The 72,089-nt window shown below is 41.0% G+C and overlaps 1 protein-coding gene across 1 annotated transcript; it reads right to left on the reverse strand.

Annotated features, from left to right (window-relative positions):
• Positions 1–7,610: 7,610 nt before the first annotated feature.
• On the reverse strand, positions 7,611–59,399 carry LOC146855884 (dynein axonemal heavy chain 12-like). Its single transcript, XM_085653830.1, has 5 exons — positions 59,340–59,399; positions 17,932–18,090; positions 17,744–17,839; positions 15,315–15,415; positions 7,611–7,993 (listed from the first exon to the last, which is right to left on the reverse strand). The coding sequence occupies exons 2-4, from the start codon at positions 18,078–18,080 to the stop codon at positions 15,334–15,336; spliced, it is 327 nt and encodes a 108-aa protein (XP_085509956.1). The 5' UTR covers positions 18,081–18,090; positions 59,340–59,399; the 3' UTR covers positions 7,611–7,993; positions 15,315–15,333.
• Positions 59,400–72,089: the final 12,690 nt, after the last annotated feature.

Genomic DNA, 72,089 nt, shown 5'->3' on the forward strand with positions numbered 1-72,089 from the left:
TCAGCTGTTCTCCATGTGCATGAGGCTGTGATTGGAGGCGCAAGCTCAATGATCAGGAAATGCATCAGAGCATAGGATGACTTTAATTATTGACGCTCAGCTACGTTAATGGCGTGGTAGCCATTTTCTTAAGGAAGTTAGCATTTAGCCTATTTCCAAAGGAGATAGGCATGCAAACCTATTTCTATGGCGACGTAACGCCTGGTAGGAGCATTCTTTGCCAGGAACGGTTAGAGAGTGCATTGTTTTGATGACGGAGAGATGATTTATTAAATACAGTGTGAAAAATATGGAATTTATTGATGATAAATAGAGGAAATGATAAGATATATAAATAACAAAGAATGTGAGTGAAGGAAAAGACAGTTTAAACAGTAAGTTGAAAAAATTCATTATGACTGAAAATCTGAGAGCGTTCCAATCGGAAGGAAGAAATAAGGAGATTTGTGAGTAAAGAAGTACAGGTAGCTGTACAGGAGACAGACCGGCTTTGGGCAAAAGACACAGGAGAGATGATGAGGAATAATTCTCCATTTCGGATGAGGAGGACCTAAATAGAGGCCCTGGTGGAAGGTGCCTTAGAAAAAAAGAGACATTTCATCACAGTTCATACAGGGCAAAGGAGCCTAAAGTGGCTTACAGAGAACAGGTGTCCAAAGCAGCACACAGAAGTGTAAATTTTACACAGAGAGGAAAAATCCCAAAGAAGAGTTGGAGATACTGGTTGAAAGATCAAATGAAGATCTAAAGGAGTATATTCTAGATTTAGAATATAAGGATAGATTGAATGAGGAGAGTGAGATAAGCAGTAAAAATATGATTAAAATAATGGTGGTTGATCCGTTGCAGGATTTATTTATTTTTTACCCAAAGGATATTATACATCCCAGTGGCAAGGAATGGTAGCCTTTGGATAATTTTCAGAATACATTAAGGGCAGATGATGTAAATCCTTAAAAATGGAGGAAAGAAATCTTGTGCAGGTTTAGCGTTCCAGCTCCGTAATAGATGAAAAGGTTACTTATATGTTCAAAATGGGAAAGAAATCCTAAAAAGGACTAGCAAAATCACTAAAAGTATGCTAAGACAAGGTGTTTGACATCCTGGGCCCCTTAGCAAAAAATGTTATGCTGTGGAAGAAGCCTTTTAAAGGGTACTGATTTGGATCTCACTCTAGTAAGAGTGTGGTGTCAGTATGAGGTTTGCTTTCAAGGCAATGCAAACACAGGCCTTTAAGCAGAGAGGTGTAGACGCAAAAGGGTTATTCTTCAGGGATGGGATGGTGAAGTCCCTAACCAAATGAGTAAAAACATTCACAAGTCAGGATAAGGAACAATACTCTATGAGCAGGGTATTCGCAGGCAGTAGTTTTTATAGCAAGGTTGGTAGGAGAGGGCACCTTCCCGTCTGGATCCATTTCAGAGCCCATTACCAAAATTCAACATACCAAAGGTATGGATCCAACAGGGGAAACCATGGAGGATCCCATTTTTTCCCCCAGTGGGGCAGACGACCAGGTCATAGTAACAGAGGAAGGGTGACACATCCCAGTCAAGGCAAGGTGAGTATGAGGACTGTTTCTGGTTTTATCCCAACAAGCAAGAAGGTTGAGATATTTCAAGGAGCTATGGGAGTCAATAACAAAAGATACATGGGTGTGATACATGAGTGTTACATATAATAGAAGGCTATGGAATAGAGTTCGATTTGGAACTATCCCAGTTGAGAGCCAAGTGAGTTGGTGTTCCAGAGAGATTTGGAGAACATTGTTCAAGTGGAAGTGTAGCAAATGTTAGAGAAGAATGCAATAGTAAAGTTAAGAGAGAAGGAAATAAATTGTAAGCACTATATTCCTAGTGGAAAAGAAGGACAAGGGATGGAGGCCAGTGATAAATTTAGGAAATTCGAATCACTGTGTGACGTTTCCACATTTAAAAATGGAAGGAATTAATTTGCTGACGGATTTCCTTCAGGATTTGGATTGGATGTTGAAACTGGATCTCAAACATCTATATTTCACGATTCCAACAGCGAGGGAGAGTCAAGAGTATTTGCAGGTCCGACGGAGGGGACAGTTGTATCAGTTCCCAAGTCTCCGTTCGGGCTGTTGTCAGCTCCTTGGTGTTTCACAAAGGTGCTACGGCCAGTTGTAGGTTTTCTAAGAGAAAGGGGAATGAGAATTTAATTGGACAATATATTGATACTGAATCAAAATGCAGACGAGTTAAAAAGGAGCTGGATGTGGTAATAAGTTTGCTGAAGAATCTAGGTTTTGTGATAAATGTATGCAAATCTGGTATGATTCTGACACAGACAATACAGTTACCAGAATAGAAAGTGAGAAAGATAAGACAAGAGATGAACTCGTCCAAGAAAGGAAAAGTGAAATTGAGTGAGTTGGCTTGGGTGATTGGCCTTTTGTCTTCTTCAATTCAAGCAGTATTTACGGGGCCATTACCTTACAGGACCCTTCAGATTTAGAGACTCATGGTCTGATGTAGGGTTTGTGGTACGGAGACATGGTGTCTCTGAGCAAAGATGCAAGAGAGGAATTAGTACGGTGGAAGGAAAATTTGAATGGGGGAAGGTTCAGTGCTATTAAATATAGACAAATCTGACTGTGGTAGCAAATTGGGCGGGTGCAGGTCAAAGAAAATGTCAGAATTAGCAAGGGAAAGGTGGAAATTTTGCTTAAAGCATGAAATAGATTTGAAAGCAGAATATTTGCCTGGATATAAAAATATGTGAACGGATTGGAACTCACAAAATGTGATGGATTGCAGCGAGTGGAAATTGAGAGAGGATATTTTTCAAAGGATTCTAATGTGATGGGACCTTTGGAGGTAGATCTGCTTGCTTTCAGTTGCCAAGTTATGTCAGTTGGAGACCAGAACAAGAAGAAGTGGCAGTAGATGCTTTTACGCAGGATTGGAGGGGAATGAGATGATTCATTTCCCCCATTCTCTATGAATCAGAGTATTGGTACATGTGAGTTGGCAGAGATGATAGATGGCACTAGTTACTCCTTTTTGGAAAACTCAGCTATGGTTTCCAACAGTGATGGAATTGGTGATAGAAGAACTGTATTTGATAATGTCATGCAAAGGTCTGTTTTTAGACATAGAGAACAAGGACCACTCTTTGGTGGAGTCGGGTTCTCTCAAACTTTTAGTTTGGAGGATATCAGATGTTCAGGAAGATTCTCAGGACTATCAAGTACAACTTCAAGTTTACTCAAGGAGTCATGGACACCAGGTACAAGGAAGAGATATAGAGGCACACTTCTTAGCAGGGTTGGGAACGGGATGTCATACAGGATGGTGAATAGCTATAGTTCAGCTGTGGCAGATGTTCATTCATTACAGCAAGGTTTGTCTGTGCGTAGGAGTCCTCTTGTCTGCAGAGTGATGAAAGAGATTTGGGGGAAGAGACCAACTAATGCGAAGTATCAGACTTTGTGGAATTTAAATCTAGTGTTACAGTTATTTGTGAAATGGCCATGTAATAAATGTTTGTAGGTAAAGGAGTTAACTTGGAAGTTAGCAACATCATTATGTCCCATTTCATGCAGGCAAGTTTCAGATGATCGAGCGTTGGAGGTGTCTGTTTTTTTCAGCCAGATAGAGTAGTTTGAGATTTGTAAGCGGATAAAAACTATGCCAGGCTCTATTTTTTACGCTAGATTTGACAATTCGCCAAATTTGTGTGTTGTGCGATGTTTAAAGGAGTATGAAACAATAATGTTAGATAAAGGAAGTGCAGGGGTAGAGCAGTTGTTAATTTCCTATGTAAAACCATTTAAAGCTGTTATAAATGCAACGATGGCTTGATGGGTAAAGGCTGTAATGAAGGAAGCAGGTGTAGATACGTCAGAATTTACAGCTCATTTTGTCAGTGCTGCTATGGCAAGTAATGTTTGTATGATGGAAGGACAATTGGAAGACATGATGAATGCAGCAGATTGGTCAAATGCCATAACATTCGGAGGTTTATTTCAAAGGAGCAGAACATGCTTCAAACTGTGTTTTGAAATACTTTGAACATGCATAATGCTAACATCCTCTTTTGCCATAAAATGACGATTCCTATAGATTTACTGAATAAAGAATCATAATTTTATTAAAGACAAGGAGGCTAGCATTATGCCACCCACCTCTCCCTTGTAACGAAGTTAAGTGGGTAGGGAATTCTTCAGAGATTTTAACTGTCTTTCAATCTGGCAGACATTTTAAGAAATATAATTGTTTGACGTAGATTTAACTATTGATATCTGAGACAAGGATATATGTGTTTGATCTATTTTGCAGATATTAAGGAGTGGTTAAGCGATCGTATTGCAGAGGAAATATGGAAGAAGTTTGAGGGAAGAGACAAAAGAGAAAGAAGATAGAGGGCATAGAGTATTTATGGGATTGAAAGTTCTAAGTTATAATGTGATGTTTTTTGAAGTTCTGTTTTGGAAGCTTATAAGGTTGCTGCTCAGAAGGAGTGAATAAATGGTTTGTGCATAATGCTAGCTTCCTTGCTTTTAATAAAATGGGTATTCTTTATTCAGTAAACCTATAAAAATCGTCTTTCTTCAGTACACTTCTTGACCGGTGGATACTCTGCCGGGAAGGACTGCCGAGCTGCTGAAAGGACTGCTTCTCTGAAGTAATTGCTGCCCTGCTGTGCTGACCGGCTGCCCTCTTGCCTGGGTAAGAAGAGAACTGGTCCTACACCTCGATCCAGAAACTCAGGCCATCAGAGTGACTCCAAGGGCTAGTTTGCTGGCCTCCTGATCTGAGCCTGAGGGACATAAAAGGCTCCCTAACATCCTGCACCAGCCCCTGGACCGAGCGGCAGTGAGCTCCTGACCCCTCAGGACCTTGGTGTGGCTTAGGTAGCTGAATTCAAGCGTGTGGCCTCTTTGTGACCACAAACAGGCCCGTTCGCAATGGGACCTTGCCGTTTACACCACGATTCAATGCAAAACTCTGCCAGCCGCCTCTTCTCACTATAGCATGGACTGCCAACGCGAAGCTCAGGCAATGCCCACACGTGGTGACTTGACTGCTCTACAAGCTATGCTGACAGCCACCTGTGACACTCTCCCTGCTCCATGCAGCTCCCTACATCGCGAACGGGACTCTTGGGACGGTCTTGAGAAAGTAAACTTCAGAGGGGCTAACTTGGTGAATGTAGCCGACCTGACCTTCATCGTGGTCCGTCTGAAAGTATGACTTTGACACGGTCCAGACTGAGCAGATATCCCAAGTTGTCTATTGTAATTTTTGGAGCTATTATAAATCTTTGAAAATTCATAACTCCAGTTCTACTGATTGGATTTTTGTAATTTTGGTCTGGTTATATTTATTAAAGTTTACTCTACTTTTCCAACTTGGTGTGGGATCCTCTTTGAGTGGTTTTTTCACTTTGTTACTGTTTGTTGTGTGAATCAAATACTTTACACATTGCCTCTAAGTTAAGCTTGAGTATTCTGTTCCATGCTATCAGTGGGCAGGGCCAAGGTTAATTTGAGGTTTGCTTGTGCCTCACCCTGCAATGTATTGTGGTTGCTGCTTGATCAGGGCTCACGCCCTAGTCAACCAACAACCCAATTTCTCACAATACCCAAAAGGTGCTTCTAAGTGATATATCTGAAAAACCATGTACAGACGATGCCATTTCTGTCGACATGTCCAGCATTTCAAATCGATCATAGTGAAATCTATTTCCACAATGATGTCAAGAGAATTCATTCCTTTGCCAAACTTTAAAATCAAAACATGTAATTTTCAAGTGTTTGTGTTTAAATCATATAAAAGATTGTCTTTGTGAGCGTCCGAAACAAAACCTTACAAAAATAAACAGAGCAAATCATCCCAGGGGTAACTTTTAGGTAAAGACCCAATCCTTTGACTGAGATAACTTTCCACTTGCAGTGGAGTAAATATTAAAATCTAACAACTATTTACGAAGGAAAAGTGAATATATACGAGGTGCATAAACTGACCTCTCAAATAAGGCATTTACACAATCTGAGTATGTTTGCGTCATTGTTCGTTGGCAGAGTAGAAGGTGTGGCCCTGCTGGGTGTTGGTTATTTCTATCCGGGAACTCAATGGGATTTAGCTGATCCTCTTTTGTTGGTTTCAGGCAGTGTTTTTCTTCATTGGTGCTGTATCAACGAGCCACCCTTTATGTACGGTCATTCAATGTTCTTTGCAAGTCATACCACAATTCAGTGACTTCAAGCCACTAGAGCTCAATTTCTATCCTTTTTTTCTGCTGTTACACACCATGCATGAAGGGAGCATTAATAAATGAATAAGGCCAAATGTTGGTTATGCAAAGAAGAAATGTTACAAAATGGAAAAAAATGGCATAGTAAAGTTGAACCAGAGGCTTCAAAGCGGCTCTTGAGTTCATGTTCTGTTTCATAAGAACACCACCTGGGAAAGTTCTACTTCTACATACTTGCAAAAATGTAGATCCTGCTGTTTTGGCAGTGAGCGAAGTGCTGACAATGGAGCAACCTTCAGTTTCTGAAGATCCAGTAGTCTCAATTGTGATTCATAGTGGAATGCGCTGACACTGGTGATGGCAGTGTTTTAATCTGTCATCATCACATCATGTCTCATTAGGTAAGGTGTTTAGTTGGGGGGCTCCTATAGATGTAATTTTAAACATACGTCATCTGAACTAAGGCCAGAATATGAATGACATGCCTTACATTTTTGTCAGAGTTTAACCCTGTGCGTCGGCTTCTCTTGTTCATAAGCATTTGTTTAATGTGTCACAATATTGTTTTTCTTTAAAAGAAGGGATGTCTTTGACCGTCTAAGCTGAAAATGCAGTCTCCACTGATCACTATGTACCATAATGATAGAAGGAAATCATTATGGAGAACAGTTTACATTCGTGAGCCTGGAGACCTGATAACAAACTTAACTCGTAGGGAAAAAGTGATTTTTTTCTACATTAAAAACACTGCTTTAAAAGTAGTTAACATACACCACCAATAGATTGCACTATGCTTTATTTAGAGTGACAGATATTGCTAGAAAAGAAAAACACATGACAGATTGAACAAGTGCACCCTTTGACACACATAATGGTATTGAGCATATCAGTGTATGCACACAGGAGGAAATTACTTCAATTTATTTTGGATTATGCAATTAGTTGTACAAGACGGAGATAATCAGGGTGTACAATACTTTGTTTTAGGATGCCACATAAAAGTAATACTATTTGTTAAATGCTACCTTCAGATCCACAATCCATATAGTTTTCACTGTAAGGTTTGTCATTGAAGGTCTACAGCTATACAAACCCTCACTGTGCACCCATCAAAGACATCAGATAAATTCAGAAAATGAGAAAGAAGTGGGTTCCTCTAAGGATCAGCCAAGCTATGCCATAAGGAGATGTTCATATATCCTATACCATACACTCACAAGAATCCAGTGATTAGAAGTAAACATGTCAACCAAATGTTCTTCATTCTTGATGCAGTTTATTTCAATAGACAGCTGAGGAATGCACCTGAAGCACACAGGCTAAAGGTAAGCACTGACAATGCAACGCTTTCATTAGAAGGAGTGGCAAGACATTTGGAGACCATAGCAGTTTATAGAGAAGTTTATTGGCATAAAGAGACAATAAGCATTTATGGTACCCATGCAAAACAGCTTGAAATTAATTTTAAATTAAGAGAAAAAATTTTGGCATTTGTTGTTAAAAGAAAAACATTTAATAGAGAGCAATTTCTTTAAAATAGATAGCAAAGTAGTCCTAAAACAAAAGAATTAAAACAAAAAAGAGCAAATTACACCTTAGTAGAATAAAGCTGCTAGGATTGAACTAATTGGGGCCAACGTCTTTTTTCCTTTGAAAATGTATTTGTTGAAACACCTAATTGGACACCGAAGAATTTCCTCACTTCAGCAGAAGATCCAATATCCAAGTAAAGATAGTGGTGCAAAACAGCCATGAAAATCAAAACGACCTATAAAGTAAAACCAAAGAATCTCATTGTGAAAGCAGAACCATCAAGACTATCGGAGGCTAAAGCAAGCTGGGAAGGATGTGTTTAACTATGGATGGTCTGAGAAGGCATTGAGACAGAAATAACGAAAACGCACAGGTGAATGGGCAAGTGATCCATTGGCAGATACAACTACTATACCGTGAACAGTATTGTGGCTAATATAGGCAATTGTGTAAAGAAGATCAATGCAGTCAATGTTTAGTGATGCAATGATCTCGGCACGCATCTCACTTCATCCCATTCATTAGAAGACTACATAAGAAAGCCATTTACACCATATATATCCATAGTGTGTCTATAAATCTATATAATACTTTGCACATAACGTGGCCAATCACACAAGGTGTGCACATACCTACGATATGATCACTGGCTAATTGCCACAAAAAGTGGCATGTGAGAACATGTAATTTAAGTGGTATGCTGAATGACCCCATCCTCGTAAAAAAATAATAACCTTTCTATTGTCCTCAATGTACAGAAAAGATGAGTGACACGATAATGCATGCTCTTAGAGAACATAGGAAATGCAAAAGGCAAACTGGGACATCATTACCATGGATGGGGGTTTGGATTGGAGTGTGCCCCTTGTAATAGCTGACCAAAACAGTTCACACAAAAACTAGAGTGTATAGTTTAACGACCACCACTCAACTATGGGTCTGGCCAAGTACACCACAATCTCTAACTTTACTGATAGCAAGACCATGCAGAGGGGATTAAACATATATAGAAAGCTAGATAGATAGATACAAACACACTTCTCAATAAATATCTAAACCCCCTTAAAACACCTGACTAGCTGGCCCCCTCCCCGCACCTTCTAAATAAATCTGTGCAGCACTACCCCAGGGCAATCTGTGCCTCTAGTTCCCGTCCTCACGAGGCATCACACCAGCTACCTCAAAACTACATTGTCTATCTTTACTTGTGTTCATCTTGTTTTTGCCATTTTACTGTTACAATTTTTTTCACTGTTGTACTGATCCCTCAGGTTGTCTTGCACAAGTGCTGCTGTGCTCTGTAAAGCGCCATGTATTTATGTGTACTGTAGCTACCTCAAAGGTGTATCTGCATCTTTCCCCAATGTCCCTGTATACCTTGTCGCTTACTCTCATCAGGTGATTAAATTTCACTCCAAAGGTATCTTACTGCTTTTGCTATTCCTGTATACCTAGTCACTTCTCTATGTATGTATATGTATTTACTCCAAATGTATCTCAGGTATTTGCTGCTTGTGCTAACTTTGTGAAGCGCTCTGATGCCCCTGGGTCAAATTTGCGCTATATAAAACAAATGAAATAAATAAATAGAAGTAAAATAAAAATACAAACCCACACCTATTGGCAAGAACTTTTTCATGGCACACAAACAATTGTGCCAACTGAGATGCACTGTAGCATGTATATTTAACACAGAACAGTAGGCGTGATAAGACTGGCTACCAGTGGTAGTTCTAAGTAAAACATGTAACTTCATCAGTGCCTCCTAGAAGCATTTCAATGCAAATAAATTCAATGGAAGGCGAGTTACTTGGTCCAAACACTATTGCTGTGTGGTCAGGTTTTCTGAACTGTGTATGTGCATGTCTGAGCATTACGAAGTGAGAGAGTAAAAGAGGGGACAGTCGAATGTGCGTGAAATCTTTATTAAGTACAGATGAACTACATTCTGGGTCTGGTTTGTGCTGTGTAAGAAACAGATGGATTGTGCAGTTTGGAATGTCACTCCTTTTGTTAGACATCATATTATCAAGTTCCATGCACATTTTATACACTCGTAGGCAAGTTGCAGGGTAGGATGAATAGAGAATAGATAGGACAGATGAAGTACAACGCATACAGTTTACTAGTTTAATCACTATGCATTTAATCTTGAACACAAGTTGATATGTATATTGTTTGTTCTGCTCCTATTATGATTGATTGTTGTAATGTTTTCTAGAGAAGCATTTGTTTCCAGGTCTCTCCTGTCGTCCACTCAGATGTGTTTTATTTAATACATTCATTTGTTGAGGCTTCTAAAATTGTTCATAACTAACTGTTGACATTCCGGCCACTCCAAACAATCGGACTGTAGGCTATGCAGTCAGAGAGATTTTAGGTATCCGAGTTTATGAATACTGTTTGTTTCTTTTAATGCACTGTCCGTGGAAGAGGTCTCTGATTTTCATTAGTACTATATTTTGTACTATATTGTGGGAGGTGAGTCAAGTCGTATTTGTTCAGTACAAAAGATTGTACAGACTGCAGCTTGCTGTACATATTTTAAAAAATCTATTCGAATGGTGTAGAATATGATTTTTCTTTTGATGATTGTATTTTTTAATCACAATCATCAAAACACGACAAATCATATCGTACTAGATCTTAGTTGATTTTTTTTTTTTATATATAAGTACTGCGAGCTATGCTTTGCCTTTCGCATAAGCCCTAAATACTCTTAACATTCCCCTTCCGGCCTGTGTTCTCCTATACTCCTCTTTGAGAAACGATCTTATTAACCTGATCAAAAAGCCTTGAAAGGAAAAGCAGATCCCCTTGACTCATCAATTGTTTGGCTCTTTATTTTCCCTATTCCAGCACTCACTGCATTCAAGGAAAACTGTGGTGAACAGCTTGTATGGGAAGGTGTCTGAGGAATGCCATCTTGGATAATACTTTTCTTCAATGTCTTTCTTCAACATGAGCAACTCAAGTTCCATGTACACCTCGTCCCTCATTTGTAGTAGATGATTCACACTGCACATATGTCGATAGTTGGACCATGGCGAAATTGAGGTTTGTCTCTTTGGGTTTCAACATGCATATGTCAGGATTTATTTTTAAGTGACTGTTCACCTTTTTTGTGGATTTAAAATGACATTTTGTGCGCACTGTTAATTTATCAGCACATTTATATTCAGAGAGGATCATATCAGCCTTAAGTGTTTTAGGGCAGGAACATTCAGACAAACCTTTTTCTATTCCATCATAATGACCCTGGGAATTTAAAGTAGAAACTTCCTAGCTTCTTGAAAAAATATGAAATGTGCTTTGAAATAAAAGAAGAGTCAGAAATATATGAAAAGATATTTTATTAGAACTGTTGAGAAAAATACATATTAAAGTAGTTATATACACAATTAGTTTGTCTCTGTGTGATCACCCATGCATCTGCTTTAGTACTGCTACACTAGATATTATTTACACTTAAATATCTTAGAACGAAAGAGTTACTAGATCTGAAGTGCAAACAGCAAAACACTTGTGGTAAATTATTAGGAACATGTGTCCACAACTTGATGTTCATGTAGCCTTTTTTGGCTTCAGTTACTTGAATCCCTTGCCGTGCTTTGACACGAGGATCGCAAGAGGAAGGCCTTAGAGAGAGAAGACCTCCACAATATTCTAAGAATTATTTAAAATACTCCACATCTGTTTTAGACATCATGACAACAATGTCTAAATGCTAACAAGGATGTGTTCTGTGTTCCTCACTGATGTCAAGAAAGGGATTCACTTACTGAAAGAAACAACTCCAAGACAAATTTCTACCTTCAATGATGTGGGTGCCTTCAACATCTTAATCAGAGATCACAGAGCGGAGAAATAGACTTAACATACGCAAGACACAAACAATGTTGAACCTCACTCAAGGGTAGGTCCAGTGTAATAAACAACTGCCACGTAATGAAGCTCTCTACGAATGAAGAAAGGACAATTTAGGAGTAGAATATTTTAAATAATTCTGTACTGAATTACAGTACAGTACATCCCGACATGTTTCACCTGCTCAACATTCATGTTGTTATTTACGTAGATTGCCCGATCATAGCTGTTGATTTTTCACAATGTATTTAATGGCTTCCATCCCTACATGAGACTTTAATACTATCACATAGGAATAAAAAGCCATAAAACACGGGAGTGAATATCCCTCTATCAGGTGCAAGGCTTTATTTTTCTTCTCATGATTTCCTCTCCGATTAAAAACCAACCATTAACGTCATGCCATATTACTGAACATTGTAATCCATATTTCACTGACACACAACACAAGACAGATACATGACAAATGAACGGAAAGATACACCTCAAAGATATAATTCCATATATAACAAGAACAAAATTTACTACAACTTAACCCACTGAAGATGACAAAACACTACAGAGACTGCACAGGCAAGATACAGCACTAAAGCATGCATCTGAAAACACAGACAGACAGGAGAGACTAAAACCAGCACTAACATGGACTGCAACTGTGTGAATTAGCTTCAACATATAGTTAAGCTGTTGCAGCTTAATCGGAGGCAGTCACAGACACACAAAAGAGCAAGCAGAAAACTATAAGGACCCTGTTGGGAAAACTGTTCACACAGAAAGTAAAGCAACACAACCCTGTGATGAAAATTCAAACCATGCTTAGGACAGGCTGCGTAACTACTATACAAAGACTACTCACCAAGAAACAAACAGCAGCACACAAAATAGCTATAAGGCCAACCTATGCTTGTGGTCTACTAGATGTTAATCATGCAATGTGTGCTGATAATCCTGGGCCGCAATGCTATCAATCTTATATTTACCAATAGGACAGACATCTGGAGTCAACATTACTTGAACTGTTCTTTAAACGAAAGTTAGTCATTGGTTCTTGATACATTTCATATAAAACAAAATTTTTCTAAATGATGATACATGCTATGCTTCATGTGGAACTCTAAAGTTTTAATAAAAAGATCACTATTGTGCAATAGAATGCAAAAAGATGAAACCCTGGTGCATTTGATCGTTTAGGCATCATCCCAAAGATGAAGAGTGCTTTTTGGATTTGAAGATGGTTGCAATACATCACTAGAGAGGTCAATCCAATTAATTTCTGTTCCTTTCATTAGAACAAAAATCAGTGATTCCGGGTAAGTTCATCAATGAAGTGTATACGAATGAAGAGGCAGTCTGATGTCACTGCCCTCTTCATGCTTTACTGCCTCTATGCTTAACTACAGAATATCATCTTATTTTGAACCTGGCTTTTACTGTAAGACAGTGTTTAGTTGGAGCATCCATAACTTGACAACTGCATAAAATGGTAAAGAATATGAATTAATATTGCATGACATTTAAGAAAAAGCATCATGCAAAACAAATCCATATTCACTGTGTTTTCAATGCTATTGTGCATGTATGCACTCTGATGTGTGATTAGCTTGTAATGAGTTATTGAATATATTATAGTTACCCATTACAGAAGAACAGAGGAGAACATTTATTACCCCCTTTCTTCAACCTCACTTTTCTGTGTTTGTCTAAGATGCATTCCTGGTTGACAAACTAGATGAACTTTCTCTGAGTCTCTAGGTATGAGCTGATGACATTATCTAGCAAAAAATCCGAATTATCTGCATTCTCTGATATTTAAGATGGATGCTAAATGCCCAAATTATTTTTGTTTACTTTTGGATTGGGGTTATTGTAGGAAGGATTGTGTACCATTTACATTATTTTTAAAATCCCTGACATGGAAGACTGCCTCCCACAGGGCAGTACAATACTATATTGTATTTTAAGCCCTACAGATGAATGAAAATCCTCGCAAGGCATTATAGCCTCCTCTTTAAATATTTATAAAGGAAGTCAGTTTCCCACAGGCCTGTGCACTTTTATTTTTACCTTCACATATTTCCAGGTCTCTTTGCATGAGCACTGTAGAGAAGGTGAGATAAAAGAATCTGCTTTGTCTAAAGAATACAGCAATCTCCATTGCCCTTTTATATGAACATGAAAGAAAGTCTGCTGTCTACTGTACAGACACATCTGGGTTGAATGTTATGTGGATTTGCAAAGCGCAGCTAATCACCCATGAGATCTATTCCTGCAGGTTGCCACCTACATATGGAGTAGATTTACAGGTTTTCACAGAATGCATAAAGGTTGCTCACATGACTACTTGGAATCTTTTCACCAAGTGTACCACTGAAACTGTTTTGTGAATTTCCTGTTGCATAAGCAAATATAAAAGTCCATTTGCTCACACAAACACACAGTTCATATCAAACATATTCCCTGTGGAGAAATCTCTTGAAACACTCCCCACCAAGGAAAGACATGGTATACTCCTGCCTTTGATTGGAGTTCTGCCCTTGATATGAGTCAAGCATTTGACTATTTCAAGAATGGGAACTGGTTTGCCACAATCATGTAAATTAATGCATGTGCACAAACTTTCAGGGCATTCACATCCTGGAAGATTTACTCACATGAAAATCATTATGTACCTAAATGATTTCTAAGTGTAAAATCACTGCTTTGACTGTCATAGGTGGTTTTCTAATCATAAAAAGTATATTTGAATGTGTAAACAGAGCTTAAATATGCAAATTGTTTTGTGACCTAGGCCCATCAAATGGCAGTTCTTCATCTAACTATACAGTAGGAAAAGGTCACACTGTACTGAAATGTCTAGCTCACTTTCCCACTCACTTCAAGTATTTGAAATGTTAAAATGGAAACAAAAACAGTTGCCTACGGATGCCCACACTAGTTCACACAGCTGGATAATGAAAACATGGGCCCTGCCTAATAGGGGCCAGACCTTTTGAACAAAATGTTCAAAAGTATTTACAAAATCTGAAAAACTGGCATGCTGCAAACCCTCTTGAGATATTCCCAAGGGGAGCCAAGAAATCAGATTAATCAATAATATCCACAGGTCACCCTTGCAATTCAATGGAGAGGCAACAACGTTTCTTAGTCACTTAAAAAAAGGTTTGCTAGGCCTACGTACCAGTACATTGCTTTATTATTTTACAACTCTGGTATCATATCTGATGAATCTTAAGTACACTGGATTACGCTCAAAGCGGACTACATGCGACAATCCACTTTTTATTTTTTAGTAGTTAGTTTGGTCTGCATTGACAAGAGTAGCAATTAAGAACTAAATAACACTATACACAAATAAACTATCCATGCACAAGTATGCACATTTTTTTTAAGTTACAGCAGAACCATTTGTTTACTTTCATTTTTGTGGAGTGGCCATTTTTGTTGGAGTACATCTAATTAGACCTATATTGTTGCACTGTGCCCTGTTCACTTAGTTTTTTACTCCTGGATGCCATCTGCCCAATTAAAATGAACATGTGTCCACCCCGCCCCCCCCATTCCCACATGTCCCTCCTTATAATATTGAAAAGAAATCAAATAAAACTCAAGGTGAGATAATGAAAAGGCTTTAGAGATGATTGCGCATGCACTACAGTCTAGGCCCGTAGAAAATAGCAAAACATACTCACCTTACTCACCCGGTATACATCACACACAGCCCCATTTTTGGCAAGGTGATCTACTGTGATGACAAATATGAGTAACAACCTTCAAAACATCTTTTAAGAGGCTAAAGGTGGAAAACGAAAAATAGGGAGACAATGAGAATGTTAATTAGATTATTGTATACTACTTTTTCATCAAATACTAGAAAGAAGGGTGGAATTGATTAAGGACAATGAACACACTTGTTTTAGTTAATGATTTTGTGAATGGCTCTTCAGACAATACGACAAATAGTGTTGCCAATGAGTTCCATTTTGTTGGTCATGAGCTTTCCTTTGGTAAGCAAATCAATTCTGTGTTACGTAGTCATACGTTAATCCCAATGAACCAATTACAACAGCACACAGTTCAAAATTATTTAAGAAAGATTAAGGGGCTTATTGCGAGTCTGGCGGTCTATGGACTGCCAGACTCAGAAGGTGTGGCGGTGGAGGTTTTCTGACCACCCTACTAGAACCAGGGCAGTCGGGCCACCTTGGGACCGCTGCAACCGCCAGGGATGAGAGATCTCTGGTGGTGGCGCTGTGATTTTGAGGCGCAATATGCTTGGCGAGGCCGCTGCAGCCCTGCCAAGCATTTTACTTGTTTCCTCACGCCACACTTTACATTGTGGTAGGACCACCCAGAAAAGTGTGGTGGTGAGGAAACAAAAGAGATCCAATGGTGCCTCATTCCATGTAGATGCACACAGGGTACATGCACACCAGTACCTGCACAGCATGTACTGCCTTTGACAATCTTATTGCAGTGGGCACCGTCCTGGGAATGCCAAAGATCCGCCCGCCAGACCAGTAGAAAACTAATGATTGGGGGGGCGGTTCTTACATGAGTTCAGCAGTGCAGGAGCGGGACCACCCCGCTCCCGCACCACCAAACTCATAATAAGCCCCTAAGCCAGGCCTGGGAACATGGTGTCCTCAAGGCATGCAGCTAAATAGAAACCCTAGTAACAAAGGAGATATATTTTCAATTTGCATGCATTTGGGCGAGCCGCATGTTTAGTCCCGGGGAAACATTAATAGCTGATGACGATCACATGACATACTCACCCATCCTCACTGTCAACTCACTAACGCTACAAGATAAGGTTTCTCACTCCTCTTCCGCTGTATTGCTAAGGATTGTTTGTGTATGTCTACAACTACAGTATTGTACACTTCTTCTAGCACTTTTTAAAATATGCTGTTATGCTAGAAATTTTACTGAGCAGTATGTATACTGCTTGGCTCTCAAATATGCTAGGAGGTCTCCTTTGAGATAAAAGCCCAATTGTGTCATGCTGGGCTGGTCTTTCATTTTCACAACAACCCATCCAGGGAAGAAAGACTGAAGCTCTTACTGTGGGTGGAGAGACAAAATCACTGCCTGTATTTGGCCCATAGGGGATAAGTGGATTTTGTGAAAAAGGTTGAAAAGCATTGTTCCGTACACATGAAACAGCTTGCAGACCTTCCTTGGACATACACAGGAGACCAATGCAGGCTGCAAAATGAACATATTAAGAGTAGAAATTTGATTAGTTAAACTAGTTTGCTTTGTCCTTGGACAGGTACATATGCCTATGGAAACAAGGCTGTGCCAAGACTACAATTAAAATAATATTACATCCATGACACTAAGTTGGAATCAATTTCTTTTTATAGAGACACTGGCCCTCTACAAATATCAAACAAAAACTGTTTTTCTGAAATGGCCACGTTTAAAGACATTAGCTATAAAATTTCGATGCGGGGGAAATGTTCTTAGAAGGTTTATCTACCATCTTCAGTTCAGCCTCCTTTTTCAAGATATTGGTAATGAAATGTGGAAATCGGTGCTACAAAGCATCTTCTTAACTACGTAGTAGTGTTCTAGTTTTATCTGCAAGCAGTGCGTGCCTGGTCTTTCCTGTGGAGCGTTAACAAAAGATTGTAAAGTGATGTTTGTGTAAGGCCATAAAATCACGAGCTAATAAGCCAACATGTGTATGTATGAAGGATTCGGCAAACCGAGTCAAAGTAGCAAGTATTTTAGTAAAATGCTTGGATGTATGTTTGTTTTCAGGAGCTCAAATGGCCGGGCTTTGAAAACAAAGAAAACGCACACAAAAGGCACATGTCCCCACCATCGCAAAAAAAAAAAAAAAAATTATACTATATATATATATATATATGTCACAGACGATTCACCATTGAAAAAGATTAATCGTGGGTGGTTATACATGAAGAGTGACTATTGGCGCATTAACCAATTCCTAAATAAGAGGGTTAGATATTCACCTCATGCAGCCATTTCTCAACCATCCCTCTGGCCTTTGATGTGACTACGCGCAGCACGAGCTCTACTTTTCCATTTTCTGCCGACTCCATCTGGGTGATTTCCATTTCACGATTAAAAAGTGAGATTTGCGAACCTTTCGAAGCATTTCTTGAGGTGCGCCAGGACGCGTAGGGGGTCCTTTGTCTCGGACAGAATTTCCAGGAGCTCGTCGTTGGAGAGGAAGAAAAACCTGGAAACAGCAAGAAAATGAACCCCACGGACACTTCTGTCAGCATATTTTACCGCAATACATATAGACCGCAAATGAAACGGGTTGTTTACCTTGGAAAGAAGAGCCTTTTCTTCTCCAAATAATCATTCAGTCCCCTTTGGATGTCATCCAAATGCGATTCTGCCTCCTTCAACTTATCCAGCATCTGGGGCTGTGCGATAACCCTCGTGGCTTTGGTCTCCTTCGCCGACTCCTTCATTATTAGCCTCCTGGTGGGAGAGATGGAACGCCTCGAATGTAACAACCAATACTTCACACAACAGGCTCTCGCGCTCTTAAATTGAAAATCTCCTTATTACAAAACAAGGGGTATTTTTTCTGCTACCTTAAGTAGGACTGCCACATTCATTACTTCTTACAAAAACGCAGCTGCGTTTTAAGCTACAGATAAATAGAACTGCGAGGCAGTAATTCGGCTCCGTCTGAACGCATTATTTTCCCAGACACTTTGGCGAAGAGCTTTTTATCCGACAGCGGAACGAATAGCCCAAGCCCTTCTTTTTTTATTATCTAATTGTGACGGAGCTTTGTTGGGTGCTGTTAGCCCACAAAGTCAGATTGATTTTCATCTTTTTTTTTTTTTTATTGTAATCCGCTCAATAAAAGAACGCCATTTTACTCCTCAGTCAATTAGCCCACCCATTATGTTGACTTCTAAAGAATCAGAAGATAAAAAACAGAAACAAGAAGTAAAAAAAGATAATGCTAGGATCTTTGGCGTAGGAACTGCGGGGGACAAGTGTGATTTATTTCCCACACCCCAAAAAATTATTTTTGAGCGGAGAGGTGCAGGGTACAATATCCGTCCAGATTTTGAGGAGGCAACAGAAGAATAAAGACTAGCAGACAGAACACATCTGTGCATGCCTAGATACCTCCATAAAGGGCTGTAATCTGAGGAGCAAACTGCGGGGGCTGCTAGACCATTTTGTTTATATTAATTATTTAATTGTGGCCATTGCCCTGTTCAGTCTCCCCTATAAGTGGTCTGTCAAGCCAGCAGAGTAAAGAAAGGCAGGAGATTCGGTGTTCTGTTTCTGCTGGCTGACTTGAGAAATAGAAGGATTTTTAAGAGAGGCTCAACACCCCAATTGCCACAATTAAATAGTTATCAAAAATAAAGAGGTCTCTGGGCCCCTCTTATGCCTCAGAGTTTGTCATTTAGGTTACAGCTCTTCAAGGAGAGGCTTGCAAAGAGCAGCATCCTTTTGGGCAGGCATGTTATGTCGCTCTGAGTGATCTTCAGTGTCCGACAGAAAATCAAACATTTAAATCTTATGACTACACATATACATGTGTGTGTGTAATGTCACTGTGATGATGCATTTATTAAACACTATACACTAGTTGAATAACAACACAATATGAAATCCTGAATTCAAATTCTAGCTTCCTTACTTGTTGTAACCATCCAGTTTGAAATCACACTGAAGAAATTAAATATAGAATCTATGATCTATAAAAACGTGACATATATGGTTAATATAAAATAATTTTTCTTCGCATTTATTAATAGAGGCTATATAAATAGAAAACATGAAAAACTGACCAATTTTGAGTAACTTTTGGCAATGTCATTAGGGCATGAGGGCATTCTTGAATGTTTCAAGTTTACAAAAATATTACTTACAATAAATATCACTGAGATCTTTACACTAATTAGACAAGATCTCCAAGACACCACTCACAGAGTCACTAAGCTTGAGAGCAGGATGTCAGATACCGAAGACACAGTCAAACCACACAAAGAACGCTTGGTGACTCTGCAACGTATGGTGGGGCAGTTGGAGGCCCACGCTGAAGACGTGGAAGGGAGGTCCAGAAGAAACAATCTCTGCATCGTGAGCATCCATGAAGGTGCAGAGGGCTCCACATCAACAAAATTCATGGGGGACTAGCTGCCCATTTGGGTCTCCAAAGAGGAGGTGTCAAGCTAGTTCATTGTAGAGCAAGCACACAGAGCACTGATCGGAGAACCTCCTGTGGGTGCCCCTTCTAGACCAATTATTCTGCAGGTCCTCAATTATGCTGATAGAGTGTCCTCAGAGCAGCACACAAGGCCGGCCAAATTACATATTACTTCACTCCAGTAATGATTTTAACAGACTATACCTTGAAAGTACAACAGTGCCACTCCTTTCAAGAGGCTAATCAAAAACTGAGAGCCATGGAGATAACCTATATGCTACTATGTCGAACCTGATTGAAAGTAATCTTCAAGGGCAAAATATATGCTAGGAGGTCTCTTTTGCGATGTAAGCATAATTTTATCATGCTGGGCTGGCCTTTAATTTTCTCAACAACCCATCCAGGGAAGGAAGATTGAAGCTGTTACTGTGGGTGGAGAGATAAAATCACAGCCCGTATTTGGTCCATAGGGGATATAAGAGGATTGCGTGGAAATCAAAAAGGTTGAAATGCATTGTTCAGAACACATGAAACAGCTTGCAGACCTTCCCTTGGACTAACACAGGAGACCAATGCAGGCTGAAAAATTAACATGATATTAAGAGTATAAATTGGATTGCTTAAACTACAGTTTGTGGAGGTGGTCTGGGACTAGACTGAGGAGCAAACTCCTAGACGCACAGCAGATTCTTCACTTCAGAAATGTGGGAGGTGGTTAAGGGGGGGGTACAATAGTGCCCCCCCCCCCGAGAAAATGGCACTCTGTCCTGAGGAAACAAGTGAGGCAGAGAAACCGGTGGGCCCAGTCTCTAGGTCCTGAACATGCAGGCTCCGGGAGTGACTTGCCCACACCAACGGATGGGTCACCCGCATTCTCCAGCACCAACAACCCCCGCAAGCTCCATAAGCTGCTCCACTGAGGTACAATATGGGTTACAACAGTGGGTGATTTACCCGTGTTTATAATGTTTGGGGTTCCGCTGATTTGCTGGTTAGGATCTTTCATTACCTTATTTCAGTTGGGAAAGGGTTTTTGTTTGGGTGGGGAATATGGGCAAAATGGGTGACGCACACGGAAGCCATGTTGGCTTTGGTCTCTAGCCGCACAATGACAGGTACTTCCAGTTCACAAAGTAGGGGGGTGGGCTTGGAGGGGGTGGCGTTGGGGTCTTGTTTTTGTTTCTCTTTCAGGTGCTGGCATGGAGTGCGGCTCTGTGTGAGACAAATGCGATTCTCAGACACAACACACAGACATACTTAGATCATGGCAGACCCTACTCGACACAGAGCCCCTGAGCAAGACATGTGGCCTTGAATACACCTGGAGTCCTGTCATGGAATGCCAGTGGGGTATTAGATAAAATCAAAAGAGGGGCGGTTCTCAAGGCGGCATCGAGAACAGACTTGAGCATAGTGATGCTCCAGGAATTCACCTCCTGGGAAATTAATTCCCCTTCTTGGCCTGCCATGCTAGACCCAGATGTACCACTCTGGATTTTACAGTGGCTTTTGGGGAGTGACCACCTTAATTAGGGTGCATATCCCTCTAACAGTTTCCAAGGTATAGCACGATGGATTGGGCCGCTACAAAGCAGTGTCAGGTCCTCTCCATGACCACCCCCCTCCGTGATCGACATCACATCGACATGAATCTGGAGGACCTTATACGGGAACTGCCGGAAGCCCCATGTTTATTAGGTGGTGACTTTAATGGGGTGTGCGAGATGGGCCTTGACCGCTCTTCCACCCCTGCTTGGACTGGCCACGCGCCTATGCTCCTTGCATCCTTTGCACACAACTGGAATTTGACAGAGGAGTGGGGGGCACATCACCCTGGAGGGAGGGGATATACCTTCTCCTCAGGAGCTCTTTTTCCTAGATGGACTACTTTTTCATGATGGAGCTGGCTTGGGGCCCCCAGAAAGCAGCGATGAGATGACACCTAGATCGCGGACACCTCCAAAAAGAAGACTTTAGGGAGCTGTGTCAACACCTGCCAGCAATTCCTTGCTGACAATAAGGGATCTGTGACTTCCCACATTACACTCTGGGAGGCACAGAAGGCTACAGTTAGGGGACATATCATTAGCTATTTCAAGGCACAAAAAGACAGAGATCGGCAGAAAGTCAGGGACCTCAAGGAACGCATGCTTGACTAAGAGAGCAAATACGTGACACCACCGCAAGAATTTCTCGTGTGACTGGCTACATACTCAGACCTTGCTCCAACAGGAGTTTACACAGGAGGCATGGTTGGCCACCGGCAGTAGAGTCTAACAATGGGGAGATAAGGCCAGTAAGAAGCTGAACAGGTATGTATTCTCAGAGAGATGGGAGACCCAGTAGCTTACTCACTAGCAGAAGGCAGATCCCATGCAGGCACCTTTGCAGCCTACTACTGATCGCTGTACAGTGCAGACCTTTTGAGCCCTTGTACATACCTACGTCAATTAATATCATATTTGCTGATGTCTCGTTTAACTTCCGAAGAGCATGAATCGCTGGAGGCAGACATTACATGCGATGAGTTGCCTACAGTTTTGGCTCAGCTGCAAGCTAGTAAAGCTCTAGGTCCCAATGGCTTTCTGGCCGAGTTTTGGCGCCTGGTGTGGACTCAGACTGGCACGTTAATACTTGAGACCTTCCAGTTGGCCCTAGAGAAAGGTGAACTGCCAACGGACCTTAGAACACCCGAGATTGGGTTCAGTACAAAGTTTGTGAGCTTTCTCTACATTAATCTGGTGGCCAGGGTGCGAGTTGGGGGGTAGCAAGTTTGTGCATCACAGAGTTCACTTCACCAGACCCTGGTTTCATTGCATGGGCTTGATTCCCACAGGGAATTGCCTGAGGTGTGATGACCCACATGGAGACTTACCACATACTTTCTGGGACTGGCTAGTACTTGCCCACTTTTGGGGTGGTGTGCTGTGGCGACTTGAGAGGGTGTTGGCATGGGACATTCCATGGGACCCCCAAACTCATCCCTTTTCATATCACAGATGATCTGAGGGTACACACTATTAGAGGGCTCTTCTTTGGTTGGGATTAATTATTGCTACAAGAAACATACCTAGGGCCTGGAGAGAGACAGCGACTACCCTCTGTGGAAACATGGGCCAAGGGCATGGATCACCGCATGGGATTTGAACGGCCGATATGGGTTTGCCCCCCCAGAAACACTAAGATCTGGAAGGACTGGGCAGAGTGCAGGTGGATGCTCAGACAGGCCATGGTCTAATGGCGGGGACACCACGATGGGGACACTCTCAATGCACAAACAGGAGGGTCGGGCCATGCCCTGTTATAATACTGATAGCTGTTCTGGCAACTTGTATGATGTGGTAGTTCTTTTGCTTTTTTACTGTACTACAATGTGGTATTGTACTTTATACTTGTACTGGCCTCAGCGGGCGACTTCTCACCTGAGTTGTAATATCAGTAAAATGTTAAAATAAACAAATGCTACTAAATTCAGTGATATAATTGTGTGTACTTAATTGAGACAATGAGAACTGGTGAAAAAGATATGTTTTTTAAAATTTTTAAATCTGTCATATTTTTTCATGACAATGGTTGTTTGATATCCATCTTTTAATGACGGAAAGTCCGTCCGCCGCTTTTCCGCCAGTTAGCAATCGTTATGATTGCCGACCGGGCGGAGCTGGGGCTCATATATGGTGGCGGTGCCTAGCAGGCACAGCCATCCATATTATAATGTTGATATTTTCAGGCCTTTCCATGACGGCAATGTCGCCATGGAAAGGCTGGCGGGGATTTGCTTTTGGTGTCTGTTGCAGGACCCGGAGGGGTGAGGGGTGCACTTGGGGGCTACCTATGGTACCCCCCCCCTACATGTCCATGCACAAGGTGGCATACACTGTGCGGTGCCTGCCACGTTGTGAATGGAAATGCACAACATGGCATTTTTCCATTGTGGCTGGTGCTGCAGCCAGCAGCACCCGCCACAATGTTAAAATGCCAGATGCGACCACCGTGGTGGCGGTTGCATCATGATCAGGGGTGCGGGACCGCCACATGGCAGGCAGGCGGTCCTATTTCCAGTAGGATGGCGGGCGAACTCAGGTCCGTCTGCCATCCTAATAGGCCCTTAAGTGTATAACATTAAAATGCAAATTATGTGGCTTTTACTGTATATGGCATCCATGTGAAAAAAGAGTAATTTTTGACTATATGACCAATGTTACATTCAAATGTTTATAGTTCATATGCTTGGAAAATTCTGCCAATATTTTAGAGGTGTCGTGAACTTTTGTGAAAATTACCTTTTTTAGTATCAAATACTGTTGCCCAGTATCCCACATGAATTTTTTTTCCACACAAGGGGAAATGTCTCACAAAGTCAAGTAAGAAACAGATTCATTCTGAAAACATCTCAGGGTGAGGCATAATTTGTGCAAACCAGTCTCCTCCATTAAAACACAAACAAAATTACCCAATGTGATATTTAGAGAAATTCTTACAATATGAAAACCAGAAATTCAATAATTATTTCTGGCATCATTACATTTTCATCAAGGCCAAATTATGATTTTGGAGAAAAACCAAAAGCCTTGCACACAGTTCTAGACTAACTGTATGGAATGGCTTTTTGACAAGTTCAGTTGCAACCATATTGATCAACTATTCTTTATTATTTTACTGTTTAAATATAAGTGTAAATTGAGACTAATCATTTCAACCAGGCACCAAGATCAATTTCCAAGATGGAACTACAATCTATTGGAATACTCCACATAACAATTCATTAAACAGTGACTAATACATATACCAGTAACTAGAGCCATTGGAAACTATTTGTAACTCGTCAACAAATTCAACTAGTGACTGTAAAAATCAACTCTTGAATAGTTTTAGATTTTAAGATATATTATTCAGCTCCATAAGATTGACTCCAATAAATGAAAAGTATGTTGAAATTCACACCGATATGTGATGACATTTTTAAGTATAGAAGGAGTTATGATAATGTGCTAAGTTTTCACTGAGAATCAGTTTTCCATTTAGAAAAATAATATTCTGTTTCACTTGATGGTTCAGGTTGCACCTCCCAACTTTGGAGTGGCTGGACGGTCAAGATCATCATTCCTAGGCAAAACGAGGATGATTGAGAGAAGAGACCAGACTCTACACAGCTCAGGTCTGTAACCACAAACTGTAGCTCAAAATGTATGATCTGTTTGATAAGATGGGTTGTGAGGGTTTTTTTCATTATACCCAGGTCAACAATATCAACCTGAAATAATACTGTAACCATTACATTGACCCACAATTACATTGTAAGTTAGATGATCATTACTATTCTCAAAATCCACCAAGGCTTATCTTGAGAGGAAATATAAGTAGAATTAAGAATAGTAATTACATACCTACCAATGTAGTTGTAGGCAGGTGTAATGGATAATAGAACATTGGAATGTTGAGAGCTCCCTAAGTCAATGGAGTAGCTCTGGGCTTATAATTGCTGGTATAAGCCCAGAGCTCTAACATTGTAATGTCTGTCTTCATGTTTAACTCTTTATTTGAGAACATTCTACCCTTGTAGCTTTATAGACCTTCTACCTTGGGCTATACTAGTTGTTATAGGCCCTCTCCTTTAAAACTCAGGTCAGGGCATTCAACACCCAGTATAACTCTCTGCAGTAGGCTATATTAGAACATTGAAATTTTGACAGCTCCACTAAAAATAATGGAGTGGTTCAGGACCCATAATGGTTGGTATAGGACTTATGCTCGAACATTCCAATGTTTGTGTTTCTGTTCTCCCTTTTTTAATTCAGAACATTCTATTTTTAATGGATGGAATGCTCTAAAAGTGGTATAGCGCTTATGCTTCGAACTATCGCAGGTGCTTAATACCCTCTCCTTTGTTATTGACCCATTTAACAGTTAGGGCTGTTAACAAATATAGATAGCACTTGACAGTGGCCTATATTGCAGTATGATATAATTACAAGCTATAAAAAGCATGGCAATAATATTTTCTAGAGAATCGCTTTTCATAGCTCAAGTATTTTGGCAAAATACAAACATTCTGGTGTCGGTGTTCTCTACAGCACATTTTTCTATTTTTTATTTTAAATGAAGTCTAATTGTAGTGTTGAGAGTCCAATCATCAGTCAATGACAATACAGTATAATTGTGGTGACGAATGTTGAGTCACTGTAAGAACCATGAGAGATATCTGCATATAGCAGTAGTATTCCTGTCTGAGTTAGGAGCTATATCCCAGAGGGTTAAGGGGCTGATTTAGGAGTTTTTTAAATTGTTTCTTGAATCTCACAAAAAGTGGTTAGTTCTGATATGTATTGGGAGACAGTTCCTTTTTTTGAGTGCACTGCCTGAGAAAGAGCGAGAGAGGGCTTTTTGTTTATGTGTTTTAGGGAGGATGAAAAGAAGACTGTTGGAGCTTCTTAGATTTCTTGTTTGTCCTGCTTTTGTGAGTTTATATGTGAGGTAGTTTGGTTTACCTATGTATAGAGCTTTGTGGTTAAGACAAGCAGTTTTGAAGCAGCACTGTGCTTCAATTGGTATCCACTTTATCTTTTTCAGAGATGGGGAGATGTAATTGTACCTCTTTGATCCGGAGACCAAACTTGCTGCTGCATTTAGAGTGGCTATCAGGGGGCTAAATATGTTTTCGGTGTGCCTGTTAGGGTGGCATTCCCAGTAGTCTAGTCTGGATAGAAACAATGCTTGAGTGGCGATTTTTAGGTCGTTTGGTGGGAGGAAGGGCTTAAGTTTGGTAAGAAGTTTTAGGTTATAGAAGGCGCCCTTCGCTCTAGACCTTATGTGTGTGCTCATGTTCAAACTTGAGTCTGCCACAGTCAGCTCGCAGTTCAGAGCGTCCAGGTTATTTAGCCATTCATAGGTCTGTGGTGATTGAGAGTAGTTGAGATAACAAGAATTTAAGTCTTTTCTTGGTTGAGGTTGAGGGGGTTGTGCGATAGCCAGTTATGAACTTTTAGGAGCATGGCATTAAGCTGGTGTATGCTGTTCAAAGATGATATTTCCAGGTAAAGCTGGGTGTCATCCGCATTAAGGTGGTAGGCAATGTTTGCTTTCTGAGTATTGAGCTGAGGAACTCCATGTAGATGTTGGAGAGTGTTGGTGAAAGGTCTGATCCTTGGGGGACACCTCGGTGATGGTAGAAATATTGGATGTCTAGTTGTTTTTACTAGCTGAGAGCAGTTGTGCACAAGCCCTTTGAAATCACCATTACATTTCAGGTTTTCATCAATGCTACACAAGTAAATATAAATGACCTTTTATGCATTAAGTAATGACCTTTCCTACTTTTTAATGGGTGAACCAAATGAATAATCTATATTTTAAAATAGACCTTTCTGCTGGCAAGGGCATAAAATCTACATAAAGAAAGCACTGTGCATTTGTTTTGGTAACTTTTTTTGTATTGTAGCAGTTGCCATCAAATGGAGTGTTGAGGATGCCTGATGGCTGCACACATTCTTGGTTACATGCCCACACCACATCATATGGGGTTATCATATGTAAGAGTCATCCTGAGATGAATTGTTGATTGCAGAGGCCCCACTCTTGATGTAAAGCGCCTCTTATGTTCTGTATGACCAACATTTTAAACAAATGTAGGCAACAAAAACATAACTCTGATCATGTATATAATGCTGGAGCATCATTGCATGCAAGGGACGTGTTTTGATTTGCCTTGCCTATTTTGTGACTAGGAATGTGCCCTCATGACTATGAAAAGTCCTTTAACACCTGGCGCAGTTTAGTTTTAAATCTATAAAGATGGCATCAAGTTTGTGAGAAATTATACTTTGTAGATGGAGGCATCTTTGAACAGGAAAAGGAAAATAAAGTGTATTTTGTGATGTGTATTCAAAGTTATGAAGAGACCTCAGTAAGTGCACATATCAGGTGCACATGATTATCTAGAACCCGGCCACTATGAATGTCCAAATTTGCCCTGCAGGGAACATTAAATGCACATAGTGTGATCAAGCACACCAAAGCTCTAAAGATATAAATCTTGTAATTTTAATATAAATCTTTTAGCTACTCTAAGAAGTCAGGGATTATATGTTGCTTTGTGTGAACTATGGAGCACTACCATACCAATGGTTCAATTGACAAAAAAACAATTTCGCAAAAGTCTCATTGAAACAAGCGACCCAATAACAGCACTAAATGTGCAAGCACATACATTTAAATAGACGTGCATGTTATTTTATGAATCTAAATGTCTAGTTTAAGCAACTTTCACTGCAACATAAATTGTGCATTGTGTGTGCATTACATTGAAAAACTGCACATAACGATGTACAGGAGTGCATATCTAGGGGGCACCTTAGTCTTGGAGATCATTATTTTTTAACTTACAGAGAGACAACAAGATCCTCAGAAAGTAATGATCAGAACAAAGTAGGTGATGTTAGTTATTGAAAGATTCCAGCTAGACATTGCCCTTGAACTGAGCTGAGCTGATTTTTATTGAAATTGTATCAAAAGTAATAAAAATCTTAACTTTCTATTGAATAGCGTTATGCTATAGAGACTAATGTCAATATATTTACAGTGGTACTGTTTTTAGTTTTAAAGAATTCGGGAAAGGTTGCATACTAAAGGTAAGACTTTTCCTTGACCGACCCCATCGATGATGCTAACATTCTTGCCAGTGTTGGCATGGGTGCTACTGTTATTGCTGGTATTCCATGCTCAATGCTTATGCGACTTATCTTGTTAATCCAAAGTCCATGTTTCCTAGAACACTTTTTTTATGGGCAGATAAGATTTTGAAATTGTTATATTATTTTTGTTCATTTATAAATAAACCTCTTCTTGGTGTTTGTGAGTTAGAGCTACCAAACTATGTTTAGACGACCAACTAATGGTGGGGCAGGTGAGTCGTGCAGATTTCAATACATTCGATTTTTTACCTCTTGAGGAGTGTACATACAGTGTTCACAGAGGGCTTTTTTTGAGAATTATGCAGATTCCACAGAAATGGTTGGGCTTACAAACATCTTGAAAACCAATCAATGCGTTTTAAAGTTTATCAGTTCTTATGCTCTTAGACGGCTAAGGGTCTCGTACATGCTAAGTATGCCACAGAGACTTATTTTAAAATGACGATTTCATTAAGTTGTGGATAAACAGCGCCTATAGCTTCATAAGTCATTTGTTATTCCTATTGTTCTGTTAACAAATATCCATAATCCTATGCATACACCAAAAAAAGTTAAGGGGGAATGCAACAGTGCACAAATACTACAATGAGGAAATCATGCTACGGTTTATATTTAATAGACCAGAATTAAAACCTCTTTCCATGCTACACAGCTCAGGAATTACATTTGACATGTTGGCTGATTGGGGCACCCATGACAGTGTGGAAAAAACAGACTAAACCAAGCTAATAGACTATTCTCAAAAGCTTTCCTATTGCATTGCCACAATAAATCCTTCTTCTCAATCACAAAGTCAGACATTTACTAGCCATTGTATAGAACAACTCTGCATGCATTACATTACCGTACTACAATACCAGTAACAGGTGTTACAGGGTTTTTATATAGGCTTGCATTAGTCATGATACCCTCCACAGTCAACGCTCCTCGATCCAGGTTCACAACAGGTCTCCAAGCCCTCGTCTATTGTCACTATGTCTTGGTTCAATAAAATGCTTATAGCCATGGCACAGATTTAACTTGAGCAGCAACACCAGTAAACGTCTCATATGTAGGAATATGGTCACATGCAGTACTAATGCAATGCTCTTCGATGCAGAAATCTGTAATAAGCACTAGAGTTATAACCAAGAAACAGGGTGATTCTTAAAGTCACTCACATCAATTCATGTTCAGCCAGCTTAGCAAGGGCCTACCTCGTCTCTTCGTCAGTATTCATTAAAATATGCTCACCTCTACAAAGAGAATTTCACAACAATGCATTCAAAAGAATCCTTTGTCTACAAAATCCTATTAGTGTTGAGGTATATGAATGAAGAGAACCTAGTTTTAAGAGATGTTCTGCAAATGAAAATTGTAACAAATGTGTATGTAGCATGTGACTATAGACCAACAATAAGCTCGTTATTTTTTAGTACACATTACATGAGAACTAGTGGAACAACAAAGAGATCATCTGGATCGTTAAGGTAAGGTAAGGTATACAATCTATGAAAATATGTTGTTCAATTTAATTTCAATTATTTCATAGTTTTCACTTATTGGGTGCTGTATGAGTCACAATATTTTACTGACTAAGATTTAGTGAACAATTAAAACTCAAAGTCACATGCCCCTGGGAATGTTTTGAGGTGTGTCAGCCAATGAGCACGGTAAATTTGCCTACTCAAGGTTTTTGATCTACACCTCCATAGTCACTAGTGCCATGCAAGGTGAAAAAAAATGTTCAGTGCCTTTTGAATGATAAGTCACAAGATATCCTTAGGGCTGGGAATATATAACCTGATTAGTATGTGTGGTGTGAATCTGTCCCTGGCTTTTAATGCTGCATTTGTCGCAAATACCGTGAATCCTTGGGACAACAGCCAAGGAAGTGAGCATGTTGTTGCACTATGAACTGGTGAGTTGCCTTATTTTTACCACGTTTCCATTTCACAGCAGAGACTACGGAGTGGTCACAGCAAGAATAAACTACATACAGAATTTACACCAGAGGCTCAATGTTCACTTTATTTGGTAGCAACAAGTTCACTTTTTTGGCTGATAAAAACCACTCAAAGTTAAAAAGCATGTAGCATGTTGCGTTCTACTTATATCACTTTAGAGATGCAAATAAATGAAGTCCTCATGATAGGGTATAAATTAACACCGAATAGCTTCTAAAGTTTGCTTCCGAAACAAGCTGTAAGTAAGGAAACATTTACGATATGTTTAATCTGGAGTGATGGTGCAAGCTCATATTAAAGAGCTCATATTAAAAATTAAAACTCTTTGTCAAGTCTGCAGGACACAGCGGCCAAAAAGGCCATCCCTGCAGACTTGCCTGTCCAGGCAGTAGTGCTTGGTAAATGTGTGCAGGGTTGCCAACGTTGATGCCTGACAAATGTTGAGGACTGGAACTCCACGTTACAATGCCGTTGCAGCAGCCTTAGCCCTGGGGGAATGAGCTTTTGAATCTTCAGGACGCTGCTTTTTGGCCAGAGCATGGCAGATTTTGATGCAGAGGACGACCCATCACCGCATGACTTTCTTTGATCCAACGAACCCCAGGAAGAGTTGGTCATCCACCCAAACTCTTTAGCGCGGTCAAGGTAGAACAGCAATGCTCTTTTTGGGTCCAGATGGTGGAGTTGCTCTTCTTGTTTAGAGGGGGGTGGAGGAGCAAAGAAAGTGGGCAAGGTGACAGATGACTTGGAATGGTGTTACCACTTTCGGTAAGAAAGAGGCCCTAGTGCGAAGCACCAACTTATCAGGTAAGGAGGCTTGGATGATGGAGCCTGCAATTTGCTCACCCTACTGTCAGACATGATTGCCACAAAGAAGGCTGTTTTGATAGTAAGCAGCCAGAGGGAGCAATTGTGCAGAGGTTCAAATGGTGAACACATTAGAAAGAACCAAATAAAGGACCCACTGAGGCATAATGAAACGGGAAGGTGGGAACATATGTACAAGGCCTTTAAGGAATCTATTTATATTGGGAGATTTAAATAATGAGGGTTGGTCTGGCAGCCTCAGGAAGGCAGACAGGGTCAAAAGGTACCCTTTGAGAGTGCCCAGTGCAGAGCCCTGCTGGGCAAGGGTCAAAATAAAAAGCAAAACTTGAGAAAGGGAAGCAGAAATAGGATAAATAGACCTTTATGTACAATATTTTACAAATTTGTGCCACCGGCAGACGTACACAATCTTGGTGGAGGATCGCTGGCTGCTAAAATAACATTGCAAACTTTGGTAGGAAAGTCGAATGCTATCTACTGCAGCCGCTCAATCTCCACGCAAGAAGGCGTAGAGTTGACAGGTGAAGTAACTTCCCCTGCTGCTGCAACAGAAGATCCTTCCAAAGGGGCAGCCTGATCGGAGGATCGATGCTCAATTGGAGAAGCTCAGGATACAAGACTCTCCGTGCCCAGTGTGCAGCCACAAGAATGACTTGGGCCAGATTGCTCCTGATCTTCTTGAGCACTCTGAACAGGAGTGGTATGGGCGGAAAGGTCTATAGCAAATCTGAGCTCCACTCAAGATGAAAAGCGTCTACGAGCGAGACCCAAATTGGAAACTCTAGTGCACAAAACTGCTGACATTGTGCGCTCTCTGAAGAGGCAAACAGATCTAACGAAGGCTCCCCCATTGTCAAAAGAGACATTGGACCACCTCAGGCTGCGCCTACTGGAACTTCCAGTCCCTCTGCAGAGCCTGCATATGCCATCTGGCATTCATCACTAGCAGCCCAGCAGCCTCAGGATCCGAAATCCAGGATGGAGGCTGAAACATCGGTATCGTAGTGTGAATATCTTGGACTCGTCATCCGGGAGGATAGGCCCGAAACTGCACTGTATCCAGAACAGCTCCGATAAAAGGTAGCATCTGAGAGGGGGTCAGGTGTGACTTCGGCACATTGATAGTGAACCCCAGCGAATGCAGGAGGTTCACGGTTGTCTGGAGGTGGGAGAAGACAGCCTAGGGCGAGCCCGTCTTTAACAGCCAGTCGTCGAGATCGGGGAAAACTGGCACCCCTGAGCAGCGAAGATGAACTGCGACCACTGCCATCATCTTGATGAACACCCGGTGGGTGCTGGTAAGGCCAAAGGGGAGCAAAGTATATTGAAAGAGCTCATAGCCTACAGTAAACCACAGGTAGCGCCAATGAGCAGGCAGGACGGGAATGTAAAAATAGGTGTCCTGCAAATCAAACACTACCATCTAGTCTCCTGGATCCCGGGCAGACAAGACTTGAGCTACAGTGAGCATCTTCAACTTTTCTTTTTTGAGGAAGAAGTTGAGGGTTCACAGAACTAGGATAGGAGGGATACCTTCATCCATTTTCTGGACCACAAAGTAGCAAGAATAACAGCCACAGCCTACTATTGGTGCCGGAACCCTATCTATGGCTCCCTTGGCCAAGAGAGTCATGACTTCCTCCTGAAGCAAAGTTAGGTGATACTCCATCAGCCAGTCATAAATTGGATGCATGGATGTAGCAGTAGCCTCAAAGAGGAGGTAGTAGCCCCTTCAAGCTATCTGTAAAACTCATCTATCCAAAGTGATATTCTGCCAGTAGTGGAGGTGGTGGCTGATCCTGCCACCAACTGGCCGCCCATGATCTGGAAGGGCTGGTCTAGGAAGGTTTGAAGGCGGAGGCTGAAGGGGGGGGCTGACCCACAGGGAGCCGTGCAAATGGCGTGCCCACGGCAGCGCAGAGGTTGTTGAACTTGCGAGGTCCTGTGGTTGCGATATGGCTGGCATGAATGATAGCCTTTCAGTAGCCACAAAAGGGGCAAAACAACAGAATCAGGAGAGGTATCTAGTCCGCTGGCCTAACCAAATTCTTCGGCGTCTGGAGTCTCGGCGTCAGGTTGGTGTCATAATTGGCACCAGGGGAGGTTGCAATTGGCACAGATCATCTGGGACCCGAATGCGTGCTGATAGAATCTGGCTGCCCAAATATGAGACACATTACGTCATAAAATTCTTTGAGCTGGGAGGGGGTCGCTCCGGCTCCTGTGAAGGGGGGGTGCGGCAGAGCTGACCCAGGCACAGTTTCAGATGAACGAGGCCTAGGACGCCAAGACTCCTCGTGCTTCGACTTCTTGTGTTTTTTGTACTTCTTACCTGACCGACTCGACGACTTCGAGTGGGAGGACGAAGACTTTCCTTTCGACTGGGACTGTGAACAAGACCACAGAGGAAAATTGTGCAGTGCCGAGCACCGGGCCGCAAGCAGCTTTATGGACTGCTCCCTCAAAGCTTTCGGACCCATGGCCCGGCAGTCAGATCATGACTATAAGTTGTGGTCGTGCTCCAGGCACCAGAAACAAACCAAGTGTGGGTCCGTCACTGACATGAGGGTTGACCGGCACCACACAGCTTGAACCCAGAATTCTTCGTGCTCATGTTAGGAAAAACTTACACAACAAAAAAAGGGGTCAATAAATTGTCAAAAAAGCCTTTCAAAAGTGACAAGAGGGTAGCTCTCTTAACTGGTCTGCGCTGGCTGACGCAGAAAGAAAAAAACAGACGTCAGCGCGCTGAATAGGCCCTAAACATAGCTCGCCCTGATAAAATTTGACTCAATATAGGGGATGAGCAGATTTCTCGGGTCCAGTCAATACTTGTTTAGTCTTTATATTAACTCTACTGTTGGGGGGGCCCTAGTCAATATCAAAAAACCTTGTTTAAAGGTAAACAATATTTTTTTGGTTTCAAAAAGCACACATTGCAGTAATAGGACCTCACCCTGATGGTAATTTGTATGCAGATGTGTGCCTTGTGAAACAGCTGAATGCTAGTTAGCCAATGGCTGAAGCCGTTACCCTGTGCTATATGCTGAAGTAGGTGGAAGAAAAATGTTAATGACAACAGATCATTTAATGGAGAGGGCTGGCTGAAAGCACCAGAGTATTATTTTGGATATAGGTAGATTGAAATTCAAGAAGACCAAAAATACCCAGGACTAATCTTAACAGAACACCAACCTCAGCTTCAGATAGAAGAGCAGTAAGTTAAGAGTAAATCAGCCTCGGAAGCTAGTAATGTTTCTGAAAGAATGGCATATGATTAAACATTTCAAACCATGGTACTTGGGAATTTCTGAACCACCGCAGTCAAGCTGTGCTATTGAAAAAGTCGCTTCACCACATTGTTCAGCATATTCAAACATCAATTCCAATCAAAAAGTAGATACTTTAAATCTATCTTTAAGTAGCTGTAAGTGTCATATTAGACAAGCACAAATATTAGTTTACAGTGATGTATCTCTGTGGTGTTTAGATTATTTGTTCCCTTAATTTTCTCCACAAGGGTTTCCCTGGTTACTAACCTAGGCATGAAACAGTGAGCATGCCACTTGTGGAATGTGTAATAAAAGCGCATCCAAAACCCGTCCTCTACTTAGCTGCAGGTTTGACATTTGCCGAAACCGTGGAATGTGCAGACCGAAATGGGCATAAATTTACTGACACAACAATATTTATGAAGCCAACACAATAGAATTCATGCATTATATGAATGTGATGACTATTTTAGTATCCCAAGAGAACATTTAACGATAAGTTACTTTCTCTCCAATAAAAGAGCAAAACCAATATAATTAACAGACCTTAATTGCCTTTGAGCATCCACAGCACCCAATTTCCAATTATTATAATAACTCAAATGCTTGTTTTTTTCCTTAAATTGAATGATCAAATACATTTGTCATAAGAGGTCGCAACTGTTATTAAAATGACAAATTGGGCCCAGCACAACTGGGAAACCACATGACCATAGAGGCAGCAAATATTTTCTGAGCCTCGTTCTTTCTCTTTACCTCACCAGCAAGGTATTTCATATTGGTAGTACTCAATGCAAAAGACGAAGGAAAAACAACTTCATCCATAAGGCAGAAGTGGCTGACACCAAAGGGCGCCAGGGCACCACCCATATCGGTTTTCAAGTTATGTGGATGGTAATTGCCAAGAACTTTAAGCCGATGCGGGGTGCTGCCTCAGTGCCTAGCTGCCTCTCGCACTTGCTGTGATGAGAGTCAGGAAGCCAGGCACTTTTGAGAGAGGGACACATGCTCTAGTAAGAATGTGATACACATCATTTTTTGTAATCACTATGCAGGCCAAGGGATGACCTAGTGCAGGCTTTGAAGAGACCTCCCAGTCATGACACACAGCATCATCATCATATTTTCAAGCAGTCCAGGGAATAAGCCCTGTATTCCCGGGACTGCATGTAAATCACTTTCACAGGTTGCAAGCAACAACCTTTCCCAACACGTCACCTGCAGGGGGAGGAGTGGTGGGCACTACGTAAGTGCACATGAATGTTTGACCAGCCCTCTGGGGATGTCTTAACATTTATGCGCACTTTGCATGTTCTCCATGCAGGCTGCATTACAGCCTGCATGGAGAACATGCCCACCCTCCCATTCTCTGGCTGAGCGCCGATTCACGGTGCTCAGACAAATCACAGCGCAACATTGTGATTGGCTATTGGGAGGCTGGGAGCCGGGTGCTTCCTGCTTCCTTTGCAAAGAAGAAGCCAGGAAGAGGATGCAGGAGAGGCGGCAGCAGCAGCCAGCCGGCAGGTAAGTGTTTATTTTTCTTTTAACTCTCCCTCCTCTTCGCCCTTCCCGCCCCACTGCTGCTTACCGGGAGCAGCCGCTACTGAGCAGAGCACACATCCTGCACTCACGTATTTAAAAATTCTCACATTGTATTCTTTTAACATGCAGGGGTTTTACTTTAGTACATCAGTTTATATCACTATATTGAGAGGCATTTAATAAATGCTAAAGTGAAACGCTGACACATGTTAAAAGCATACAAGAGACTAGAGCACTTTTAATTATGTAAGTTCTGGATGTATGTATCCTGAACTCACATATTTAAAAGTGCTCTCTTGTATGCTTTTAACATATGGGACCGTTTCACTTTACATCAGTTTGCATCTATATCGCGAGGCATCTATATTGTGAGGCATTTTTTAACAATAAATGCCTCTCAATATAATTATATAAACTGATGTACGAAAGTGAAATGCTCCCGCATGTTAAAAGCATCCAAGAAGTGCCCCACCCCTTTGAATTTCCCCCAGCTGCCACTGCCATAAGGTTGTGTAAAAAAACATTGCATAGGTGAAACAAAGTAAAGTTCACCCGCAGGTCTGCTCAAATGAGTTTGTGTGCTTGCACTATGTCCTGTACAGGCATATTCTATGAGTAAGGAAGGCCACAGGGTCGACTGCTGGGGTGTGAAGGATGAGTCTGGAGCCCAGAGAAGGAATGAAGAGGAACAGGGATCTTGCTTGAAATGCTTTCAAATTGATTACCTTCTGGTAGAAAAAAGCAGACGGAAAAGAAGTCAACAGACAAAAGTAAACAAGCATTTGCAATGCAATAGGTCTCGCATTTACGCGAGTTTCAGCTATTCGCATTGTAAATTACAATGTCTTTTATTTATGTTTTGGTTTTTAAAACAAATAAAAGGCATTGCCATTTGCAATGCTAGTAGCTTAAACTCTCGCGAGACCTATTGCATTGCAAATGCTTGTTAACATTTACCAAGGAAATGAACTGAAAGGCATATCCCGCTTCAGTCGTAGCTGCTGCAAGATTAGCCCACTCCTTTTTTCCACCACCTGGTAACAAAATGGATTTTTGCCCATGAATGCCTACGACTCCCTATTCCTTTTCTATTCTCTATTAGTAATTTTGTGCTCCTGCTTTCAGCGTACCCATTCTTTAGTTTCTTCCAGTCGTGCGAGTGTACACGGATACTCTTCTGTCAGACCTAGTCCATTTTACAGCCTGGTTACACAAAGGAGCCAATTGATAAAAAAATAAAAATACTCAGCACACTCCTAGCTATGTTTTTCTTCCAATGTGGATTCCTAAATTTGATAATAGTAGCTATCCATATTAAAAATACAAAACATCTAATTAGCCTCACGCTTAATCTGTCACATGCACTTTTAAGATGTGTTCTATTAAAACCGGGCTGAAATTACATGATTGCTACAAAAAAAATGCAAAACACAGAAAGGGTGTATATTTCACACGTGTTAGCTCTACAAATAGTGACGTATGTAGCAGAAGAGAACCAGATGTTTTACAATTATTTTTAGCCGCTGACATTCATTGAAAAATATCGCAGGTAAGTAACACGCGCCAAAAGAATCTGCAGATCTGCTACCACGCCGGCACTACTCTATGGTGTTTCGGGGAAGTAATACCACTGCAGAATTTTGCATTTTACACTTAAAACCTTAACTTCAGAAATAGTGGATACAGCCGCAGGCAACTTTTTAATACTGTGCACATGTTAACAAGTGCAAGTGTACTTTATAAACGCATACAATGTCAGCATCTCCGCCAAGAGTGGATTATGAGTGGATCTCTCCAAGTGTATCCATCTCTGAGGTGGGCGGGTTAGGAGGGAGAAACATCATTGGGCACACTCACCGTAAACCATGGCCCCTCCTGTCTCGTGCAAGAAGCGAAAGCGATGGTTTTTGAAGAGCCATATGGTGAGGATGGTTAGAAAAAGCAAAAAGTTGAAAATCAACAGCTCCAACGCACCCAGCATGCATGGACGGTGTTGTGACAAATTCAAGTCCTCGTGGGAATCCGTTCCTGAGCACCCACAGCGCATGCATACAAGTGTGATCTAGAAGGCCGTGCTTGCTTACAACGCATCCGTCTTGAGCCAGTGAGGCCGCGCTCAGTTCGCTGGATGGCTGTTCTAAGGTGGAGGGCACGAGAGCATCATTGAAGATGCGCATCCGTAAAAGAGACAAAAAGGTAATTGAGGAAACAAAATGTTTGATGTCAGAAGGCACCGAACACGATACCCCTTGCCCCCGCAGACACAGCAAGACACCGCAAACTTCATCAATAACGGCAGAGGCTTCCAGTTTTCAATTTCACAATGAAGATAAATCTGAGCACTGGATGTTTGTTTGTTTGTAAGAGACATTAACAACGGCACACGGCAGGGAGACACGACTAAAGCAAGCATCATGCATTAAAACAAGCGCGGTCCTGAAAGTGAAAGAGGACCGCGCTGCAGCCGGAGCATGGGGATCTCTTGTCTTTATGGGGTCATGTGTTAGAAACATATGGCCCCATAAAGATAAGAAAGTGCTTTGCGACAGACGCAAAGCAGGCCACCGAGTCCGGCTCAGAGGCGAAAGGGCGTCTACAGAAAACCCTCATTTCCAATGGCAGGCCACTGTTTAGCATAAACGGTGATGCCAGCCAATAGAAATGAGGGGCGGGGCTTAAAGCCCTCTTCTGAAAGTCCTTATTAACAATAAATCTCGTGAAAAAAAAGAAAAGAGAAGCAAAGGAAGATGGTAAGCTTGGGAAAGCAATTTCTCCTTGGGACCTTCATTGAAAGGTATGGGGTCGCATGTCTCACTTTATCACTCAGTGTTGAATGTGGAGGGTATGTTTTTTTTTTATACTTCGTTGACATGCATAATGGAATACACTGCAAATAACCTCCCAGATTAAGTGTCTATCAAAGAATACCAGATGACTCTGAATGTTTCTATTCATGTGAGAACTTCAATATTTTATTACAGGTGATTAAAAGAAGGCCTTCGTCGTCATCCGTGTTTTAATGCAGGCTGAGACGCTTTGGGAATTTAAACTACCTTGACTTCATATTTTTAAAGATTATATCTTGTCATTTCCCCCCACGAATGCTCTTATCCTCAAAGCTGTCTAAATTCTGAACATGCACAACTATTTCTTTTTTTCTTCATTCCTCTATTGAATCCCTAAACTGTTTTATATAGCTGACACACAATGCACACTTAAACTGAACTATGCTCTACTGAACCAACTTTGCGCCGGCTAAGGCTGAATGAGGCTCCAACACTAATCTCTCCATTGTCTAACTTCAAACCTATTTAAATAGTAATTGATCAAAGATAAACTGAATAAAGACTAGTATTTCTATTGGTTAATCACAATCCTCTAGGCCACTTACATCAGAGTTATTCACAACATGATCTTTCACTTTCAATGAAGTGGTAACATTCTAGAATATGCCACAGCTTACTTTTTTCAGAGCATCATTTTTCTGAACTGTTGGACTGCATGTTTGAGTTGAAACTAAAACAAGCTTTGCAATGTCACTGTAAATGGTATCTTCTCCTCCAAGGTAACCAGGCCTCTCAATGTTTTTCTGAGCTCATTTAATTAGATTACAGCACACGCTTGAGTTTATGCTCCTGGGACTCCCTGCAATATGGCTAGGCCTGTCACTTTGTCACCAAGTTACAATCAATCATCATGACACACTACTGGCAGTAGTTTTGTAATGAAGCTTCCTGCAATGCCAGGAAGCCTTGAATAGCATTGTATTGATACCTGCCACTCTCGTTTTTTAGAGAAGGACAAGATAATGGAAACAGAAGAAGCTTTTATAGAGGGTTCATTTTTATTCCTCATATAGATTCACTTTTTCCCATTTGCACCGCTACTACTGACTGGGTGTGTGCCTCTAATTGTGGTGCCAGCTGTGGGGTTGAATAAATATTTGCAATAAACTAGCTACCAGTAAAACTATGAAGTGAGCGAAGCCTTTGGACCGAACAAAATATATTTAATCGTTGCAATCAAAACTACAGTTTGTTCTCTTAATAGTCATTCAAAGACCTACTATTGCTAGTATACTACATTATTTTAAAGGATATGTTATAATTCACTTAGATCTACCAACAAAAGTTTAAAATGGCTTAAATCGAAGCTTCTATTTGTGTATGTAAAAAAAGAGTAAGGCTCAGAAGGCACATATTCCTGGTGACAAAGACAAATATTACAAGGCAAACATACTTGTTTGGCACAAGAATGTTGCTCTCCAAGCCTCCTTCCATTACTCATTAACCTGTGGGGTGGAATCATTTACGCTCCAGCAAATTAGTAGAACATTAGCTTCTTGCCAGATGAAAGCACACTATTGAAATTCATTGTTTTTGGTAACACTGCATCCATCTCTCCCTCATTTACAATAGGTTACAACCTACACCTGAGGGTCAACAATACTTTATCTTTGTTTCTTGGCTTCAAAGCAATATATATATTTTTTTTAGTAATCTTCCTTTTTTCTTCACTGTGCACGTCCTAACTATCCGAAATGCCATTTCTGATTTTCTGTACTCTATGAACAGTATAAATAATCAATTTGACTCTGTTGCCCTAAACAACATTGTGGCATTTAATTTGGGAGTTTAAACGTTTCTCAACGCAATCTCATGGATACAATGGCAGAGGTTAATGGAAAATCTTTATTTTTTGTACAGAACAAAGAAGCAGAAAAGTACCAGTACTGCAAGGATGTCACGAAGGGGCTGAAGTGTTATAAATAAGACTGCTGTTTTATTAACTGTACCTTCCTCGGCCATTGGCTTCCATGTGAACCATCTTCCGAGTCCCAGCAATGTAGTGAGTACAGATCTGAAGACTTTTGCGCAGATCTCTGCAGCTACACTCTGATGAGAAACTTATGAGAATGTGTTTTTTGGCACAGCAACTAATTGTAGGGCATTTTATTGGTCAACACGGTTTTCAACAATGACACATGCATATCCTTTTACAAATGTGCTAACTTCTTTTCAACTTCTGTGAGATGCTGAAGTTATTAGTTTAACACTCACAGTAGATTGTGTATCCACGTCTTGTCAGTTGAAAAAGACTTTGTGAAGCCACGTCTTGCGATTTCATCCGATTCTACATTCTTTCTTTATCATTTCCTCTGACGTGATTGGGTGAAGAATCAAAGGACATTTAAGGTAACCTTTAGAACCTCGATGTATCTGGCCAAATGAAGCTCTGATAGTCAAATAGCAAGTGAAAAACCCTCCTGCTTCAATACAACTGTTAGACTTGGCATCTTTGGCGTGGTTTCCCCTGACATTTTGCCTCTATCTCCTGTATTTTTGATGCTGTGCTGGATTTCGTTTTTGCTGGCTTAGATGCTTTGGGCACTTTGCCACAGCTGATCAGTATCAAAGAGAAAGTGCTCCCTCTGTAAATTGTGGTGACAAATGGTTCTCCCAGATTGGCATATTTGATTTACTGGTAAGCCCCTAGTAAAGTGCACTAAGTGTGCCAGGGCCTGTAAATCAAATTTTACTGGTGGGCCTGCAGCACTGCTTGTGCCACCCACATTAGAAGCCCTGAAAAGGTATCTCAGGCCTTCCACTGCTGTGTCTGTGTGCAGTTTGTTAACTGCCATGTCTACCTGGCAAGTGCACCCACTTGCCAGGCCCTAACCATCCCTTTTCTTGCATGTAAGGCACCCCATGGTAGTCCCAATGTACCCCAATGGGCAGGGTGCAGTGTATGTGAAAGGTAGGACATATACTGGTGTGTGTGACATGTCCTGATAGTGAAATATTGCCAATTTCGTTTTCACTATTGAAAGGCTATCTGCCCCTTAGGAGCTTGACCACTTTTCTCCATCAGAATTTCTAAGTCTGAAGGTAAAGACAAACCTGGCTCCTGTATCAGACTCACGCTCCGTCATGGTCGGTCTTAACTTTTGATTTTGACCCAGTCTAGTGCGACCAGATAGCCACAGTTGGCCCTTTCTGCTTCTTGGTTCTATTATTAACTCGAACTTTAAAAATTCAGATCTCTGGCTCTACATTTTGGATTTTTGTCGTTTTGGTCTGGGATTTTTCTGGTGTTGTGTTTTCACTTTATTACTGTTTATGTGCTGCATAAATATTTTATACACTGCCTCTAAGTTAAGTTTTACTCCTTTGTTTCAAGCAAACAGATTGTTAAGCACAAGTATATTTAGTAGCTTTTGTGGCTCACTCACCTTCAACTAATACTTCCATTTCTCCCAAAAGCACACGCTACATCCAGTAACCATCTACTATAGACGAATGAGTGAAGTATCAAAGCATTTTGCAGGCCTTCCAAATGTTGGATTCAGTTGTTTATGGCAAAAAAACACCCAACATCTTTGTTGTTTTGATTGCCCATAAATTAATACATTGATCAATTTAATTAATTAGTGAGGCACAGATGATGCGAGAGAATGTAACTACAGAGAATGTAACTACATATACTATTTAATTTAACACAGTTCACAACAGAACACTAAATAAAATAGAACAGTACAAAAATGTAAAGTCTAGTGTCGGAGACCATGGGTCATCATTAGTTCACCTAAAAAGAAATAATTTTTGGCTTTGTGATATAAAATATGAAGAGTCAAATCAAGCTATACCTCCAACTTTGGAAAAATCAGTTCAACCTAATTTTACATACATTTAGTTCTGTGTATACAAAATTAAGAGAGTGGGCTCATTTGCACTTACAAAGCTTGCTTATTACTTAAGTAGTATATTTCAATACATGATATGCAAGGGATAGCTTTCATTAATGCAGCAAATGAAGTGGCACTAAAGGCTCTTGGGTAAATGGTGCCCACTGCACCTCATTAACAGTTGTATTTCACTACCTAACAAATTTGGAGAGGGCCCATTTTCCTTGCTTGCAGTAGCATGCCCACATGAGTGAAGATGAAAATCTGATGAATTCCAAATTTTTCAAAACAATAGGTACTTAGTTAAAGTACACCCACTTTCTTTGAAAAAAATAATAGGACTGAAGGGGCAGCAACAGCAACCCTTTGCAGCACAGGGACTGTTACTGCTTCTGAAAGTTTCACTCGAGGGGAACAGTTATTCTCAAAAGCTATCAGCTCAGTCCCATGCTCTGAGTTTTTTCAGCCACCCCATAAATATTCCAAGGCAGCCTGGTCCATTTAATTAAATCAACTCAATCAACACATTGCTAACAAAACCTCACCCAACTCTCACAAGAGAAAAGTATGTGAGTGTGTAGGCTCAGGAAAAAAAGTGGAAATCTGCCATATATGGTTAGGCCAATAATCAAGAACTGAGTGAGACTAAATCTGCACAATACAAACTTTCAATACACATTGATTAAAAATTAAATGCAGCCAGTGATGCTTCATCTTGTATCAAAGTCTGCAAGTTTCTTTTAGCCGGCTATTGATCTACTAGCAGTAGGAATCGAGACAGGGGTACAAGAAAGCCATGTTTGACCGTTTCAGACAATTGTTTTCAATCTTTTCATTCAAATGTTAGAAGGTGAAGAGATTAAGGCGTCTCATTTAGGGTTTGAAGGAGTTAGAACGACACAACAACCGGTGATTATGCCACCCCTTTTAGATGAGGGCCAACCACTTATACTGAGAAACTCCCTGACCTTCAGGGTCAGTGAGTGTTTGTGCTCTAGAAACAATTTACTGCTTTGAGCGTTAGTTGCCGAAAAGCAAAAAAAAGATGCTGTACATGCTCTCTTGACATGGGGGTCCACATAGCATTAATTTCTGATAAATGTATTCTAGCTCTGCTGAGTGGATCACGTTTGTCAGAAATAAATCACCAAAAAGATATTTTGCCATAAATATGTAGAAAGGTGGTGGCAAAGACTGACTGCCTCAGAGGGGTCGGTCAAAAAACATATCTTCTAAATTACCCCCTGAGCCTTAACCTTGTGAAAATAACAGGTTTGTGAAAATAGCAAGTTACATATTTTAATTCAATCTCATTGGTCAATATACTGCAGATATACTTCTAATATTGTTGCTTATTCTTTTCAGCAAGGCCCTGTTTATACATGGTTTATAGTAAACATGCATGGAGGTACGTTGATAGTGTTTTAGGACACCAAGCTGCCTCCATCCTCATCAGTTATTGCTCTAATGACTAGATCTCAGTCTAGTTACTCATAGCAAAAGGTTCCCTCAGACGTCTTCATCTCAAAGTTCTCCAACACAATTTACTTCGACACAGTCAAACTGACCCCCAGGACCCAGCTACATGTACATGCACATTTAAAGATATTTTGAAAAAGTCTCTTTTTAAAAAATAAATATTTTTTGTATTTCAAAAATATACTCAAGAAAAATATGTCAAATAGAGTTAATGGAGTATCTACAATACATAAAATAAAAGAATCATTAAATAGGTATCATTTCATTCAAATAGACCTTCCCAAATGTACTATTAAAGTGCTGGTAATTCAAGAACAGAATAGATTCAGGTGATAACAGGACAGCAGAAATACAGTCCTTTTAAATCTATACATTTCTTCATAGTTCAGTTAAACAGATGATATATTTCACAGAATGTTTTAGCATCCAGTTTCCTATGGCATAACAATATGACAGTTTCTGTATGCAAAAATATTTTTTGCTTCAACTGAAAACAATCTGAAGGAAGCACAACATAGTAATTACTGGTAGCTTCCTGCAATTTTTGTGTAGTCCATCTATTTTAAGAGTAGCCCAGCAGACGGCGGTTCAAAGCAAACCAATATGACCCACAGATAGAATCTAACATCCAAATACTTCTTCAGACTCAGTTAGGCCTGCACAATGTGTAACCAGATTCTATTATTATGAATACAAAGCCTGGGACACTTATCAAAAATCACACTTTAATTTTTGAGGTTGTTCAAGCATGTAACTACACCCAGATAGAAAAGAAACTCATGCCAGAGACGGGAGTAAGTGAAATCACAAATCTCTGACCCAGTAGTTAAGATGACTGATCCAGTTATGGATAAACCAATGTGAGGTATATCTTTGCCAGGTAAAAATTCTAATCATTGCCAAATTCCAGACAAAATATGTGTCTATGTAGCAAATTCGAATATCTTACTGAGCGAAAAACAGGTCATAAACTACATAATTGTAGAGTATGAAAAAATAATCTTGAACTTTAATAAGTGCCTTTTTAAAATGTTTAAATAGCCCAAATGCATCATCTTGTCTGACACAGAAGTGTTCACAAAATGCTTTATTCACTTCTTTTCCAAACTACAAGCAGTCTCTCCTCATTGGAAAGAACTAAGATGCTGCAGTCTCTCAACGTTGTCCCTGTATGTGACAAGAGAAAGTTATATGATTTACAATTAGTAATACAGCCTTATATCGTACCTTTTTTGGATTCTGAGGTAGCTGAAAAAACAAATGGCATAGGATATTTAAATCACCCGTTATTAAGTGCAACAAAGAGTTCTCTAAAGGTTGATTGCCTTCCAATGAAAACCTTGAAAGACTGAGTGGAGGAGGCTTCATGTTAACATTTAAGAATTTGAAGTGTGAGTTCTGTACTCTAACGTATCGGTATGTAGATGTTTAAGAATTGTGTGTAGTACATTATTGAACCAGATGAAACTTCTGATCACACCTTCAAGTTTAGCAAAGTATATAGCATGTAAATAATATGCTAAATTAGAAAATAGAAACATAGTGGAAGAATAAACATTTTAACAAAGGCTACCCTCCACATTGTGGAGAGTAGAAGATGCTTCCATCTGTCCATTACTGTGATAGCATTTCGACTTAATGAAAGAAACTTTTGCTCTTAAAAGTCAGTTTGTTTCTCCATAACACAAATACCACGATACCTCCCAGAGCACGTAGTTAGTCTTCCTGTCGAAATTCATGAAGAACAGTTACTTTTGGTTTAAAGAGTGGGTCTTCATGATTTTATTTAATGACACTTCAAATCAGTAAACGTGGCGATTAATGTTTGGCACGATTAACATTTTCCACACTAATAAATGAAACTCTAGGTCATTTGCATTTTGTTCAAATTTGGCAATACCATTGATAGTTGGAAGCACCTCCTGGATGTGCAAATTAATATTGCCAACAGCTGTGGAAAATTGTACAAATATTTAGAGAGAGAAGGCATCAAGACTGTCTATCCCTGGTAACTGAAACAGAGCTTAATTTTTCTGAATTAAAGATAAAGGGCCTTTGTTAAGTTGGTGACGTGGGGATGAAATCCCATTCTGATTAGCGTAGAGAAACGCAAACCCAACCCAAAATTTCAAATGCTTACTCTTCATCCAAATAGGATAGCCACAGGGATAAGCCATGAAGTGAATAAAGCAATGGGTTCTATATAATAATGTGTATTACTGGCGATATTATGTTTTGGTATAAACAGTTTTTTTTATTCCAGGTGGATCAACTTGGAAATGTCAGCAATAGCTTCTTGGTTAATAATTTTGCCAAGATTTCATAATTGCTATTTAAATGTGCGATGTCTATATAAAGGCATTTCCAATGAGGTTTCCATGGATAAGGATAATAATCAACACCTCTAATTTGAATGGGGAAGGAACATCTCTAATTAGTTAGAGATGATTACATAAAACATTTAAGGTGGATGATTAGTTGGGCTGTGAATATGCTACAAACTTTGGCTGGGTGAGCCATCTTTCTCCACGTCTTTCCTATTCCGAGATCAGCTACTTCATCCACAAATTCCTTATCCAATACGGGCATCCATCAGAAAATTACTAACATTCCAAGAGAAAAAGGGATTGGAATTTTGTCTAAAAGCTTCTCTACATCCATACGATCAATGATCGGACTCATAAACAAGAGCACAGTGTGTAGAAACACTGATGGTAGGTTTACCAAGACTTTAATCTGAAAGCAATTTGTAAGACTGATAATGACATGTATTTCCTATTTTCAAAAGTCCAAGCAAACAGTTTCCAGCATATGCTCCTTCCTAATAACTTTTCTGCCCTACAAAGGCTGTATTTACAAACATTTGCTGTAATAGTACTTTCTGAATCATTTTGGCATATTCCTACCTTACTTCATCACATCATGATTGAATAAACTGCCATTTAGAGTAGCATAGTGGCCATTTTAAATCCATTAGATATTGTGAGCTTCTCTTATGAATCATCGCAGTATCTTTCCCTGCATTGTTGCCATAAACGCTTCCTATGTTGTCTAGGATTTCTGTTCAACAATTGATATTCAAAATGCACTAGCAAGTAACATTTCATAGATTGGTAAGAAGGGGTTGTGGTTATCTTCTATAGACCTATAAAAAGGTAGATACTACATATCTTTCACTTCAGTAAGTTTTCTTGATGAGATTACACCATATAATTTGATACCTCTTTGGCATGCTTACATCCAGTGTAAATAGTGTTGCTACTGATATGGTTTCTGAAAAACTGAAAGAGTTACAGAGGAAATGGAGACTATCCTAGAGCACACCAACAAACCAAATAAAATCTCCTTTCCAAATGTGAAAATGTCAATGGAATAGGTTAAGAATACTGGAGAATTTACCTCACAATCCACTACAAAAAGTTCACTTGTTGCCTGGTTCTCACTACGTGAAAATGAATCTGATGTCTATTTTGATCTCTGAAGGAAAAAGGTCTGAAATACCTTTGAGAAAGAAAATATACCTTAAAAATACAGAAACAAGATTCTTTCTAGATGTCAACTACCTACTATGCTGATTTGGAAAATGCTTGCATTCAAATGCCGTTTGGCCTTGCCAGGCTTTAACTGCCCACCTTGGAGTCTAAAAGACTTAAACTTTCTCTTTGAATAATCCATCCAATAATGTGAAATTTAAATTTTATGCTGTAATCGTCTGCTGACATTAAAACCTTTGGGGGGGTCACTTAAGTCTTAAAGAGGCCATCTCTTGATCTCACTAGAGCTGTAAAGGGTACCCTCCATTTCTAAATTAATGTTTTCTTCTTTAAATCTGAATCAGACTGTTCTTGCACAACTTCAGAATTTGATAAGGTATTATTCAAATGGCTATTTCCACACATGAGCAGAAAAAAGTGACGCTATGATGCATTTTGAAGATATGAGAATAACGTTTAAATTGCAGGTGTGTCAATGACCTCATTCTCCTTTGTAGACTGATTTCATTTGTTAACACAGCAGCATATGCTCCAATTACCTCTTAGGCGTTTCAACAATAGAAGAGATAAATAACATGTACTAAGTTAAGTGGCTTGAATAGAAAATTGGAAATGAATCCACTGCTTTTCTATCTGTTCAGGTTAGAAGCAGATATTATATCAACTTGTTTGTAAGTGACTATGTAAAATGTGTTGCCCAATAGGTATTCTCAAATCAGCAAAATGGTGCCTCCAACAGTTTCTAGCAATATCGCCTTTTCTTTTTGATTTCTACCTTCAATTAATTAAAAAGCATGTTCATGCTGATGTTATTGCCTATTAAACAAGTAGACACCAATCGGTATTCCTCTGGTTGTGGGATGTTTGAGAAGTCTGAATTAGTGGTTATTGTCTGCCTGTATACAAAGAGATGCTGGTAGCTGGTAACCACCTTAACCTGAATCCCACCAAAATAGAGCTTTTTCTCAGGAACCTTGTCTTCGACTCAAATAAATGTTGAACTGGACTAGAGGGGGTGTGCCCTATTCTGGTTCCAAATAACAAAAGAAGAGCACAATCTCATCATACAATTACTGATCACTATATTTCTCTTAGTGCAGTACGAAACCCAAACTGTTGGCTCTAATTGACAAAGCTCACATAGAAGAATTTTTCTTTGACATGGGAAAAGTCAGATTTCCACTTGGACAGTTTTCCAATTTGACTTTGGGTAGTAGGTACTGTGTTTGTAAAGTGTATTCCCATACAACAATATTTAATTATCCTCATACAAATGTTATACATAAAGCTAAAACTAGGTCGCAATATTAAATGCGCCCTTAAAAGTTACAAGATATAGTTAATACATTCCAAAAATCACTTACAGGGATACAACACTAGCACTGCATCTGGTAACAATAAAGGAATGGCACAGAGAAGCTTGTTTGATAAAATAATTTTGCACCTGTTTTTAAACAAAAGTTGTGTCATGCAGAGCAACCTTTTAACATGGTTGGTCTGGTCGAACCAACCACTACAGCTGAGGTGACCTTACCTCACAAAAAGCTGAAGACAAGTAAAGCTCAAGAACCAGATGGATTTTCTGTCCACTTCTAGATACATTACCTTCAACTCCAATAATAAATCTTGCCTAACTTCTTATGTTACTTATAGAAATGTTAATGTTAATTTTTATTAGCAATGATATTACTTCTGAAACGCTGCTGGGAATTTAAACTTTAGAAATGATAGACCAGTGGCACTGATAAATATGGTATGTGCCATTCCTGTTTACAAATCAAGTGAAGGGACAGATAATATTATCCAATTCAAAAACATAAATACATTGATTTGATAACCTAGATTTTTTTTTCTTCACTGACACCTAGACAGATGAATGCACTCAACTGAGTCTGGAAGCATTATACATTCAGACTACTCAATCATCTCCCTAGACAGATAACGGAAAGCAGAGGTGGGGTAGCAGTCATTCATAAAAGCAACATCAGCTGTGCGAACATACAAATCAATGACCAGCTTTCAGTAGCTATCATGTTTATCGTCCCAAACCCACTAAAGCTGTGTGTTGTATCACCAGCCTAGAGACAACTAAATACTTGCAGAGCAATTGATTGAGGTTGTCATGGATTCACTCTTTAAATCAAGCCACAACATCTTCCTTTGTGATTTAATCATCTAGTTTCTACAGGGCAACTTTCTCCAACAATTTTGCACAACCCCACTTACATAGAAGGTTCAACACCAAATTTCTAATCACCGAAAGAGGAAGAATAAAAGAATGATAAGCCAGTTCAAGTCGAATGGTTAGACCATTTTCTCATTCCCTTGTCTCTCCACTCTGCAAAATTCTCAAAGAATGATCAACCGATAGGGCATAAGCACAGGGTGAGAAATTTGAGAAATCTAAATATGTGCATTCTCACCATTGAAGTCAAACAAGCCATACTTCATATCCCATCTCCTTAAAACGTTGCTGGCAGACCACAATAAAGAACGCATAACAGGGATTATTGGCACAGTAGCCTTTAAAACACTCAAAATACATAAAATTAGCATGCTGATTTATGAAAGACATAAATGAAAGCAGGAAGATGCTGAAAGCCTCAGAAGGTGTCAAAAGCCCGTAGAAATAATATTCTAATAAGGAATATCTAAATATAAAACTCAAATTTAAAGATAAATCTTTACATGCAAGAAAAGAGATTGAGCAAGTAAAGAACCACATGAAAAACACTTTGAAAGTGTGAAGCAAGCTACTCTCCGTATAGTTGGTAGATTAAGTAATGCATCAAAAGAAAGATGCATTGAATTCTTTAGCTTCTTCCTAGGAAAAGTGAAAAAGATTGAACTCTCTCTCCTACCCCCTAAATTCACAAGGCATAATGATTTTACCTTAATTGCCAAATCCACCTGGACCAACTTCAAAGAGGCCTCCCCATCTAAACTGCTGAAAACGATTGGCAAAACTAAACTCATGTCTCATTTCTCTGAACCAATACCAACTGCGCCTCATAAGGAAATCTCCACTTCCTCCAGTACTGCTGGATAAACCTGACCAACACCTTTCTTTCACAAGGACAAACCCACGACTGTTTGGAAATGGGCTAATTATCAACACTGATTAAAAAAAATAAATGTATGGACTTAACTAATTTAAATAACTACAAACAGGTCTGCAACATTCCAGTCATGGCTAACTGGCTAAAATCTTAGAGCGCTGTGTTGAGACCCGGCTCAAACAATTAATTGAAAAAACAATTTGTTTAATAAGACGCAATTGGAGTTTTGATCAGGCTTCAACACTGTGGCTGCTACTCAAATATTCGATGATGTTCTCTGTATCCTTGAGCAAGGGGACTTGTGCCTCATTGTTTTACACTTCTCAGCCATCACCGACACAGTGAATCATGTCACTCCTTGTAAACTCCGGAAAAATTGGGGCTCAATGGGACAGTCCTTAGATGGTTGTCCTCATAGCTGCATAAATGGAACCAAGGCATAATAAAAATAGAAAATCTTACCTTGGATCCCACAAGTCAATTCAGATGTTCCCCAATGCTCTATTCTATCCACAGTACATTTTAATCTCTGACCAGCACAAACATGTTTTCCCACTTTTATGCAAAAGAAGAGCCTATCTGAAAATTTCCTCCCCTGGTGATGTGCAACACATGGGCAGAATCCTCGAAGATATTCAAACTAGTATGATACCTTAATACTTTAAACTCAACAATGAAAAACTGTGTTCCTCCTACTTTATCCACCACCCAGTACTGTCCCAAAATGAACAGTGCTCATTCACCTCTTGGCTCTGAACTGCAAACCCAAAGTTATGGAATCCACATACCGACTGAGTAGCTATCTAGACTGAAACCTCAGTCACCAAACTCCTAACAATGGAATGGCAAAAGAAGCACAATTGCAACTCTGAATTATCTGCAGAATAAAGTGTTTCATATTAGATTAAAAGATAATAATCTCTTGTCTGGTCAAGGCTTGACTACATTAATTCCTAACCTACATCCAGTTCCTCTCAAGCAACCCTTTATGCAGTTGCAAGGATGGCCAAAGGCACTGGGAAATTTGACCACATCTCTCTGATCCTGCTTCAATCCAACTGGAATGAAAAGCATACACAAAGTCACCTGCATCATGCATAAAAGCTCTACTTCTGAGCAACCCCAGACTACCTTGCCAAAAATCTAACCATTTCTGGCGGTCACCATCTCCTACGAAATGAGGAAACTCTGGAATTCGGGAAAATAAAACAATTAAGCATTTTCATGGATTACACTAAGAGTCTGGGAACTTCATTAGACCAGCTATCAAAACAATCTCTTTCAATGACATCTTCAAAAAGGAGACAAACCTATTATTTAAACATAAATTTCAGACTTGATTGCATTTATATGACGGAAGAACAAGTTACTTACCTTTGGTAACATTCTTTCTGGTAGAGACTGTCTAACTGCATATTCCTCACCTTTTGAATTTTCCTCCTGGTGTCAGATGGGATCTGTAAAATCTTAAGCAGTACTCCTCCATGCCAGCAAAGCACCAACAGCTCAGCATCAACGTCGCTCCTTGCCAGGACTTGTGCAGGGCTGTAGTGGTGCCACCAAGCGTGCTGACATCAGTTGCTTTCTGAATCATTTGGGCCCGCAGAGTCAAAATCGGATCGGTTGTGACCTTTGAGCAAAAATCAAACTTGGGATTTTTTTACGCGGGAAAGAGTCCAGTTCACAGAATGGGGCAAAAGGGAAGGTCAGTGAGAAATCTGCAGTTAAGCACCTCTACAAGAAAAAGAGGTCAGCGAAGGTAACTTGTTCTTCTGATAGAAATTTCTAACTACAGATTTTCAATGGATACAAAAACTGTTTTTCCAAGGTGGTTAAACTGTGAACTGGCTTACCCCAAAAAGTCCTGCGAACCCGAGCAAGCAAAGTGCCCATCTCGATAGACCGGACTGTCTAAAAAGTAGTGAGTTGAACATATGGAGGGATGTCCATGTGGCCACCTGGCAAATGTCAAGACAGGCACTCCATGTGCCAGCATAGTGGTAGCAACCTTTACCCAGCCTGCAAATGCATCACAACTGGAAATGTCAACAATGAAGGCTGGTCCAGCAAATGTAAAAAGGCCAAAATTGCAGACAGGTACCCTTTAACCATGGTCAAAGCAAGCCCTTTCCTTGCTAAGGACAACACACACAGCAAAACCTCTGACAACCTGGTGTGAAGTGGATCAACTTTGTTTGCAAGTGTACAAGGTCACAAACTTGTCCCAAAGGCAGGTTTATACTTGCTCGGTGGAGGGGCGTCAGGCTACCAAAATAATATCCACGACCTCAGGAGGGAAGTAAAAAGTGTTCAACTGTCTCTGCTCAATCTCCAAGCATGAGGGTGGAGGGTGCACAGATTTGGCTGTGACAGGCTATCCTCTCAAAGGGGAAGCCTGATCAGGGAACAGATGCACAAGCCTAGGATTTTAGAATGCCATACTCTATGTGCCTACTGCAGAGCCACTAGGATGACTTGGAAAAGGTGTAACGGAGTCTGGAGTTTTACTCAAAGCAGAACGAGTATCCTAGCGAGAGGTGCTTTGGAAACTCCAATGAGCAGAAATTCTGAGATTGGGAATTCTAGGCATTGACAAACAGATCAAACCAATGTTCTCCCATTTGCAGAAGGGACCTTGCATCACCTGCATGTGTAATTATGGGGTGTAAATGCCATTCATGATCCGCAAGGCATCAATGGCTGAGTTTGTCTACCCTGGCTTTCAAAGATCCCTCAAGATGCTTCCTCACCAGGAAAAGACCTTGTTTTCAAGACATGTCCAAAGGTGCATAGCCGCTTAGCACAGGATCCATGACTCCACCACATAGTGCAGGACCTCAAGGCAGTGGTGTTACCTGTGAACACCTGAACCAACCTCCCTTTGATAGATGGCAGTAAGGCTTTCAACAGCAAGGGAATGACTCACAGCTCTAACATTTTGATGTGGAGCCAAGCCTATATGAGACCATAGGACTCTGATCGCCACCGCTTACAAATGGCCGCCCTACTGCAAAAGGTGAGGCATGGGTCACCCATCAGCTCTGGGTGAGATGGGGAGCGGGAGTCTGCCACTGACTCATTCATGGCCCTTTAGACACCTCTGCAGACCTTTCGCAGTCCCTTCCAAAATTTCACCTTGATCAGAGAGATTCCCCTTGTGATGGGACTTCAGCTCCCAATGCAGAGCCCACATGTGCCACTTTGCGAGAATGACTAGAGGCCATCGATCCCAGCAGCCTTACTGAAATCCAGGAATGATGCTGAAACTTCATAGCCCAAATGAACCGGACTCCCCGCTCTGGGGGTAGGCAAGAAATCATACTCTGTCCTGAATGGTTCCAATGAAAGGAGGTGGCTATGAAGGAGTCTGTGTGACTTCCGCATGGTTATAATGAACCCCAACAATGTTAGGAAGTTTGCCTTAGTCTGGAGGTGGGTGACACTGCCAGAGACGAGTCTGTCTTCAGCAGCCAGTCATCGAGGTAGAAGAAGACTGGAACCGCTGACCTCCGAAGCTGCAACCACCACCATCATTTTCATGAACAACCGAGGGGCACTGGTGAGGCTAAAGGGGAGCACAGCAAACTGGAAATGCTCCTCATCCACTGTGAACTACAGGTAACCCCTATGGGCTTGCAAGAGAGTGATAAGAAGATAAGCATTCTGTAAGTCCAGTGTTAGGGACAAGAGCAGAAAGGTCCTGAACCAAAATGAGCCTCCTGAATCTTTCTCTCCAATGGAAGGAATTTAGAGGATGAAGGTTTAAAATAGAGTTGTGGCCTCCGTTCTTTTTCGGTAACAGAAAGTAGCAGAACAACAACTGCTACCTACTTATGGCGGAAGCACATTCTCCATGGCTCCTTTGGCCAAAAGAGGCTGCACTGCCTCCCAAAGTAACAAATGGTCCTCCATTAGCTGTTTGAAGGTTGGAGGGAGGGTGGTGGGGTTTTGCAAATTGGTAATGCATACCCCGCTGGACAATCTGCAACACCCACTTGTCCGATGTAATTGCCTGTCACGCTGGCAGAAAGTGACAGATCCTGCCTCTGACAAGGTGTCTATGTGTCATGAAGGACACGCAAAAGACGCTTAGGGGCTGTAGCAACTGAAGGGGTGGCAAACTTGGACTTACACTACGCTGATGTCCACAAGATCTATGGGTACGGTGGGCACAATAGGACTAGGGGATTGCGGAGATGGTTGCAGCTGTTTGCAATGTTGGAAACATCTACCATAGCCACAGAAGAGGCAAAACTGTAGGTGAAGTTGGTGTGGTAGGGCAGACTGACCCATGCAATGTGCTATGGCCCTGCTTTCTTTAAAGCGCTCTAGAGCCAAATCTCCCTTATCCCCAAACAGGCAGGCGCAGTCAAATCGAAAGCCCATCAGGCTAGCCGGAACATCTCCCACAAATAGAGTGGACCGCATCCAAGCATGCCTACGGATGGCCATACTGGTGCCAATGGTTCTGCTCACATAGTCACTGGTATCAAGTCCACAACGAATCATGAACACAGATGCATCACTCTTGTTCGACCTGCCATCTTTGGTGTGTTTTTCCCCTGTCTTTTTTGCTTCTGACCTATATTTGACAGTGTGCTACCTTTCGTTTTTGCTGGTTTTAGAACTCTGCGTTACAACAAACAATTGATGGACGGAATGCTGACAATGCAGACATTCTCCCCCAGTCAAGAGATCTGGGTTAAATCCATCGTTCTTTTGACCACTACACCACCCCAGTTTAGACATGGCCATATGCAAATCAGTCTTGACCCTGTGCCTCATGGGAACAGTCCAGCCCGAACTGCCAAGCCATGTCTTCCCTGGAACGGAATCAAGCATCCTAGGACCGGTTTCTGGCTATCAGCCTTCATCAGCCAGGATAGCTTGACTCCAGTGGCGTAGTGAGCACGGGTCCCACGTCTGGGAATACCCATCCCACTTAGGGCGAAAAGCGTTACAACAAACAATTGATGGACGGAATGCTGACAATGCAGACATTCTCCCCCAGTCAAGAGATCTGGGTTAAATCCATCGTTCCTTTGCCCACTACACCACCCCAGTTTAGACATGGCCATATGCAAATCAGTCTTGACCCTGTGCCTCATGGGAACAGTCCAGCCCGAACTGCCAAGCCATGTCTTCCCTGGACCGGAATCAAGCATCCTAGGACCGGTTTCTGGCTATCAGCCGTCATCAGCCAGGATAGCTTGACTCCAGTGGCGTAGTGAGCACGGGTCCCACGTCTGGGAATACCCATCCCACTTAGGGCGAAAAGCGTTACAACAAACAATTGATGGACGGAATGCTGACAATGCAGACATTCTCCCCCAGTCAAGAGATCTGGGTTAAATCCATCGTTCTTTTGCCCACTACACCACCCCAGTTTAGACATGGCCATATGCAAATCAGTCTTGACCCTGTGCCTCATGGGAACAGTCCAGCCCGAACTGCCAAGCCATGTCTTCCCTGGACCGGAATCAAGCATCCTAGGACCGGTTTCTGGCTATCAGCCGTCATCAGCCAGGATAGCTTGACTCCAGTGGCGTAGTGAGCACGGGTCCACGTCTGGGAATACCCATCCCACTTAGGGCGAAAAGCGTTACAACAAACAATTGATGGACGGAATGCTGACAATGCAGACATTCTCCCCCAGTCAAGAGATCTGGGTTAAATCCATCGTTCTTTTGCCCACTACAGCATATGGCCATGTCTAAACTGGGGTGGTATTGCTCTTTAATAAAATGATACTCCCCTTCATTCATGCTCCCACCCCATAGTCATCTGTCAAATATTAAGATTTGCTACTAGGTCTATTCTAAACGGTTAGAGTTTTCACATATACATATATTGCTAACAATACCATTTTTATGTAGTTTTATGCTCTATTACTATGTTACACACTCGACACCCTCAAGTCACATCTGGACAATAAATTTAAAAAAAGTGTAATCCTGGAAAGGTAGAACTTTCGAGGCTTGTTTTTCAATTCATACAATGCCAATGGAGCTGATCTGTTAGTGCATGGAGAGGATCAATGTATATCATATGAAATAATTTATGTTCATTATTTTACCCTTTTCATTGCATACATTTTCTTCACTTAATTAGAAGCATCTTCTAACTAAGTAGATTATTAGAACATGAAATAATAAGGGTGCATTGACATAGGGTAGATTTTTAAAAAATGTGTTCTGCAAAATCTAATTGCACCTCTGATACTTTAGAGCCCTGGGACCAGCGGTCGGAGGATGGCTACCTACCATGCTTGTCTATGTGCATTGGCCATTTTCTCCTGTTTAAATAAAAAAATTGAGGTCTGCAGAATGTCTGTGTGGAAAGGGTAGGTGGCGATGTAAGCCTGAAGGCTATGCTGTAGACATTTGCGTGAGGGGCTGCACAAAGATAATGAAACCGAAAACTGAAATGTGGGATCTGCTGGTTACAAAACAATCTATGTCCATAAACTCGAAAACCCCAACTTCTTCCAGTACTGCAAATGCCTGTACATCCTGGGTACAGTAACAAAGAACAAAAAAATGCTCTGTACAGTGTGCTCATCCTTATCCCATATCTCCAGTTTGCTATGGCACTCTTGATCTTAAAGTCTTCATATTCCAGGTACAGCATAAAAAACATTTGCATGCCATCGAGAAACGTGAAATACCTCTTTTCCAATTGTTTTTTTATGGGAGCCATTTAGGAGTAGTTAAGAGATGGGGTTGCAATTTCTGTGTTGATGGCCACCACATCAGTTGACTGCCTAAACATCTCATACTGTTCAACTAATCTATTTACCTTTTGCTAGCTTTAGCTGCTGCATATTTTTGCCTGGTATTATTTAGCATTAATATATTTCAGGTTCCAGTCTTAAATTTTCTAAAAAGATTTTAATACTAGAGTCAATCTTTTTGTGACATACCTCACTGTCATATTTTTATTGGGCATGACATTGCATGTGATTGACTTTGTGGTACTTCTTGAATGGCTGAAGCCCATAAATGTAAAGCGGTGTATGAAAACACATATGTCTACCATCTGAGTCTCACTGCTATGGTACATTTATATACTTCATTTTTATTTGCCCATGTTATCAGACTCACAAACACCACAGAAGCAGCCAACTTCAAATAATGCTCCAGAAAATAAATAAAATAAAATTACATTTGCACTCTGGGTTTGAAATGTGACGTTTTGAAAGGACACTTCTTGTTGTATTTATTTTTTAAAGGCAGATCAATTTGTTGTAAATAATGTATTGGGGTAGCCTCATGGAACAAAGCAAGGGTTCACTCAAATTAGAAATATCAAAACCGCTCTGCTTCCCGGTAACCATGCTCCATGCACTTTGCAAGAGGCACCTTCACCATATTGTTTGAGATTTGAGTAAGCCCGAAGATCCCCTTATCAGTCATTGGAACTAACATTACCACGAATGTGACGCGAGCCACAATGTGACAAGTACAGTTCTCAAACTGCGTTAAGAGGATCACAGCAAATTCTATACTTGATACTCCTGCTGGAAAAATCTTAGCATTTGACGACTCGCTAACTCACTGAAATAATACTTTTCCTTGCATCCGATATGCAGCGTTACAGGTGTTCAGAACAAGCATGTGCGCACACTATCTCCATGGCCACTGGCATTTTGCAAATTTGAAGCTGCAGCACTTCCAGCATGGTTATGGATTTGCCGGATGTGTCACACAATCCATCATGTGCTTTATAATATGTAGATTACAGTAAAAAATGTTTCTAGCTTAATCAGATCAAAAGTCACTAAAAATGCAGCACGACATGCTGCCCCACAGTGGAAGGCCCTTCCCAGTTCTTGACTGGTCACGTTTATGATGCTTATTTCTGTATTTGGGTGCCAAAGTGGTATTAATGAGGTGAAACGTTTGCCCGGAATGAGTAAAAATTCCAAAATAATGAGGTAATACTAAAACAAAATGTGCCTCATAGCGCCAAATAATTCCACTTTTTCGCCGAATAATTTAGGTCAACCCTGCCACATAATTCAAGTGGTCCAAGCTACATCTTAGAAATTGTAAAATTAGACTACTGCTTCTATCTCCCTGGTACAGAAACAGTTCACTACATAACTGGATCAGATATACAACTAAAAGGAGTATGTAAACTAGAAAAAGCTATTGTTCTGGCATTTCCGATGAATGTTTTTTATTCTATTTCAAAGAGAACTTCAATCACCTCCTCCACATATTTCATACTTATTCAAGATATTAAGGCGTTGCTTCCCCTTAAATCACGATTTTCATAAAAGACTATTAGGGGAAGTGAAATGGTAACGAAGGAAGTCCCAATCACACACCAACTCTACAGGTTTTTAAAAGCACATGGGAAAGCCTGCAGTCAACTACCAAACGCACATTTAAAAACATAACTGCAGTGGCAGGATGAACTTCAGATTCTGAAAGAGGATCATTTAAGGACGCATGTGGGAAGAAAGCGTGCGCCAGACAGAGGCGAACACATGCACATAGACTACTGGGGGCAACAAAAACACACATGTAGGGCTTGAGCAACAGACTTACCAGTTGGTGTTCACATTTTCCCTTGAGCTGGTTTCTGATTCCGTAGATCTTCGGAGCCAAAAATGGACTCTCGAAAGAGATAGGCTATTTGAACCCCCCCCCCCATCCCCCCCCCCCCCCAACCCGGACTCCAGGGTCTCGCGCATGAGTCGCTAAACACGAGACAAAGCAGAGACAAAAGGCTCACAGTCTCGAGCACGGGCGGCATTGTTGCAAGGGAAAGACGTAATGTGAAAAGCACCCCGTCTCATCCGCACCGGTCCATTGGCATGCATCGACAGCCCGGGACGAGGAGGGCTCCGCTTACAGATACGAAACGCTACGTTCTTTGCCCCCCTAAGAAAACGAGCTCGCTCTTCCCGCTTTCAGTTGAATTCTGCGAAATAGGGGTGAAAAACGAGCTCGCGCAGCTGCCTCTTTGTGCGGCTCGCATGGGCGATTCACTCTCTTACCGGGGGACTGTCTCTATTGCATTCAGGCTCACGCAATAAAACGTAAACTGAAATCAATTTAACACAAAGGACTTTAGAAGTTTCTCCTCCACCAGCTAACAACCTGCCCCCCGCCCCCACACACAATACCAGTGACGGAGCGAAGTATGAAAAGTTTCCTATAATGAAATTCACCGGAGCGTAAACCACAGTGGGCAGTGAAAAGTGAGACATGGCACAGAGATCAAATCAAAAAGCTAATTAAATTCAGTAAGGCTTCTCAAAGGGCGACCTACCAGCTTAGCCTCCCATGTTAATATTTCTCCCTCGAGGGGCGCAATAAACGGGCAGCCTTTCATGCGCGTTGTTTTCACAATGTGATCGTCCAGTAAAATCTGAGGGGGGAGACAATAGGGGACAGAGAGATCAGATGCGTGGATTACACTGCTGAACGGGAGGCAAGGTCGAGATAAAAAATAAGAGATTCGTTAAGACCTCCGAGGGCCTAGATGAGAAGACAAAAAGCAAAACGGATTGAACCTTATTACCTCTAGCCACAGAGAAATCCCCCCGAGAGTTGGATGTAATTTGAAAAGGGCAGGGAAGGAATTCCTGCGCACTATTAGCGCTCCATGGTTTAAGGGTGCATGTCTGTGAGATGCCAGGTCTAATTAGTTTTATTGACTGTGTAATCCAGAGATAGACAGATAAGCAGGAAGCCAAGACAGGCCGATAAGACAGCGCTGCACACTTGATTCCACGTTGAAAAGAAGAAGAAAAAAAACACTCCTTGTTTTAATTTGCACTCGCTTGATTTGTACTTTGCTTTCAGACTAAAGGCAATTAGGAGTGTTCTCTAATGACTGATGACAGGGCTAATAGAGAGGAAGGTTAATATTGCAGCATCGAGCAACACCTGATGCTGTCTCGGAATATTAATAATGAGCACTTCCTAGATATTGTGCCACGCAGAACTGAATGCAGTTTTAAAGGTAGACATTACAGTCAATGGCTTCAAAATAAACAAAGTACACAGTGCATCAAAAGAAGGTTTGAATGGGTAGACTCCTGCTTTTCACTTCGATGACTGTTTTGTGCTTGGATCCGCACCGCATGCCCTTGCTTCACCTACACTCCCTGCGCCACCGGACTCGCACCACATTTAGTTTGGGGAATAAGGAAAGTTGTCATGGTCTCTTTTTCACCTCAGGGACCCATGGGAGGGATATCATGCTCCAAGTGGGTAGGAAAATATGTTTAGCACATCTACGGATGTAACAATCTTTATGAATGCAATGAACAACCTCCTAATGTGTGCAAATCACTGCTGCCACTATGTTGTCACTGGCTACCAAATAAAGGCACACGTCCACTTATCAGGAGCTAAGGTGCCCCTGTAGAGTGGGTGAAGTCATAGTTCGCGCACATCCTTGCCACAAAAAGTCAGCCTGACCCGTTGCTGTCAGTCTGCCTGACATCGGACCCTTGACCTTCGAGAACCCACATTTTGCAAACATCACACCAATCTGTGGCACGAAATGCACTCCCCCTGGGAAGACTGCTTCCTTGAGACCATGTTTCCCAAATACAGGAGCCTGGGGTAGTGTCTTACACTCAATGCCCCGAAGCAAGTCATGTAAAGCTTCTCTGTGAATAAGCGTGTGAGCATGTGTGGGGTCCATTCCACAATAGAAAAGTGGGTGGATGGATATTTCTCGAACATCAAGGTGTGCGTGTTGCACCAAAAACAATCTCAACCTGAAAGGGATGCGGTCTAGAGAGCCAGGACCGCTTTATGTAAAGTACCTCAAGGTACTGCTCCTCTTTCTGTTCAATGTACTGTAGGTGGGCAGGGAAAAACTAGATTTAAAGTACTGTACATGTTAGGCATAGGATAAAAGACAAGCAAAATGTGTATGCTTTTCTTCTTGGTGAAATGATGGAGTTTTAAAGGAGACTGCAGGACGTGAGGGTCCCAACGACTGCAGGACGTGAGGGTCCCAACAAGTCATTCAAATAAAATAAAAAACACCAGCCCTTTTACACAAGAGTAAACAGAGCAGGGACAATGAGGGCTTCAAACGCCTGACCAAGCTGCAAATAAATGATTTACTCACCCATTCAACTACAACAGTGTAGTTTCATTTTACGTGCACATAAATCTGCTGCCAGGAGGGAGTGGACGATACTGTTGTGGGTTTGCCATGGAAAGTAGGTGCATAGCTTAACATCGGTGGGCTTGTTTGACATTCATGAACTTTTTCAAAAGCCATTCTGACCTTGGATACGTTCTCCTTTGAAGGGAAGCAGCCATATACAGGTTGCAAGTGGGGAAGGAAGACACCCAAAATTGGCGGGGGTTCAGGGGAAGAGAATCTCACCCTGGGAGAAAACATTTTACCCGTGAAGAAAAAGACAAAATATGGCATGTGTAAATGCACGATTGGCAAGCATAAGCAGTGCACAGCTGTATGCGCCACACATGTAGGTCTTCCTTAGGAGCGTGCACTTCATTTCAGTGGGGCAGGTAACAGCGGGTATTGTCCCCATTAGAACCATAACAACCAGGAAACCCCAATGATCTGTTTATATTCCCCTACAGATTTTGGCTGCTGAAGATACTGCGAAAATCACTGGCTGAAAGTCTGGGGCATAAGAAGCCATTAAAGAGGAATCGGATCTAGAATAGCCATTTCCTTATTTCATAGAGGAACCTCGAGGTAAAAGAAAGGGTTTAAGGGGCGAGCATACAACAGTCAGACCTCCTCACAGTAGTGTGGGTTTGCGACCTCAGAATAATGCGACAGATAACTGCATTCTGGGGAAACGAATACATTTGAGACACGGGTCATAACATATCATTTCACACGTTCAACACAATAACATGCAGCTTGCACGGATTAAAGTGTATTTACTCTGTCCTTACATTCATAATGAGTAATATAAAGAGACTTTCTGATTTTCTCAAATAAAAACAGTCTTTCAATAAAGAAAAAGGTGTTCAGATTCCAATTCAATATTCAGCATATAACTCATTATGCAATATTCTTCTTATCTGAGTTACAACTACGTACAAAAGTCCTTGCTGACATTTCATTTACCAGCTCCACTTACCACTTCAGTCCTTAGTCAGTTCTATCTTAACGGACTGAACTTTTGCCTAAACTGCTTTAGAATCACTTCATAACACATGAGACGTCTGAAGAATGAGGATCCAAGTGTACCCTGTGGTAAATTCAGGTCACCTGTTTACCTCTCCAAGCGAATATGTTCAGTATCGGGCCTGTTCACAAAGGTACATTTGCCCCACATTTAAGAACGTACCTATTTTACGCCTGCTATAAATTCGCAAATGGATTGCTACCATGCATACATGGTTTTACAAGTGCAGATTTCTACTCCATGAGTGTGGAAATGCCACTCCAGTGCTGGGAAGAGGTACATTCATAAACATTTTGCCTCGGAAGTTTCGAAACACTCACAAACGTGTATGTTCGGAGCATTCCCAAACTTTGACATGGGCCCTTTCCACTCTGAAAATCGTTAGAAATGTCTGGCACAGGCCTGGTTTAGCTCCCCTTCAAGGTGGGAAGGAGAACGGATTACTTTGACAGTTGGGGAGCTGTAGGCAAAGGTCCTTCTGTGCAGGGAAAATAGTTTCGCAGCAGAAGAGGACAAGCATTTGCAATGCAAATAGGTCTCGCATTTGTGAGTTAGAGCTATTGACGTTGTAAATGGCAATTCCTTTTTTACCTACACGTTTTATTTTTGGAGTGAATGTATGTAGTGTGCAAAATCCCTTGGAAAGGTCTTGCACTTATATATATTGAAGAAGACGCAGTGTGGATTGTGTCAACAATTGCTTGGCACGTACCTCATGGGTGAAGTGTCGCCACACATGCACACCGTGGTGCTTTAATAATGCGAAACTCATTAATAAAAGTAGTGCTTACAGACTAAACAACGTGATCGGGATCGGAGCATGTGAATCTGAATCCCGGCTTCTCTTTCATTTTCTGGAATATTTGACTCACTATCCTGCGTCTTGGTTATCGCCAAAACACTGGGAGGCAATGATGTTTGCCAAAGGGGCGGGGGCAGGGGGGCTTCGGGGGTACATGAAAATGTATTTATTGCCTAGTTGTCAAAGGTCGCCCGGTGCTATTAGTTAAGAGCGCTGATTTCATTAAGATATTAAGAGTACTTTACTCGCATCTATGAGGAAATCGACATTAACTAAACAAAATGCCAGAATGTGAGTCAGTTTTCACAGTGTTTTTAGACAGTACTGGTTGCTTAGTTTCATTGCATTAATTTTTGTATTTACTCTTTTACACAGCATCCAAAGTAGGTTACCTAACCCCAAAGCCCCGAGTTGTTAAATGACCCATAGAAGGGAGTCTTTTACAGTTGAGGAAATGTGTCCAAATGAAGTTTTGGTAGTGCCATGGAATGATCAGCAATGAGGTACTCGAGCAGTTATTTAACTACACGTTCAAAACGTACGGTATTGTGGCTGTTGTTTATTTGTACCCAACCACCTCTTTGAATGTGTTTATTAACACAGAGGTTCATCTACCAGACAGTGCTCACAGAGGGGCGACTAAAGCACGGAACAAAATGTATTCATTTATCCTGAGTGGGAAGGCACCCGGAAGGCTTAGGTGCCCGCCCGGAGAGGCTAGGGATCCTAGCGCTTCTACAGGCTGTGCCGTGCTCCTCTGCACCAGCAGGGCACAGCTCAGAATCTGCCGCTTCTGCTAAGAATAGGTGAGGGGGATGAGGTTGGGGCATGCGGGAGTTGCCGGCAGATTTCCAGGTTATTGAAAGTGACGATTCTGACGTGAGGCAATGGAGACTGACTTTGTCTGTTTGTCTGCACCAGTCTATTTTTCAACCATCTACCGGGCTCACTGTCATGTATCCATTCATCTTTCTTTGTAAGAGGTGCGCAAGCAAATATATTAATTAGCAGGTAGAGCCAGCTGGAGAAGAGCCAAGTGTATACGAGCCAGTGGGCGAGACGTGAAAATGATCGGCATGTTAATCATACAGTAAACATGATGTAAATGCGCGATAATGTCTCTTCAGAATTAAAAAAATTGAATTTCTTTAGCGCGTCACCTCAGTACACAAGATTATAGCACTGAATTGAGAGGAAGTTATTAAAAGTGCTTGTTTTAAGCATGAGTTAAAACACTGCCGCTCCTCCTGCCTGACAACAATGCCATTTGTGAACTAAGAGGAGTCAGTTGCCATGCATACCTCGAATGCTGCCTAGAGTCTTATTCTATTTAGAGTAACATTAAAATCTAGTTCATTAAACAAGAGAAGTTTTTGTACAGCACGCATCTTGAACGCGCATATTTCAAGGTGGCAATAATAAAGATGAAAACGGCAGGCAAGAAAACACGAACGAGAGGGGGTGGGGAGGAGGGGCAGTGGAGGTTGAAAAGTCACAGACTGGTAGTGTTAGGAGTAAAGGGGCCAATAGACATGGAAGAAATGAAGAATGAGGAGGGACTAACAAGCCTCAAACCAATCGGAAGGCAGCAATTAAGACAAAAGCCAATGGGCAGAGAGTGGGAGGAGCTTCCGCGAAGCTTCCACATCACAGTATATACTGCATGCTTAGCAAAGCGATGGCAGCGCATGCGCGCTGCAATGTTAGACGAGGCCTAAAAGAAAATAGTGCTAGGAGTAAAGGGGCCAATAGCTATGGAAGGATACAAATTATGAATGAGGAGGGACTAACAAGCCTCAAACCAATCGGAAGGCCGCATTTAAGACAAAAGCCAATGGGCATAAAGTGGGTGGAGCTTCCACAAAGCTTCCACACTACAGTATATACTGCATGCCGTGCAAAGCGATGGCAGCGCATTCGCGCTGCAACGCTAGGCGAGACCTAAAAAGTCTGTGTTTTCTTATATGGATCCATTTCCTCTCTGCAGACTTCTCTGCTATTGAGAACCTCACACAAGGGGAACAAGAGACTTTGGATAAAGTCACATGACACTGCACTTGTCAGGCATACCTCTGTTAATGTTTGTGAATAGAAGACGATGATAAAAGAAAGCTCAAGTGGAGGCATACATCTCTGCCTGTACTTTTCCATTTTTAGTAAAAAGGTCCCTATATTTCTTGTGCTGAGACACAAAAAAACTATCAAATATATGTGTTCGCTTAAGACCATGCTTTCAAAAAAGGGTTTCTCGAAAAACGTGTTGAAACATCAACTCTGCTTTCTGTTTCTACAACCCCAAATATGGTCTTACCACTAGGGCTTGCTTAAAAAGTGAGTAACTCTTTAAGATCACAAGGCGAGAGAGAAATTTGGTATGGGTTTGTCCATAAGAACAGATCCTCCCGTTTATGTAATAGATGATGTATTTAGTATGGTTTTGGGGAATGCCAGTTTCTCGGTGGTCCTTGCAGCCTTTTTCTCATATATCTTTTTACAGGCGTTTTAAAGCCTGAAGAAAATACTCTAGCATTTTATAAGCCTGACTGCCTGCCTAAGAGTCTCTCAAAGGCTACTGAACTGAAAGAATAGTTAAACTAAATTCTTCCCTGGACATTGCTCGAGGAGGAGTCCCAAGAAAATCAAAGGGCTTAATAATACAATACTTGTTTGTGATTAAGAGCATTCGGTGATATCTGCATATGTTAGTATCGGATTGCTTGGTAAAACAAAACATTACATCAGTGAGAATAAAGAATTTAAGTTCCATGTTGATGATCGGGCTAGTTGTTGGCCTTGAATACTTGCTCTATAAAATTATATCAGGAAAATGTCAAGTGCCATGAAGCCATAAACTCTATTTGAAGAAAGGCGGCCTTTTGTTTAATAATTCCTAAAACAGTTGCCTGAATTGAGATTTTTTGAAAACAAAATACATTCATGCAAATAGGGGAATCAGATAAGATGAAGAAGTTAAAAAACGTTTTCAATCATCTCACTAAACAAGAGTAGAATAGTTGCTGTTCAGCACATTCTAAAGCTGCCACATGCTGCTTTCCCAATCCACTCTCTATTCTAACTTTCTCTTCATCAAGTTCCCTAAATGCATCTGCCTGGTATGGACACATATCCGTTTCTTGCCAGGTTTGGATCTCCCCTTAATGCTGTATATACATTTATATAGGGACTACCAGTGTTATAACATACCTGATTACCTAATAGTCAGAATAAAGGTCTACCCACCCATCCCTATCGAATACCTCTAGTCCCACTAAAAAATAATTTAAATCAATATATAGATCTCTGTATGATACTTAATGGCGTTTATGCTCACCTTGCTACTTACTACAAAACCACCCACCAAAGAATAATGAGGCTACAAGTTATCCACCGAATGGACCTCAGGACTCAGCCCTACCAAACTCTCAATGCATGCCTTCCCTACATAGACTACTCTGCGCCCGGCAATACTGGACCCCGATAACTCCCTCTGCTGACCTGGTCTATAGAATTCGTCTTTTATGTACCCTGAATAAATATCTGCCAAAAAACTCAAATTATTTTGCATGGTCAGTAAAGGGACCAATCATAATCACACTAAGGATCGAATGGGAGACAATCCCACGTGAGAGCGTATCACTCCCTACCAATACATGAGACTCACAAAAGATACATTCTACAAAAATCATTTCTTTTTGTTTGATAAGGAAAAGTGTTTCTTTAAGGACGAGAACACTCACTCACCTGAGGGTGACATGCTTCATCACTGGGCTCCCCCTCAAATCGGGGCTGCAAGGTCCTGGATGTGGGCTACAACTCTACACCGAATGAAGTAGGTGGAGAGGAGCGCAGGTCTTTATAATGGGGGATACCACTGGAAAGTGTGAGTGAGTGAGGAGCAGAGTGCAAAAACAAAACAAAACAGGTGAAAGGTTAAAACTATCTCCAGGGACTCAATATATTTATTCAGTGGTACCCTTGGATAGAGTTAAAAACGAAGAGGGGAGGGGGTTCAGAGCAAATATACCCCCTTAGTGGTCAACATTCTTCTGCCTTTACTAGACTCCAGCCGGAGTTCATAGGCATTCTTCAGGACCAGTAAACAATTCAAGTCACTCTGCATAAAGTTATAGAATTTATCAGATTGATATACTGGACGTCATCATTTGGAGTCACGAAAATGATGGGTGTTTAATACACCATCTCCATCTGATGGAGGAGATGTAGGTTACCTCTCTGCAGCCATATGGTACCCCACAGCCAACTCGGCTATTGGAACACAGTATTTGTACAAGTGTGCTGCGTGCTGGGGGTCCTGGCGAGGGCCCTAAAATATATCCCACAGGGGCACAGTGATTTTCACAGATGTACCTGGGCTAACAATCTTGCACCTGTGTGAGATAGTGGCAACACAACATTCTGTCTTGTGGACTTTAATAGGCTCCAACAAAATAACGTAACCCTCCTCAAGTATTGTTGTAGGGAAATGCTACACAGCTCACACTCATTACTGAAGAGGTGGGTCTTCTGTGAATAAAGCAGGCTGAGAGGAAGTTTGTAGTTTCATCGAAGAAATTTGCTTTCCTGGATATTAGGAGCCCACGTCCTGAAGATCCTCTCTCCATCAGTTCCCAACTCCAACTGGCTCAGTTGGAGTTGGCAACCATGTAGAAGGAACACAGAACATGGACATGAAAGAAACACTAACACCATTACAGTTACTTAACTGCTAGACCGTACACTACGATGAATCAGAACAGCTCATTTGTCATAACTGTGGTATGCAAAGTTTTAGCCTCTCACTCTTAGAAGAAATCTTCGACCTAGCCTTACATCTACAGACCGATTCTCAGAAGGCCATAATAATAGGCCATTTCAAGATCTGGATTGACCTACAAGATTCTAAACCAGCACTGGAACACTCTGAACACCCAGAAACACTACTAAATTACCATACACATTCTGCAGGCCAGGCTCTGAAATTTGTGGTCATGTACAATGTTAAAACCAGAATTTCTTAGTGAAGTCACAGATCTAGTAGGATCATTAATTACTCATACTTTTTTAAACATGTTCCTTTGACATACACCACGAAGTGTGGCAACTTCTAAGCCAACTGTGAGGATACAATACAATGAAATTCGTGAGGAAGTATATACAGCTATTTACAACAAAGATGAAAGTGAACCACAAAACCCAGAAGTTCTCTTGACAATAACAAAAATATTGAGCTGGGCTCTAGTCTCAAACCATGTTTTACCAAATCAGAGGCTAAACTGAAAATAGCATGTTTCAATCTGAAATACTACTTTACACATCATTATCTGAAGGCTATGACATGCTGACACAGAGATGGCTTCCATAATGTCATTAAGCATGCCAAAAAAACACAACACACCAAGGAACCTAAAGCAGAAAGGAATCTTCGTAATCTATCACGAAATGACCAAACCCACATCTATAAAGACGCCTCCTTTTGCAAGATCTTCTACCATAACATTTCTAACATCTTGCGCTCAGTTTTACTCAACCACTACCATCACCATACGTTGCCACAATACTTCTCTCCTAGGCTTGCTTTTGATCCTTCATAGGCATAGTACTAGACCATGTGTTGAGTCTTCTCCAAATCAATATGAGACCTTCTAACCAGACAGTTGGATTGTGCTTTGAAGCACACTTGAAGCAATTATTCTTTACTGTTTATGACAAAGTGTATTGTCTTTTGTATACCCTGTCTTTGCATTGTTTTGTTTATTGTGCAATCTTCTCTGAGTGTTTACAGATTTTGTGTCAGATTTTGTCAGCCTTGTTACAAATGAACACTAATAATAACGTGTGAATTTATCCATTAAGTGCTACGACAAACAAAATCTTTTTTAAAGTTAGTAGGTTGTTTTTTAACTCATGAAGTGACTTTCATCTTTGATGCATATTTTTTTAAATAACTACTAATAAATAGATCTATTTTTATGATTTTGTATTTTGATCTTGGGCTTACTATTATACTCCCCTTGTGTGTATGGTGAATGAGAAGGGGTTTGAGTTTGTGTGACTATTGGGAACATTGGAGGAAGTGCTAAGTAGTAAAAGTCATTTTTAGAGTGCAGTCCAAAGGAAATCTTTTTTCTGATATTGTCTTATTGAACCCTATTCCTTTGGCTTTAATGGGTCCCTCTCAATTTTATTACAGCACAAATACCTTACACATTCCTTCTAAGTTAAGCCGGACTGCTTTTGTGTTAAGCCATCAGAGGGTTAAGAACAGATTAATTTAGTGACGTATGATTCACCCGGTCAAATATTGTGGTTGTTGCCTCAATGGGGCTTCCAAACACCCCAGCCAATAACCCAATTACTTACTGGCTATAACAAATGAAACAGATACCTTTAAAACTAGACTGCATAAAACATTCAGTGGGTAATCTTTGATCTGGCACTATAAAGAAACAGACAATCAAACAAAAACAATGGATGTGGATTATGAGGTGGTCAAAGCCCCAAACTATGGAACTCCTTGAACCTCAGTTAATAAACTGAGTTTAACCATATCCAATTTGAAAAACACTTGAAGACAGAACTCCTTTAGTTGGCATTCTTTTGAATGCTTGTGGTGGCAAGAGCAGCATTAGAGCACTATCCCACAGGGGTGTCCACCTCGCATTTGAATTCACTCTACCTACCATCTACATAATATTTGACTCCTTTCAGTTCTTCTCAGTGCCCTGCATTGGACACAGAACTCCTAAATAAATACATTAATAAAAATATTACCATGTCAAGCTGGGGTTGAATTAAAAACGTAAGCTAAGTTAGTAGATGCTAAAGAAACTGTTCATGTATTATTTAGAATTTAAAATTCACTTTCAGGATATTAGGAAAACCGGACGTTTGCTATATTATTGTTTTCAGGTCTCGCCTAACACAGCGTGCATGTGCTGTTGCTTGTGAGAGATATTGTGTACAGCAAGGGGCTTGGATCTCACCCACTGCTTACAATTTGATGGCTTCACTGTTACTCTTATTTGCTGCCTCTTAATTGGCCTGTGCATGCCAGCTTCACTTCCTCTTCCATCCTGAGGAGCACGAACAAGTAGTGATTGCTTCGTGTTTCTTAGTATCCTTCTGCTGCTCACACTGTGATGGAGGCTCGATTTCTTAGGTCGTCTTCCTCTAATCATCCTCGATTCTTTTTGCTGATGTTGCTTTTTCCTTAACATCCCCAACCCCATTGTCTATGGGTTGCAGATGGGAAGGAAAAAGCAACATGGACAAAAAGAAATACCAAGGACGACAGAGTAAAAAGACCGAAAAAATAAAACCTCAACCACTACACACATTCTCTGTGTTGCTTCTTTCCCTCACAACCCCACCTCCTTGTCTATGCTGCTGAACAGCAGATTACAGTGGCATGAGCCATGTAGTTCTATCTGTTATCTGACTTCATCACAGGGCCTGGTTGGAGGAAAATCAGCCCCATCTCACTGGTCCTTCTTGACTTCCTCTCACAGCCCAAACAACTCATTGTGCATGGGTCGGTTTCTGCCACCAAAACTCTCCACACTTGGATTGCTTCAAAATATATATTCTTTCAATTTCCCAACGTGTGTTTTGCTTTTTGTACCTGTTCCAGCGTCACTGTTTTGTCTGATTTCCTCCTATCTTTCTCTAGCTGCTCATTCTCTGTTTTGTAATCTATCCCACTCCCCCTTCATTTGCTTGTTGTTTCTCCATTTCTATGGATTTCTGCTCTCTTGTTGCCAAGTGTTCTCGCTACTTAAGCTGTGTTTGAAGAGCACACCTGTAGTGTTATGCTCCTGCCCTTCACAGACTAGTTATAGAGGCAGGTCAATGCGTGCAATGAGCAGGTATCACAGTACCTAGTGGACACACTTCACAGGCGGAGCACAGGTTTCTGTCAATGTGTGGCATGTGCAGACATCACAGTGCTGAGGTGGTAATCTTGACAGACTGAGCTTTGAGCATGGTTAATGTGCTTTGCGTGCAAGTATCACAGTGCCTAAGATGCACACTTCACAAACAGGTGATGCTTCTTACCATCCCATCTCGCTTTGTTCATGTTTCCTCTCCCCCCACCCTCTTGTTGTCCGTGTTGCTTCTACCCTCCCTCCCCTAGCCCTCGCGTTGTCCGTGATGCCTCCCCTGCTCTCAATAAGAAAAATAATGCTATGATGCAGCCAGCGCTGGCCACATCATTTCGCTTTTTTCTAACTTTTAGGGACAACTTCCTGAGAAGTTATTCAGTAAATTACAATGTGCCCAAAAAGCTGGGTCCTGCTTGCAAAGGCCCAAGTAATTGGGAATATCTCTGAAGTAAGACGAAAGGTTCACTTTCTC

This window comes from Triturus cristatus, chromosome 4_1 (assembly GCF_964204655.1).
Source record: "Triturus cristatus chromosome 4_1, aTriCri1.1, whole genome shotgun sequence".
In the NCBI taxonomy this organism is placed as follows: domain Eukaryota; kingdom Metazoa; phylum Chordata; class Amphibia; order Caudata; family Salamandridae; genus Triturus; species Triturus cristatus.

Excerpts from the sequence above, each read along its gene's own strand:
- LOC146855884 (XM_085653830.1), bottom strand. The coding sequence starts at position 18,080 with ATGAAGGAGTCGGCGAAGGAGACCAAAGCCACGAGGGTTATCGCACAG. Across the intron at positions 17,840-17,931 it reads AAAAGGCTCTTCTTTCCAAG|GTTTTTCTTCCTCTCCAACG; the intron begins GTAAACAACCCG and ends TGCTGTTTCCAG. Across the intron at positions 15,416-17,743 it reads CTCAAGAAATGCTTCGAAAG|CCTCTTAAAAGATGTTTTGA; the intron begins GTTCGCAAATCT and ends TTCCACCTTTAG.